Source organism: Canis lupus, chromosome 25 (genome assembly GCF_003254725.2).
Source record: "Canis lupus dingo isolate Sandy chromosome 25, ASM325472v2, whole genome shotgun sequence".
Taxonomy (NCBI): Eukaryota; Metazoa; Chordata; class Mammalia; order Carnivora; family Canidae; genus Canis; species Canis lupus.
The window spans coordinates 40,648,128-40,709,075 of NC_064267.1; the positions used below are offsets into that span (position 1 = coordinate 40,648,128).

General features: G+C 39.9%; 1 protein-coding gene across 3 annotated transcripts; it reads left to right on the forward strand.

The window, feature by feature from the left end:
• Nucleotides 1–11,721: 11,721 nt before the first annotated feature.
• On the forward strand, nucleotides 11,722–57,412 carry DAW1 (dynein assembly factor with WD repeats 1). Of its 3 annotated transcripts, XM_025463321.3 has the most exons (14): nucleotides 11,769–11,871; nucleotides 20,841–20,989; nucleotides 24,651–24,723; nucleotides 28,142–28,286; nucleotides 29,688–29,746; nucleotides 32,474–32,596; nucleotides 36,348–36,447; nucleotides 40,642–40,749; nucleotides 43,123–43,229; nucleotides 44,132–44,234; nucleotides 44,990–45,104; nucleotides 52,807–52,883; nucleotides 54,750–54,912; nucleotides 57,197–57,412. In XM_025463321.3, the coding sequence occupies exons 3-14, from the start codon at nucleotides 24,656–24,658 to the stop codon at nucleotides 57,229–57,231; spliced, it is 1,203 nt and encodes a 400-aa protein (XP_025319106.1). In that variant the 5' UTR covers nucleotides 11,769–11,871; nucleotides 20,841–20,989; nucleotides 24,651–24,655; the 3' UTR covers nucleotides 57,232–57,412. The 3 variants fall into 3 exon arrangements, with proteins under 3 accessions (XP_025319105.1, XP_048957251.1, XP_025319106.1); XM_025463320.3 differs by lacking the exon at nucleotides 20,841–20,989 and having other exon boundaries at nucleotides 11,722–11,871; XM_049101294.1 differs by lacking the exons at nucleotides 20,841–20,989; nucleotides 24,651–24,723 and having other exon boundaries at nucleotides 11,768–11,871.
• Nucleotides 57,413–60,948: the final 3,536 nt, after the last annotated feature.

Genomic DNA, 60,948 nt, shown 5'->3' on the forward strand with positions numbered 1-60,948 from the left:
CTTGACTTCCAAATTTCCAACTTTTTCTTTCCAATTCCTTCAACATTGTCCCAAGTTACAGCAATGGCTCACACACCGGGCCCTCTTTCCCACTCCATGCAAAGTGGACTTTGAGATGTGTTGTTTCAAGTTCCACCCCAAGCATGGTTTTTCATTCTCCACTGTCCTTGTGAGTAACTTCTAACTGGGACTGTAACTTTGCAGCCATCCACTTCTAACTTAGGAAGCCACGTTTAAATTATGTTTAAATTTGTGTCTTCCTCAGTTTACTGGTGGGCTTCTTAAATGGCTGGAAGTGTGGACAGAAGAAAAGGTGTCAGGGTAGCAGTATAGACACCCTAGTGTTACAAACTTTGTCAATGATTTATGCCTTTAGGATCTGTTCCAACTGGATCCCATAAATGTGCTCCTTCTTGTTGATATCAAAGTGCTCGTTACATCTGAATTTATAGCCTGATGAGCCAGACAACATCCAGTTTCAGGATGGGCACCTCCATTCATAAGGCCAAGTGGTTTTTTGGTAAAGGGTTTAGTCTCTACTAGGGCTCCACAGCATGCCAAACACCATTTTTCTAAAGAAGATTTCCTTAAAGAAGAGGACATGGTTACCTTTAAAGCCCAGTGGTTTTTCCTTCAAGGCTCTCCATAGACTCTATACCTCATCCTGAACATGCTTTAACCCTTAAGAACCAAGAAGTGGAGCTGTTTCTAGTGCAGCCAGGGGGCATCAAGGACCCTCCTTTGCTCAGTCCTACTCAGTTAGGAACCTTAGAAGTTACTCAGGAAATGAGTTGAGATTTTCAACTCAAAGTGTCCTATTGTTCCTACCAGGCTTTTTGCCTTTTAATTGGGTGGGAACAGGGTGCAACATATTCTTTTTCTTTTAAAGATTTATTTATTTATCCATGCGAGACACAGAAAGAAAGAGGCAGAGACATAGGCAGAGGGAGAAGCAGGCTCCTCACAGGGAGACTGATGTGGGACTCGATCCCAGATCCTGGGATCGCGCCCTGAGCCGAAGGCAGATGCCCAATGGCTGAGCCACTCAGGCGTCTGAACATCTTATTTTTCTCTTTGAAGCTTGTATCCCAACAAGCTCGAGAATACTGGTCTCCCACAAACATGTGTTAGGTGGCAGATCCTTTCATTTAGCAGAATTTATCTTTGAACCAGTTGCATCAAGGGGTCTGAGCAGGGTATCCTGCTACTTCTTGCTCACCCCCTATTATCAGCGTGGTGTCATTACCTGGTGAACCAGCAGATCTTGTCGGCTGGTGAGATGGCCAAAGTCTCCACATGCTACGGGCTCTCAATATTTCATCCTGCAATGGTTACTGACCCAGCGAGGTTGATGGCTACTCCCAGAAGCCTATCTTTGAGGGACTGTCACCTCCACTCACTTTTCTTACCAATTAATGATGAGGCAGGACTTTATTTTGAACAGTCATTAAAACAGGGAATTAAGAAGTTTTCCAAGTCACTGGGGGGCTAGAAGAACAAATTTTTAGTAGTGACTTCAGTTAGGTTGACCAAAACAGCGCTACAGAGCCGGTTAAGAAAGTCTGTGGTCAGCTTTGCCAAGGTCACAAAGCAGGTGAACAGGACACCAGCAGACAGAGGGTGGCCATTGGGGCCACAGTACTGTGAGCATTCTGGATGGCCTGCACTCTGCTTTTCAACATCCATGAAATAGACACCAGATGTGGAAAACTGCTAAGGCTGCTGCAGGAAAATCTATGCTGCTTCCACCACTGAGTGACCGAGATTGCCAGCTGCAGCCTGGGATCCGCTGGGGGACATTGATTCCGCTTCCAGATGGCACAGGTGCCACCTGTTGGGTGGAAGTCAGGCCCCATGTAGAAACCAGCTCGGGGATTATTTGCAGCCTCCAGCAGGCATGAGGCCACCTACCAGGGGGATGAAACAGAGCTGGGTCAGCCTTCCTGCCGGGCCTGCCAAAGTGGCCACATAAGGGTTTGGGAAATAGACTTATCAGCTGATTTGATGTGAGGAAGAAGAGGCCTAGGACGTATCTGAAGGGGAGCTGGTTTGGGAAAAGGATGCTGTTACATAGGTCCAGTTGGAGGCAGCAATGTGGGCCTGAAACATTAAGTGTTAGAGAGTGAAATAGATTGGAAAGGCAGGAGAAAACCAAAGAGGCTTCAAAAAGAAGGGAATGCCAGTGGGGTCACAGAAAGAGAAGGGAGGGAGAAAAGATTGGGACCCCCACTTATGGTAGAGCAGCGAGGCAGGCTCCGCTACACCTTCCTGTCATTACCCACAAATATTGCTAGCCCCAGCTGTGGGGCAGTTCAGGGGATTTAAGCTCTGGGGAGAAGAAGACAACAGCAATGGCAATAACACCGTGGGCCTCAAGTATGTAATTGTTGAAACTATTTTTGTATATATTCCCACAGCAAACAAGACACAATGAGGGCAGTTTGATTTTTTTTTCTCTTTTCCATTTTGAAATATCACCTGTTAGCCACAATGCACTGAGTGTAATTGGCCCATGTGAAGTCACAATCCTGGCTGACAGAGAGCCACACTTGTCATCTTAAAGTGTGTAAAACATTATAGTCCTGCAGGGACCGTGGCTCCTGAATCTGCATGGACTTATCTCGGGGAAGTAAGGGTATAAACAGTGCTTCCTTCTGGGGAAAGGGCTACATTCTTTAAAGGAAAGCCAGGGGACTCTTATGGTTTGTCTCCCTCCCTGATTTCATCCTATTTTATTTTTCCCTCTTTTCCCCTATGCTCCTCTGTTTTGGTTCTTAAGTTCCATATATATGAGTGAAACCATATGATAATTGTCTTTCTCTGATGGACTTATTTCGCTCAGCATAATACAGACCATAGGAGACTCTTAACTGTAGAAACAAACTGAGGGTCGCTGGAGGGGAGGTGGGTGGGGGGATAGAGTAACGGGTGATGGGCATTAAGGAGGGTGTGATGTGATGAGCGCTGGGTGTTATCTAAACCTCTGAAACTAATAATACACTGTTAACTAATTGAATTTAAAGAAAAGAAGTTAATGAAAAAGGAAAAAATAAAATCAATTGTTATTTTAATTTTAATTTATATTATTAGAAACATGACCAGCAAAAATAAAAATAATGTTGCAGAGGAAAAAAAAAAAAGGAAAGGCAGGAGAAAATGGAATTTTAGTTTTCTTTTTCTTTCTTTTTATTTTTAAAAGATTTTATTTATTTATTCATGAGAGACAGGGACAGAGAGAGAGAGAGAGAGAGAGAGGCAGAGACAAAGGCAGAGGGAGAAGCAGGCTCCATGCAGGGCTCCTGATGTGGGACTTGATCCTGGGACTCCAGGATCACGACCTGAGCTGAAGCCAGGTGCTAAACTATTGAGCCACCCAAGGATCCCTTAGTTTTCTTTTTAAATAAAAAATGTAGATTAAAGAGACAAGGAAAAAAATGGCTAAATAAAATAACTATTTAAAATGGCTATATGCAGGAGCACCTGGGTGGCTCAGTTAGTTAAGCCTGACTCAGTTTTGGCTCAGGTTGTGATCTCAGGGTTGTGAGATCGAGCCCCGATCAGTGGGGAGTCTGCTTAAGACTCTCTCCCTTTCTGCCCCTTCTCCCCTTCCCCACTAAAATAAATAAATCTTTAAAAAATAATAAAATGTCCATACACTCAGAGAAGGAGGCTCAGTCTACCTTATCCTTTCAGAGTCTCAGTTTCTCATCTGTAAAATGGGGACAATGATCATCACTTTCTAGAGGTTTTGTGAAGACTGACTCAGGTCATAATTTGTGTAATACACTTAACCCCGTGTCTGGCAAAAAATAAGCACTCAGTCAATGTTAATTATTATTGTTGTTACCATAGCTAGCATATTTGCATGTCATTAGCAGGGCCACGCAAACCACATGTTTTGATTTCTTACACTTATGTCACGTAGCATGATTGCTGTCTTATTATATATTCAATAACTGCCTTTTTTGTTTCTCTTATATATATTAAATGGTGGCTAAGAATATAGCAGTAACACATAAGTAAAAGCTAAAAGCAGTAGAAAACAATAAATCTAGCTCATCAATACTGAACATCCCTTCAAAGCAAAGGGAAACACACATTCAAATTCAAAACCTCAACAAATAAATGACAAAGTTACAAAAAGATGAACAAGAATCTGTCTCCTGTACTGTTTGGGTATATCCAGGGAACGGCCTTCAAGGACAGGTTTCTGGAAGCCAGGAGAAAGGGGTGTGTAATTCTTGACATGGGCTCTGGACTTTGGAAGGCAACAGGTGTCACTGCTCCTACCGAACGTGTATACGCTGCTGCCCTCTACTGCCAACGGGCTATTTAGCAGCTAAAATAACCACGGGGGATTGTAAAAATCCCTCAAAGTGATATTTATTTTGAATAGCTGGTTAGATATATTGTGCATGTATGCACTGCAGACTTAGAATTCAGTTGTAGAAGCAGATAATTGCAGTATCATAATTAAGGAGAAACGGTTTTAGATGCCTAGATATTTAAAGAGGTATACGGAGCGCTGCATATATTTACATCATTAATCTGCACAAGAATCCCACGAGGCAGATGCTATTTTTATTCCCACTATAAGTGAAGGAGACTAGAGATTCTAAAAGTGACCCTGCTATAAGCAACAGAACTGGCATTCAACTTCGAACTCCTCTCAGTTTTGCATCCTTTCTAGGCCATGGTGCCTCCCTAAAGAGGACACAGTTGTCAACGGCATCAGGAGTTTGACTCTAGTGATCTCTGGGTGACTCAGCGGTTCAGCACCTGCCTTTGGCCCAGGGAGTGATCCTGGGGTCACAGGATCAAGTCCCACATCGGGCTCCCTGCACCTGCTTCTCCCTCTGCCTGTGTCTCTGCCTCTCTCTCTCTCTCTCTCTCTCTGTATGTGTGTGTCTCTTATGAATAAATCAATAAAATCTTTAAAAAATAAAAAAAAGAAAAGCAATTTGCAGACAAATGCACTTCAGTAGAGTATGAGCCCCACGGGGATGTTTAGATGCCTTTTATTTATATTTATTTATTTAAAAAAATTTTTTTAAGAAGAGGAAGAGTGAAGAGAAACCCAGCCCATGACCAGTCTGGGTCCACCTGCTGGAGGAGTACCCCCATTAAGCATGTGGCCCCAGAGTCCTAAGGTGGTGAAGCGGCATCATTTGTAATTCTCCAACCCAGAACCTTCGCAAAGACCGGGCTCGGGCTAGTGGTGGCCTTGTACAAAGCACTGCTGGGTGTGACCTGCCCATCGGTGATTCACAAGCCTGGCAGGCAGAGGGTACCGGTGAGCTGACTCCAAACCTACCGGCTTCCCTGGCACCACTACCACCAGCCTATTTAGAAACCAGCATATTTAGAAAATAATCCTTTCATCTGAGTGGACGGGGGAAGGATGGAGACAGTTTGTTATAAGATGCGGGAGGGTGACAGAGAACTCTCTTGGCGTTTTGGGGTCCAGGAAGAAAGAAGAATGATACCATGTTTCTCCTAGATGATACTAGAATCCAAACAAGTCTCACAAAGGAGCTTTCAAACTGAGAAGAAAGGCAAGAAAAGCTTTGGAAATTGAGTGGAAAGGCAGCCCAAGGTGGATCAGAGAGAGCCCCCTAGTTTCTCATGGTCAAACTGGAGAATTTAGATATTTGAAAATTCTCAGGACCCATGACTAGGGCATGGGAGGTAACAAAGAAAGAGCCAGAGAGCCTTCCAGGGTCCGCTGGCCTAGAGGAGACAACGCAGATATGATACGCAGACCGTCCAGGGGGATGCAAAGCAAAATGTAGTCACATCTCAGCAACTGGCTGCTGCAAGGTGGCCGGGAGCACCCTGGCAAGTGACAGGAGGGGTTGCAAACACAAGTAGCAGGAGGAGGGCAGGACCCAGGGTAACCCTGACTGAGAATTCGGGGCCTTTCTCCACAAGCCGTGAGAAGTGGCAATTAGGAGTTCAGAATAACTCCATTTGAGGAGGGCAAAACAGATCACAGCTCTGAATGCAATGCGGGTTGTTCTTTTTGTTGTTGTTTTGCTTATTAATTTAAGGGGGAGTGAGAGTGAGCAAGCAGGAGGGAGAACATGAGTTGGGGGGGAGGCGAGAGAGACAGAGGAGGAAGCAGGCTCCCTGCTGAGTAGGGAGCCTGATGTGTGGCTGGATCGGGGACTCCAGAATCCTGACCTAAGCCTTAGGCAGAGGCCTAACCGACTGAGCCACCCAGGCACCCTGTGCAATGAGGTTTTAATGAAATGGCTTTCAGAGGAATCCCTGGATTCATGTGAATTTACCTAGAAGTAGCCTGGGGGCCACTCTCGTGAATGGGGGCTTGAGGCGAAAATCCCCTCAGTCCTGATGTGAAACCCACACCCACCACGTACAGGTGAACTGAGCACGTGGAGAAGGTGATCGGAGCCGGCTGTGGCTTTGGAGCCGATGAAGTGGGAGGACTATCATGTAGAAGGACTGACGGACTGAAAGCCCAGAGCGTGAATCAGCTGGCTGTGTTATGCTGGACTGGAATGGAATGAAAGAAGATAAGGTGCAGATGAGTAACTGCGGGTGAGGACGAGTGACTTGCTCAAAGGTCACTGATGGGAAGGCCAGGACTGGAGCTTCCAACTACCAGTCCACCGTCATCCACTTGCCAGCTCTGACTCTCTCATGAAAACACAAGGGACAGCAGAGCTCAAGGAACCGGAGCATCAAAAGGGAAATTAGACTTATTATCAAGTTTTGGCTTTCATCCCATTAACATCGTGTTCTCTCCCCAGTCATCCTGGCAGCTGGTCAAACCGCCTCAGCTACAACACTTCCCGTGCTGGGAAAGCCTCAGGACTTTTTGAGACAGCCCAGCCCATTACTGGACACATGGGACCAAAGTTCTCTGAATGGAGCTGAAATCTGTCTCTGGGGGCCTGGCTCTCTCAACCCTACTCCCTACCTGCACATAATCAGTTACTTCCTCTTTCAAATGGATCCTCCAAGTTCTTGGGCATCGAACAGTAATGGGGGGCCCACTGTGTGCCGGCATGGAAGGCGATGAGATGCCCATGCCTGCTCCCCTCATTCGTGTTCCCCACATTCTCAGGTCCCTACACCCCTTTATTCTCCTCTGGGCAATCTCTAGAGTTGTTAAGATATAGAACCCTCTTCCCCCTGCTAAATCCTCACAGGCCATTTTTTTGGATCTACGGCCCAAGTAGTTATCTCTTGAGGAATGTAAACTGGTTTTTAATATTTATACTAATTACACTAACATAACTAGAAAGGTGTACCTTTTGTCAAGTAGCATACAAAGGACTCCAAATTGCATGTATAGGATCGTGAGAGTCATTGCCGATCTAGATCATCAATATAAATGGGAGCAATATGCACACACCCTTCCCCAAACTCAAACAAACAACCTTAGGAAAATAAATGCTTATCATTATCATCGCCAACCTTGATACTAATAGAGTGTTTCTGAACAAGCCGGACTCAGATAACAGCCCCATTAGTTGGATGCTGGGATCATTCTTATCTTTCCAAGGAGGAAACTGAAGCTGTAGGGGTTAGAGTTCTTGCCAAGAGCACACAGGTGGCAGATGGCAGAGCTGGGTCTCAGGTCAGGCGTGCTGCTCTGAGGCGCAGGAGCTACTGTGGGTCAGCCCTGCTCATGTGGCCTCCATGTCCAAGTAGCAGTCCCTCCTGAGTGTGAATGCAATCCTACCTAGGACATGCCCTCCCTTCCATAAACACAAAAGTTTCAAACCCTCCTTGAACTCTGATCCTTTCTAGAAATGGCTTCCTCAAAAAAAAAATATATATATATATTTAATATATATATTTTATATTTTTATATTTTATTTTTACAGATATTTATTTTATTATATATATTATTTTCTATATATATATATATATTTTTTTATTTTTATTTTTTTCCAGAATCAGATGCCTTGTACCTGAAACATGCCTGGGAGTGGTAGGTCCTCTCCATATACTTACTGACTCAATTAGTGGCCCCCGGTGCCGCTGGTTTTCTGGTCCCAGATAAAATCAGGTATTCCATTCGTCTGTCAGTGATGTGGAGGCAGAAAGGGGAAGAAGTTTCAAGTTGCTGTGCTGGGGTCCCAAGTGCCTGGGATGCACGGCTGACCTCTACTGACAGTCTCTGCACATTCAGATCTCATTCTTTGTACTTTCTTTCCCAGGAGGGAGCGGCACCTCTCATTTCTATGTAACTGCTTTCACTGGTTGCCCCCGGAGACTAGGGATTACGGCCTCTCCCTGATGCCAAGCTTCTTTCCAGGAGGGACCAGGTCAAATGGGAGCCACCAAGTCCTGCTGGGGCTGGACCCCCATTGCCGCCCATCCACCCCGCCTCAGGGCTGAGTCAGATTCCCCAGGCTGACTCCTGCCTCCCTCCCTTGGTCCTTTCTTTCCCTCTCCCACTTGGAGAGATTCCCCCGCCCTCAGCCTTCCTTCGCGGTCTGGTATCCATCCATTGGTGTCCTCAGCACATTGGAGCCTCGGAAAGCCAGTTATGTAGAGAATTCCGGTTTCTTCCCACACTGTTTCTGGGCCCTACTCGCATCCTCAGATGTGGCTGAGCAAGCAGCTTACCGTCCCTGACAATCAGGGAAGACTTCAGAATACATAAAAGGCCTGATGATGGGGGGAGAGGGCCCATGTTCACCCAGCCCTGGCCCAGCCATTGTAACTAACATCCGATACCACCTGAGTGGTTTTCATACATTACTGTTCACCAGAATCCCCATAAAAAACTTGTTCGAACATGGATTGTCGGGCATCCACTCACTACCAGCATTTCTGATCCTGTAGGTGGTAGGGTGGGGCAAGAATTTACATTTCTAGCAAGTTCCCAGGTGATACTGATGCTGCTGGTCCAGAGTCACACTGAGAACTGAAACCCACTGTGGCTTCAATCCACGAGACAAAATTAGTTTGGGAGGAGCAAAGTTAATGCTACTAATGTTTTTTTTAAAGTTTCTCGTTACTCAAGGCAGGTGTCAGTGGGAAGAAACTCAAGTCAAATGTCACTTTTATATGTATAAACCCGTGTGGATGGCAATTGTTGCTCTAGTGAGTCAACGGCCAGATCAACACAGAATGGCAGGAGTTGATGAGAAGTATGATACAACTTTTAGGACGGTCTCTAGAGTAGCCCTTCGAGGAAGTCATACCAAGTCAGCCGGACACTAAGATAAGCACCCATCGCCTGGGCGATGTAAGGGGTTTTGTTTTTGTGGATTTCCACACATCACTCATGGCTAACGGCTCTGCACTGGGAGTGAGTGAGCATGAAACAGACACACAATTACTCAAGTTGAGAGATTCATGCAGCACCTTCCAGGAATGAGTAGATGGTGAGTCAATTAAGCGTAGCGGTAACCTCAACGTAAGCCAAAGCCCAAAGAGAAATCTTCCCACATTCATGAACTTTACTGGTTTCTCTTTGGATCACCACTTCACCGTGTTTGCATACAACCCTACTGCCTCCCAAAAACGGGGATGAGGGGACTTCCATTGGGTGCTTGTCACAGGATTCTGAGCTGTCAAGTCACAACACTAGGCATTCCATCAGCAGAGAGTATCTGGGTGTTAGGGAGAAAGTGAGAGGGAACTTTAGGACAGTCAGGGCACTTTGACATCCAGATAAATGACTCTCAAGCAAAGACAGAGGTGAGGGCTCCTCACCCCTAGTGGGCATGGGCTGCGGAAATACAGGATGTCAACACCAAGGGCCTGTGCCCCAGAGTAGGTAAAGAGGGCTCTAGAAATGACATGGAGGTGGTGAGGAAGTTCTCTAACTTAGGTGGAAGAATTTGGCTTACACTCTCTGAGCCAGTGGAAGGATGTCAAAAGCTGCAGAGCTGGAATTCTTTTTTTTTTTTAAGGAGCAAGAAGGCAACCTGTTAGAATATGCGGTTCAAGGGAGTAGGAGAAATCCTTTACCTGGAACAGAAAGACACAAGAGCCATGTAGGGAGTTCAGGAACTCCTGGAAAATGGGGGGAATAGTGAAAGAGACAGGTAAGAGTGGTGGAGGCTCTCGCTCTCACAACTAGAGGAAGGTAGATGTAGAATTTAGGGGTGAAACAGGGAGTGAGCTTGAACTTGGGGCTCTCTTAACAAAGTGGAGCCAAATGGTTCTGTGGTTGCTATCGATATCCTGGAATATTCTGAAGCCTGGCTGGTTCTGTGGAAAACAAAGGCCACTTTTTATTTTGTAATAATGTCAAGCTTATGGAGAAGTTGCAAGAGTAGGACAAAGAACTTCTGAAAATGAGCCCTTGAACCCTTGCCTAGCTGGATTCAACACTTTTCCTCAGTGGCTTTATTGTTTCTTATCCATCCACATATCCAAACACACACACACACACACACACACACACACACACACATCTATACATAAATATAAAATTTTCAAAACTATCTGAAAATCGATCGCAGATATCATAGCCTTTATCTCTAAATAAATCAGTGTATTTTTTCTAAGAACAAAGACATTGCCTTACATAACCACGGTCCAAATATCAAAATCAGGAAACTTAATATTGACATAATATCGATATCATCAAAACTGTAATGTCTCATCCAGTTGTCCCAATCATGTCCTTTATAGCTAATTTTCTTCCTGGCTCAGGACCCAGGATCACTAGGTACATTTAAATGTCTCTAGTGCCCTTTAATCTGAAGGAATTGCAGTCTTTTTCTTTCTTGACCTTGACAGCTACTTCTACAATTGATTCAATTTGGGTTGCCCTGATGTTTCCTGGTGATCAGAGACGGGTGATGCTTTGCAGGCAGGAATCCCAGAGAACTGCTGTGTCCTTGTCATTGCACTGTCAGGGGGTACCAACGTCAGCTTGTCCCTACACTGGGGATGTCCACTTCCATCCCATGGTTAAATGGCATCTTCCTGATTTCTCCATTGTGAAGCTCCTATTTTTCCAAAGGCCTCATTCAAAATGTCAAAAGCAATCTAATAACAGTTAACTTTTGTTGAGTACTTACTCTGAGCCAGAAAAATGAGAAAACTAAAGCAGAGTGATTGCATCCATTTCCAAAGCTCAGGGGCGCCTGGGTGGCTCAGTGGTTGAGCTTCAGCCTTTGGCTCAGGTGTGATCCCGGGGGCCTGGGATCGAGGCCCACGTGGGGCTGCCTGCATGGAGCCTGCTTCTCCCTCTGCCTGTCTCTCTCTCTCTCTCTCTCTCTCTCTGTGTCTCTCATGAATAAATAAATAAAATCTTAAAAAACAAAAAAAGGAAGTCCCAGAAAGCCTTAAACCCAGGATGGACAGTAGTGTGTGGGGTCCCAGTGATGCACCTGCCTTCCCATCTTGCCTCCACCACTGGCTAGCTGTGGGGGTTCTCACTTTCTTTGGGGGGGTCTTCACTTTCTCTGATTCTGGGGGTGGGGGTGGGTGGGCAGGAAGAAATGATGCACCACTGCAGCCTCAGTCTCCATAGCTTCAGGTGTACAGGGCGCCAAGCGCAGCGTCAGGCCCAGCGGCAGCACGTGCAGCCTCTTCCCTTGTGGTCCTAGTTCTTCTGTGGGGACAGGGCCACGAGGAGGGCCCGGGAATGGGGACCCCGAGGGGGGTTTTCTCCCGTTCCTCCTCCTTGGAATCCCTTGGGCCGAAGCGCGCGCGCCTCGCCCTTGTGAGGTCACCCGCCTGCGGTCCCCGGGGGGCCCCCCCGCCCCCGCCCCCGCCCGAGCAGCGCGCCCCGGGAGCCCGCGCATGCGCACCTGCGCCCCGCCGCTGTTGGGCCGTTTCCATGGCTACGAAGAGCGTCGCGAACCCGGGGATCGGGCGAGGAGCAGAAGATGAAGCTCAGGAGCCTCCTGCTCCGCTATTACCCGCCAGGTACCAGCCGGGGTCCCTCCGTCCTGGCCGCGGGAGGCTCCGGGGCGGGGGGGGGGTCCCCTGGTGAGGGATCCCTGTGCGCGGGGGCGCGGGAGGCGGGGCGCTGCTGGACACTGTTGCTCCAAGCATTCAAAGGGATTTTTTTTTTTTTAGGAAGTCTTTAAACGTTGAAGTTGCTGAGTTATAATGCTTTTCTGCTTTTCTGACTCGCTAGGAATGTGGCAGACGGAGAGGGAGGGGGGTGATGTCCCGACAGATTGGTTTCCAGAGGAGCAGACGCTGAAAGGACCACATTGCCGATTATTTTATTTTATTTTGTTTTGTTTTATTTATTTTATTTTATTTTATTTATATTATTTTATTTTATTTATTTGTTTTTTTATTTTATTTATTTTATTTTATTTTATTTATTTTATATTATTTTATTTTATTTATTTTATATTATTTTATTTATTTATTTATTTTATTTTATTTATTTATATTATTTTATTTTATTTATTTTATTTTATTTATTTATTTAATTAATTTTATTTATTTATTTATTTAATTAATTTATTTAATTTTATTATTTTTTATTTATTTATTTTATTTTATTTTATTTATTTAATTAATTTTATTTTATTTATTTATTTAATTAATTTATTTAATTTTATTATTTTTTATTTATTTATTTTATTTTATTTATTTATTTTATTTATTTTATTTTATTATTTTTTATTTATTTTATTTTATTATTTTTTTATTTATTTTATTTTATTTTATTTATTTTATTTTATTTTATTTATTTATTTTATTTTATTAATTAATTAATTTTATTTTATTATTTTTTATTTATTTATTTTATTTTATTTTATTTTATTTATTTAATTAATTTATTTTATTTTATTTATTTATTTAATTAATTTATTTTATTTTATTATTTTTTATTTATTTTATTTTATTTTATTTATTTATTTTATTTATTTTATTTTATTTTATTTTATTTTATTTTATTTTATTTTATTTTATTCTTATTTACAAAAATAATTTAAAAGGTGTTATTTATTTATTCATGAGAGATAGAGCGAGAGGCAGAGACAAGGGCAGAGGGAGAAGCAGGCTCCATGCAGGGAGCCCGACGTGGGACTCAATCCCAGGACCCCGGGGTCATGTCCTGGGCCGAAGGCAGGCGCTCAACCGCTGAGCCACTCAGGCATCCTTGCCTTTTATTTTATTTCTTTTTTTTTCTATTTTCTTTTTTTTTTAATATAAATTTATTTTTCATTGATGTTCAATTTGCCAACATACAGAATAACACCCAGTGCTCATCCCGTCAGGTGCACCCCTCAGTGCCCGCCAACCACGTCAGGATGTGTTGAATATGAAAAGGAAAATGCGGGCAGCCCAGGTGGCTCAGCGGTTTAGCGCCGCCTTCGGCCCAGGGCCTGACCCTGGAGACCCAGGATCGAGTCCCACGTTGGGCCCCTGTCGGGCTCCCTTCATGGAGCCTGCTTCTCCCTCTGCGTGTGTCTCTGCCTCTCTCTCTCTCTCTCTCTGTGTCTGTCTCTCATGAATAAATAAATACAGTAAATACAAATTCCTGAGTCCACCATCAGAGCCTCTGATTTAAAAAAAGGAAAATGCCCATGCAACAAGGCATATTCGCATTCCAGGCCACACGTATCAGTTGACCCCAGACGCATGTTTATTGAGGACCAGCCACCAGGCGCTGTGCCCTGCTTTAAGGTCACAGTCCTTGATTCCAATGAGTTAAGGAATTTCAAAATATGCCCACAGAACCCTGTAGGTTTAGAGTGGGATAAGCTGGCCTGGTTGTCTTGTTTCATAGGTGAGGGTATGGTCACCTTTGAAGAATGAGTGAAGCCCACTGGTCACCCAGTTTCATAGGTACAGAAATAGAGGCAGGGGCGCCTGGGTGGCTCAGTGGTTGGGCATCTGCCTTTGGTTCAGGTCATGAACCCTCCCCCCTCTCCTGTGATTGAGTTCCGCATAAGGGTCCCCACAGGGAGCCTGTTTCTCCCTCTGACTATGTCTCTGCTTCTCTCTCTGTGTCTCTCATTAATAAATAAATAAAATCTTAACAAAAATAAATAGGGGCAGAACTCTTGGTTCCAATTCCGAACTCACTTTAAAAATAAGGATATAAAATTTAAAAATCTGCAAAACTTGCACAAAGCAGTAGTTGACCAAGTATTCCTGCCGGATGAGAAGTTTGGGCCTCCCTGTAAAGGTACGCCTTGCAGCAACTATCTCCAATATGAAGTTAACATTTGTAGTAAAGACACTTGTTTTATCCTTCTTAGGATTACAACTAAAATAACATGAAAAGGCTCAAGATGTGAGAGGTAGCACGTAGGAAATTGTAAATGGCTTGTTCTCTTGAAGCATTCACAACTTTACTTTGGCTGTGCTTGGTGTAGGCTGGTGCTGGTTCCCCAAAATAGATCTGATTTGCGAATGACTTGCTTTCATTCATCCCTTTGCTGTGGAGTGTAGGTTAGGAAGATGAGCTCTGGGATCACAATAACTGGCTCTCATCGTATACAGTATACAGATTTTGTAACTTGAGCAATTTGTTTCAATCCATCAAGGCTTTTCGACCATCAAGTCACATGGTGATGATGATACTCCTTTTGCTGATCTACTGACCCTTTACAGCTACTCTCTCATTTATCTCTTTCCCTTCAGAGCAAACCTCCTTGGAAGAATAGTGTCCCCATTTCTCTTCTCTCTTCTGTCTTGGACTCACTCCTACGGTGTTATCACCTTCATGGCTCCACTGAAACTGCATTCTTTTAAGATCCTCAGTGGCCTCCAAGATCACTAAACCCACTGGCCACCTCTTTGTCCTTCCTGTCCTCAGCTGACAGTAGCATTTGATGCCTTTGGCCACTCTGTCTTTTGGCTTCCAGGACACATTGTTTTTTACTTGTACTTTTTTGTTGCTCCTTCTTCATCCATCTTGTTGACTTCCCTTCCTTCTGATCTTAATGTTGGATTGCTCCAGAGCTCTGTCCTTGGACTTCTCTATCTATACTTATCAGCCAGGTGATCTCATCCATTCTCAAGGTTTAAAAACCTGAATGAGTCATCCTGAGTACCTCATGGCCTACCTGGTTGTTCTTTTGGATGTGCAATGTACATCTCATATGGGGTATCTTGTGGTCTCCCTCATCCCAGTTAATGGCAGCGCCATTCCTCCACTTGTCCCTGCCAAAACCTTGGACTCATCTTTCTCTCCCATCTTGCATACTCCACATTTGGCCCAGTAACAAATCCTGCCAGTTCCCCATTAAAATATACACAGGATTCAGGGGCTCATGGGTGGCTCAGTGGGTGAAGCATCTGCTTTCGGCTCAGGTCCTGGGATTGAGCCCTCCATCAGGCTTCCTGCTCACAGAGAACCTGCTTTTCTGTCTCTTCCCTGCTTGTGCTGTCTCTCTCTCTCTTCCTCAAATAAATAAATAAAATCTTTAAAAACTTAAAATATATACGGGACTCAACAGTTTCACCTCACAGCAATGGCTACCATGCTTTCTATTGCTAAAGTCTCCACCCTTGCCCTACTTCTGTGTATTTTCAACACAGCATCAGGATGATAGCTAGAACATAAATCTGATCATGTCACTCTTATGCTTGAGCTCTCTGATGGCTTTTCATTTCACTTAAAATAAAAGCACCATCATCTCTAAGGCATTAATCTCCATGGCACTACAGGATCTTCTTTGATTTTGCCTCTGACTTCACCCCGCTTCCCCTCTGGCAGCACTAGTCGTTTTGGGGTTCCTTGGATGGGCTGGGCATGCCCCCACTCAGGGTTTCTGCACTTGCTGCTCTTTTTGGCTGCAATAATTTTCTCTGGACATCTACAGAGCCAGCATTCTCACATTTTTTGGCTCTGTCCTTAAAAGTAAGTGAAGTAAATAAAGTGAAGCCACGCTTTCTAGAATTTCCCAACTTCTCCTCAAGATATTTCATAACATCCTCCCCCGCTTTATTTTTTTCTTGGCCCTCTCTCAGTTCATCGTGCCATAATTTTACTTACTTATTTCAAATAGTCACCCCGGCTAGAATAAAAGCTTCATGAGGTCCTGGACTCAGTAAAATCTGTTTACTACCACATCTCTAGCACTTGGAATAGAGACTGGTCAATAAATAGGTGCTCACATATTTGTTGAATAAATGAATGAGTTTAATGAGATGATGTGTGTTGAGTAGAATGCCTGGAGCTCCTCCTGAAATGTGGTCAAACAGGTGGTCTATCGGTTTCATTCCAGCTCTGAAAGTCCAGGGTTCCAACGGCAATCTCACATTCAAGTAATGCTTTAGACTTACACTTGCAACTGTTGCCTTAATGATTATATTTTATAATGAAGTCATACCACTAGCATGTTAGACACTTAATTTCTGAATTCCAGTGGTTGGTGATCCATACATTATACGCAAGTTTCCAACATACTACTGAATAGCAGGTAGGTGTTAAAATAACTTTATCAAGTAGGAAAAAAATCGCTCACCACTGAATCATTCTTGTGTTATCTTTGTCCCTTCTGCAATTTTGTTTAATTTCTTAACCCCCAGATTTCAGTCCTCCTACTTTCTTTTGAGTAACATATAGGTCAGGAGCATTCCACACTGTTGGCATCCATGGAATTGTCCCTCTCACATAAAAGTAATATGGCTAATCAAACATGGGCATTCTCTTTTTATCTCATTCATTAATCCATAAGCTCTTCTCTTTGTGAAGAGTGGGTGTTGCATACGTGTTTTTCAACTGACTCAGGCATGGCAATCTTTGTCTTTTACTTCTTGTATGTAGGCTCCAAGGTTTTTGGGCCAAGAGAAGGAGTTAAATAAACATTAATTAAACTAATTAATATTCTGAGCACTTTAAAGGTCTCTGTTGGTTGAATGTGCTCTGAGTAAGGAACACTTGTGTCTTTTTAAGCTTAGCCTTATAGTGCTTTGCAGAATGTTGGGGGTAGCAGCTTCTTAAGTGTTTTTGGGAATCATATCTACTGCACAAAAATTCACAACCGGGGCAGATGGAAAACATTAAGAAACTGTGGGAAACAATCACCACGGAACAATATGTGCTCCTAGGAGCATCTTTTTCTGTTTTGTGCCTGTACTCTTCGTTGACATGACCCAGCTTTGGGCTCATATTGCAGCTCAGTGCTCATGGGAAGGATGAACATTTAACCTTGATGCTTTGTAACAGTCAAACAGTCCAATTATAGGTTTCAGATTTTGCTCTTTTTTTTTTAGATCCATTTGAATCATAACCCAACTAGTTTTTGGTAGTTAACTTTTACAATTTTTATTTTATAAGAAACAAAGTAGCTGTGAATAAAGAATGGAGAATTTTGTGAATTCACTAAAATTATTTAGGGCATTTCCTTAGGATAATAGATCATGCTATGTGGGCTCTCAAGTGCTAATTCTTTTCAATTTTTCTCTGAGGTACAGATTAGGATTACATTATTTACTTATTGTTTACATCATTTATTTACTCAGCTATTTATGGAATGCCTACTTTTGTCAAAAATAAATAGTATATCTTCAGTGCTCTTATATATAATGCAAAATATTTAAAATTACAGAATAGGAAAGAAGCAGTCCTTAATGATAGTGATGCCTTAAACTGATAGAAACTTTGCATGTTATTTGAGTTTTCAAATAACCTTATTGGGATCTTGATCTTCAGGAGTTGATATGCTAATAATGTTAATCTCTATCATTTTTCTTCCTTTTTCTCCATGTTCTAATTTTTCTCTTACTTTTTTCTATTATAAAAGTAGTATTCATTTTTAATAAAATTCTGAAAAATATATAAAAGGATAGCTAAGAACATCCTCAATCCACTGAAGGTGTGATGGCTTTTTGAAGGAGCCACCTGATATGTCTGAGAATGCCTATTTCCTCAACCTTGCTAATATTTGGTATTATCAGTCTTTGCAATCTTTGCTATTCTGATGACTAAAAGTTGTATTTCTTATTGTATTTTGTATTTCTTTGTAATGGAGTTGGGAATATTTTATTTTGGTCTGTTTATTGGTCATTGTCTCTCTCTGGTAGCAAATTAACCGTTCATGCCTTTTGCCCATTTTCTTGTTAAAAATCATTTTTAGATTCTTTATGTTAAGGTCTTTAAGCTTTGTATTTATCGTTGAAATGTTTTTGCTCATTGTCATTTATCTTTAACTTTGTGGGATCTTGTCTTGTGTAGAAGCTTCAAATTAATTTTAGACAAATGCAGCAATTTTTTTCTTCTTTAGGTGTTGAGTTTCACATCATGCTTAAAAAGCCAATTACTTACACTAAGATGTAAATATGTCCTGTTATTTTCACCATTTTATATTTTGTTTTTAATATTAAAATCTCTAATCAACCTAGAATATATCTTTGTATGTTGTATGGTAGAAATCCAATTTTATGAATTTTTCCAACTACATCATTATTTATTGTATAGTTTATTCTCTCCCTACTTGTTTAAAAAATTACTTTTAGTTTATTTTTAAACTCCCATATATAGTCAATTCTATTTTTTTTAAAAAGATTTTATTTATTTACTCATGAGAGACACAGAGAGAGAGAGAGAGAGAGGCAGAGACACAGGCAGGGGAAGAAGCAGGATCCATGCAGGGAACCCGATGAGGGACTCAATTCTGGGGCTCCAGAATCACGCCCTGGGCCAAAGGCAGGCACAAAACCACTGAGACACCCAGGGATCCCTAGTTAATTCTATTATGTTGATCTAATTTTGTATCAGAATCACATTTTATTGTTCTATAGTCTGTTATAATACATGGTAAATTTTCAAATTCCAAAAAATAAAGTTATTATAATTACTTTAATTCATAGATTAATTTGACCTGTTTATAATATTATGTTTTCTCATCTAGAAATGTGTCTCCATTTATCACAATTTTCTTTTCTGTTCAGTAGTATAGCTAGGTCTTGGACACTTCTTGTTAATTTTATGTGTAAGTGTTTGATGCAATTATAAATGTGATCTTTCCTTTACTTGAATCTTCTCTTGTCAATGTATCTAATTCTTTTTTTTTTTTTGATGAAAAACATGACATTGTTTTAATATCCACATTTCCTTGAATAGTACAGAAGTTGAAAACAGGTTGCTGCAAGCTTTTTAAAAATGTGCTAGTAATATTCATTATAGAAAATCTTAATAATACAAGTCTGAGGAAGAAAATTAAAGTCACCCTAAAAAAATAAAAATAAATAAAAAAAATAAAAAAAAAATAAAAATAAAAATAAAGTCATCCTAATCTCGATGCCCTGTTGTACCCTCTTAATTCCCTGTTGCTGTTTTTGATACATAGATTTACAGATGTCTGCTTTATTTTGTAAATGAAGTGGATCATACTCCATGTGAACTGCTTTGTCCTGAATATATTTCCATCAGAAGACTTGTGTTCTAATCCTGGTTCTGTCCTTGGCTTACTATGACCAGTCAATAAATCCCATTAGGTCTTGGTCTTCTGGCCCATGGTCTAGGGATCACACACCTGGCCTCACATACCTTTATATGACCAGCGCCCACCAGCTGTAGGGCAGAGGGAGAGAGGGACCTAGTCAGTCAACCTACCTTTGACTTTGCAGACTTCTATATCTATCTATCTATCTATCTATCTATCTATCTATCTATCTATCTATCTATTAATTACTATAATTACTTATCCCACTTCTTTACAATTAATTATTGTAATTATACCACTTCTCCTGTGGGTAGAGCACTTCCTACTTTTTTTTTAAGCAATGTATCTAATTCTTACCTACTTCAATCTTAGCTTTTTGAATTTCATTTATTTTTTCTAAGTCCTCTTAAATTCTTCCTAGAACATGTACATATAAGTAGGTTTAAAGATTTTTACAACGTTGTAACATCCATATTTTATCGAAAAAGTTAACGTGGAACCAAAAAGTCAACTTATACTCTAAGGAAATAACTATTTAGAGCAGTTGGCTCTCCACAGATCCTTTGTTTCTTTGTAAGTTTGCTTCTTAGACTAGAGTCTGGTCTAAAGTCTTAAATATGAAAGGATCACTTCTTGGGGCAAAGAAACAAAATAAAACTATACCAAACAAGCCTTTTAGTTATGGTTGTTTGCCTGCTGTGTCCTGGTGTTCTCATCATTAAAACCATGTGGAATGATTTTTCTGTTCTAAAGTGTTATACTTCATTACACAATGGCTGCTTGGGTTTATCTACTGTCCCGAGATTGAAGCTGTGTGGTGGGGTGTGTGGCGATATGTGACACTGGGAAACAAGCTCTGTAGGAGATACAGGATGGAAGGGTAAGACCCTAGACATGTTCGAGGTACAGGCAAGATAGCCACATATCTGGAGCTCCGAGGTCTAGATGGGAGAGTTATAACTGGCAATTATTGGCATATTAATGATAATTAAAGCCATGGGTACTAGTGAACTTAGAGAAAAAAAAAATAAAGTGAAGAAAGAATTCCTAGACCCGAACCCTAACGTAAATCAGTACTTAAAGGTGAGGACTAAGAGGAGGAATCAGTAAAGGAGAATGTAAAGTAACAAAGTAGAGAAAAAGACAGATTTCATAAAAGCCCATGGAGAATCATATTTGAAGAAGGAGGGAGTTGGCCATGGTGTCGATTATTTCTGAAAGTCTGTGTGTCATAAAGATAAGGACTGTCAGTTGCATTCAGTAGTCTGGGGACACTCATCCCTAACTAACTAACATTTAACTCATATATTCAACAAGCACTGTTTGAACAGTCCAAATTTCATGGTGGACACTAGGGATAAAGAGAAGACAGGGACCCAGAGTACGCAGCCTAGTGAGTCAGGTGTGGCTGGGACAGAAAATGGAAAGATCGTAAACACAACAGGTTGGGGCAGGCACTACCGTGGGAGAAATGAAAGCCAGAGAGGGGGAAGGCGTAAATCCATTTGACGGTGTGGTTTGTACTTGTAGCTGGCGAAATCACAGGCTTACTGTGCATAAACCATCACGACTCATTCCAAGGATGGTCCTCCTGGGAGCATAAAGAAGCATATGACTTTCTTCTCAAAGATGTTGCAATCTCACTGGAGAGAGAAGGCATAGATGTCAAGTAATAGAAGGTGACTGTGTAGGATACGTCACAAGGGAGTATTTGATTAATCTTTAGATAATAAGCACTATTTAATGAGTTTCTAGATGCCAGGTGCTTTATATACTTTATATACTTAAATATATATAATTTAAGGTCAACCAGCAAATTGAAGGTATTATCTACAAATGAGAAGACTGAGATATAAAGAGATTACTAGTATCATGAAATAAGTAGAGACTTGAGCTGGAACTCAAGCTTTTCAACTCTGCCACATTCTATCTCAATGGTCCAGTGCTTTGGAAAGTAAATACAGTGTTTTTGATGGAATTTCCTGTTTTCTCTTGATCTGAAATCTGTTATATCAAATTTGTGGTCATAGGGCAGTGAGTCTCAAATTGGAGGAGGACCCTTGGGGGTTCTTGCACCTTTTCAGTGGAGCCTCAAGGTCAAATCTGTTTTCATAATAATCACAAGATATCATCTGCTTTTTTCATGGTGTTGACATTTGCACTACTGGTACAAAAGCCCTCTGGAACCTTACTTCACATGAGGTAGTGGCAACAAATGTTCACAGCCATCATTGTATTCCTCACTGACGCAAACTCTTGATAGGAAGAAACCCCCTCAGTTTCACTTAGGAATGCCCTTGATGGAATATTATGCCTGAATGAGATAAGTCAATCAGAGAAAGACAATTATTATATGGTTTCACTCATATGTGGAATATAGGGAACAGTGCAGAGGATCATAGGGGAAGGGAGGGAAAACTGGGAAGTCATCAGAGAGGGAGAAACACTGTGAGAGACTCTTAACTCTAGGAAACAAACTGAAAGTGGCTGGAGGGGGAGGTTGGTAGGGGAATGGGGTAACTGGGTGATGGGCATTAAAGAGGGCATGTGATACAATGAGCACTGGATGTTGTATGCAACTGATAAATCATTGCACACTACATCTGAAACTAAGTATGTACTTTATATCGGCTAATTGCATTTAAATTAAAAGAAAAAAAGAAGGCCCTTGATGAAACAGTAAGACTTAGTAATGTAGTCACATACTGACCTCAGAGTATTTGCATTCCAAGTGATGAAATAGAAAATTCTCATTAAGCACTTCTGCTGCACAGTTATGTTTGAAAGTTATTTGGATGGAAACTCTTGTTTCAGTCATTCATGTGGACTGAGAGATGAACCAGCTGTTTTCCTCAAGGAATACCAGTTTTACTTGAAAGACTGAAAAAAAAACATGGGTCTCAGATTTGGATATTTGGAAGACATTTTGTTTGAAAACTAGCAAAGCGAGCCTGGAACTTTCAAGCCAGACTGTCAGCATTTCTTGCCAGTGATAAAATTTGAGCTTTCAAGCAAAAATTAGAATTTCAAAAAACTTATCTACTGCCGTGAGCTGGGCAGCTTACTGATCAGTGAAAGAGTTCTCTGATGATAGATATTAGAAGTGATATTAAAAACTATGATTTTTGGGGGGGATATTGTATGATGACAAATGTCACCATTTAGAAGATGGGCATAACTCAGTAAACTAATGTTTTTCAGATGTCTGGTGCATGATATGTAACCATATATGAATAAAATATCCTTTAAAAGTCTGAGATATACCAATGAATTTTAATGTAACAGAGTATGAAGAATTATTTGATGTGGTTTCGGATCCTATGTTGCAACCAATCTTAATGAATCACTGCTTGTTAAGTTTTGATGTAGTATTAAAGAAGGTTATCCATGATTATCTGGAAATGCAATTATTTTATTTCTTCATTTTCCAACTGCATATTTATATGTGGCCAGATTTTTTTCCATATACTTCATTGAAACACCGTGGGAACAGCTTGAATGCAGGAGCAGAGATGAGAATCTAGCTGTCTTTAATTAAGCCAGTTATGAAAGAAATTTGCAAAAGTGTAAAATGATGATAGTTATTTCTATAAAATATGTTATTTACATTAGCATGCTATGACTTTATTATGGCTATTTTATGACAGTTTAATAAATAATTTTAAAAATTCTCAGTTTTAATACAAAAATATTACAAAAACAAAAACTCTTTTGTGTCCTCAATAATTGAAAGAGTATAAAGCAGTCCTAAGATCGAAGCTTTTGAGATCCACTGGCCCATATTTATAGAAGTAGTACGATAAAGTGGATGAGAGGTTCTGTTCAGTTTTTCCCCCATGTAAATTATCTCTGTTGTTCAGAATGAATATATTCTATTGATTTGTCTTCAAGTTCACTGATTCTTTCCTTTGTCATATCCATTCTCCTACTGAGCCTATTCAACAAGTTTTTCATTTTGCCCATTAAACTTTCCAGTTCTATAATTTCCATTCCAGTTTGCTTAAAAAACTTTTATTTTTCTGAGATTTTTCAATTTTTTCATTTGTTTCAAGTGAATTTGTAAATGGTTACTGAAGTATTTTTGACATCTCCTTTAAAATCCTTGTCAAATAATTCCAGCATCTGATTCACCTACATATTTGTTTTTGTTGGTTGTCTTTCTCTGGTTCTTGGTGTGATGGGTGATTTTTTTTTCCTGTTTATTGTGTCCTGGACATTTTGGTTCCTATGTTAGGAGGCTCTTGATCCTATCTGAATCTACTGTCACCATGTTTAGGTGTAACATAGAGGTTCTGGTCTACTTCATGGGTTTTAGTTCCAATGGCAGCTTAGTTTTTTGAGCCCTTACAATATTCTGGTCTGCTTCATTTTTCTGGTGTTGCTAAGGCTCTTGCCCAGTTCCAGTTGCTGCCACCTGCAGGATGGAAGGTACTTCCCAGTATGCCTGCTCTCACTGAATGACCTTGGGGGGTGTGGAGGGACAGAGACAAGACTCTAGGCCTGGTGGGTGACACCACTGGTTAAAAGGCTGGAAGACACTGCTTCAGTGCGTGAATGTGGTGTGAGATACAGGATATCCCAGGACTTCACTACTGCCCCTTTTGCAGGTGGAGGAAGCTGCCCACCAATGGCTAGGTTGCAGGATGGAGTCTGAGTGATCCTAAGACTTTCTTGTAGCTGCCATAGACAGATTAGGTGGTCCCCTGGGGCCCCACCTGAAGGTGTCGAGGAAGTCTGGGGCTTTGTTACTGGGATGTTGCAGACACATCAGACTACTGCTAGGGCCTAGCTTTGCAGGGAGACTGGGAAAGCTCAGGGATTTCCCCTGGGGGATCAGACTGCCTAAGGAGCTCCAGTTGTGGAGCAGGGCTTAAGGCTCCAAATTAGTTCTTTGACTTCCCTTTGCCTGGTCCTTTGGCCACAGAGAGCTAGCTTTACTGTTGCTTGGGTTTTGTTGTCTATGCTTTTTGGTAGTTCCAGGCTCCAAGTTGTTCGGTTTTCTACTTTAAGGGTATATGGGAGGTAAAAAGAAACCCTAGGAACTCACCACACTGTCATTGCTCAAGTCCTGAGACCCTAGTCAGTTTACCCTCTACCAACCTTTGATTATTTTAGCATTGAATAATTTCAAGGATATTTAGCTGTATTTAGAAGGAGGACTAGGGAAAAGTGGAGTTCACACATTCTTATTTTAGTATCAGACATCACTGCATATGTTTTATGCTGAGTAATTCTAAAACTTAAAAAACAGAAATGAAAAAAATTATGGCAAATAGATTAACTTGTGACATTCATTGTCATCATAAGTGTTTTTATAACACATTTGCTTATTTTTTATAGGAATTATGTTGGAATATGAAAAGAGTGGAGAATTGAAGACCAAATCCATAGATTTGCTCAACCTCAGTCCCAGGTAAACTAGCTATGTAATGCAACCTGGGTTTTATATCCAGGTGTTTTTTTTTTTTTTATTGGAAAATGCTGACACAGAGTGATATGTAGATGAGCTGCATGAACACAGGCAATACATGGCTAAAACAACATTCTGTGCTGTGTTCTTTCCTATTTGCTTCAGTGAGTTCTGCTCCAGAGTCTTACTGGGTGAGGAGGAGATGGGAAAAGGATGGTTAGTCTGCCCCTTTTTCATCTTAAATAGACCTGTTGTTGTTTTTAATCTTTTAATTTAGGATAGTTTTAGAAAGTTGTGAAAACACGAGTTCGCACATGCCTCATGCCCTGCATCCCTTATTATTAGCATCGTAGATTCACGTGGTACATTGGTCATAATTAGTGAACTAGTATTGATATATATTATTTCTAACTAAAGACCATATCTTATTCAATTGTCCTTGTTTTTTACCTCCTGGTCTTTTTCTCTCCCAAGATACCATGTTACATTTCATTCAAGTCTTCCCAGGCTCCTCGTGGTGGTGACAGTCTCTCAGATGTCCCTTTTTTTTGATGACCTTAACATTTTTGAGGAATACTGATTATTAGAATTTTAAGAATACTACTGAATCTGTTACTTTCCTGGTAGAAAAACACTTCACAGGGCTGACTGCATTCTGTCCTCCTCATTGTCATGGGGCAGGTTAGGGAGGATCCTGTCTGTCTCTGAAGCTTGTGGGGCACCCTGAGGAAATCCTCGTGTGAAATCATGCTGCCCAGAATTCAGTCCTTTAGGAAATCCTATGCAAGACTCAAAGAAAAAAAGTCCTGTGCAAAACTTCACTTCAAGGGACAGAATCAGATTAGTGATTATTCTGCAGAAGCCCATGGGTTCAGATCAGGTAAAGATATTCTGAGTGGGAGAAAATTTTGAAAAAGAACAAAAATACCATGATATGTGTTTCAGAGTTGTTGGCCAGTGAAACAAGTTATTTTCCATTGTGACCATTCTACTTTGTCATGATTAGTAGGGAGAGGAACAGAATGACAGCAAAGGGACCCCTCTTATAACCACAATTAAACAGTAGACTGGCTGCTCTCTAGCAGCCTCCTGGCTCCTCATGGTTGTGGCTACTTGAGAGGTCCCGAAACTTGTCTGAGGGTAAGGACAGGCTGTGGTTCAGAGGGTGATGGGTTTGATGTGGAGTTCACTTCTTGTTCCAGATGACTGCTCAGAGAAGGTACTCAACCGTTCATTTTTTAATTAAAGAATAAATGGTGGCAGAGATAATGGCATCAAATTTCATCCGCAACAAATCATTGTTTTACCTAGTTTTCAGGGAAGACAAGGTCTAAGATCAAGTCAAGATTGTCAGCTATTTTTGTGACTGGCACATATTACTGATTATGCCAGCATGTAGAAAGTTCCTTTGTTAGATGTTCCTTTATTTAGTTGGTAATGATGTGATTTGCACCTTCTATGTGCAAAGCTCCAGGTTAGATTTGATGAGAGGCTGTAATCCCTGCTTTAATGGATGTGTTGTCCAGTTTGAGAAACACACCTGTACAAAACAGAACATCATATGAGTGGCACAGATAAATGTTTATATGAGAGAATAACTTCCAGCTAGAGATTCAGGAAAACACAGATCTCATATTTAAAACAGTATAGATCCTTAGGATGCTGTAGTCATGCTCTGGAGTATATAAATGTCTCAAAGTAAAAAAAAAAAAAAAAAGCATGGATCTTATTTTTGGTTCTGCTCCAGAATCTTGGAAGAATTCTGTGCATAGAAACATTTACATGACACGGGACATAGTAGAGTTACAGTACTGAAAAGAGCAATTAGAATACCACAGGGGTGAGATGGGTCAGATTAAACATCTGGTTAATTTGGATCTTGCTGGGAAATCTGTTTTGACCTATAAAAATTTTTGGAAACTCTTCCAAGAGGTATTATTATCTTCTTTATTCTCAGGAAGGTGTGAGTCTTTGGCCAACTGGCTGTCTCGGCATTTATCAAAGTCATTATAAACTGTCTATGACTCATTTCTTTTCTAAATATTCACCTCCTATTCTAATTGATCGTATTTCTTGAGAGCAGGTGCTGTGTCTTTGACCCTCCCAGGCCCTAGCTGTAGAAGGGACTCAGTAAATGTTAGTGGGGTGAATTGTCTTCTACCTCAGTCCCTTACACAGTCTGGAGCTCAGGAACTGTTTATTTACGAAGAGCAGAGGTGTGCTTATCAGAGTTTACATTTCTGGGAAGCAGCTGCTGAGACAGAGATAGGAGAGGTAGGTGGGTGTCAGGTTATTGAGAAGTGGCATCTGTGACAGGAAGTGAAGCAGAGTTCCGCATGAGGAGCCACTGACCACGATGATGCAGATGTGAGCCGAGTCTCTACCAGCCCACAGGGGAGCTCCCGGGTAAAGCTTGAGGGCCAGAGTCCCTCTCGGGACAAAAATGACTAGTGCACTGTGCACTTGTTCAGCCCTGGGCTGAGGGTCATCAGAGGAGGGCATGATGCCCCCAGGCTCCAATGCTGAGGTGGATTCTGAAGAAGCTGCAGCTGGAGGCTGTCAGTTAGCGAAGCACCCCCCTCCCAGAGGGGCCAGGAGTCCATTCTTGAAGGGAGGGGACAGACAGTGCATTTTTGATCCATGGTTGTCACATGTCTTGTGAAATGACCTTATTTTAGCTGTTTTGTGGTTTATAGACATTATTCTCTGTCTTGAACAATTAATATTCTGCACTAGCAAAATTGATCAGCATTGCTATAGATTATTTGAATACTGGGGGGGAAATTTGACTGTACTTTTCAGAGCAGCTTTTTTCTTTTTTGAAAACAATGTCATAGCCCATACAAAATAGTAATCAACATCATCATTCTTTGAATGGCCATTTTTGGTTAGGTCCTTTCTCTTTCCCTAAAAAAATATTTAAAACTTAACCTTTCCAAACCTCAGTTTCTTCTTCATTGAAATCATTGTGATAAAAGCCTTAAATTAGCTCTTGCTACAGGATTAAACAAGAGAATGTATGTAAGGTACAAAATATAGTCATCGCAGGAACATTCCGTACATGTTCATTAAAGAGACAAAAAAAAAAAAAACAAAACAGGAAAAAAAAATAAAGAGTTTATGTCCAGAACCAGAACCATATGCACTTGACCTTCTCAGGTGAGCAAATCAGAATCCTTGCACACCTTCCACAGAAGACTTGGCTCATGACGAGGCATTCTGAAGAACCCAAGCCACTTTCGTGCAGGCTCGACTTCTTTATTCATGTGTATCTTTTCCTTAGAAATCTCTTAATAATGCTAATGATGTTTTGACAAATTTTACAAAAATGTTTCATAACTCAATGCAGTTCTTCATGGAATGCATGTGTATGCAAATTTTGGTATAGAAAAAAGTAAGTTTTTTCTTTTGTGAATTTCAGCACTGAAGTCAATGCCCTAGTAGAAGAAATACAGAAAGCAGAGCCTCTAATCACAGCTTCAAGATCAGAGCAAGTAAAGCTTTTAATTCAGAGATTACAGGATAAACTCAGACAGCACAGCAACCACACATTCTATCTTTTTAAGGTAATGCTTGTTTTTTTTAAAAAAATAAACAGAAGAACTTCAATGAGTTAGCTGGTATCCTATAAATCTGAGACAAAATGCGGTTTATATTTTCTCTTTCTCTCTGTGCCTCACATATATTTGCCGAGACTAAGTCTCAATTAGTGTTTGTTTATTGACTGACTGAAATTCAAACATTTATTTCTTGAGAAGTTAAATAAGGATTTGTAGTAAGTTTGGCTGTTCTTTACAATGTTAAATTTAAAGGATGACCATTAAGGTAGTTTTAAGTTACTGAATAATTAAATATTTTTTCAGTTGGAGTAAATTAAGAGGTTGTATTTCATGGTATGTCAATATTTAATATTTTCAGCTCCATGAGAACTAAATATATTTCAGTAAATTATTTGATATGACTTATATGATAATTTTAATGTGGTATAAATATAGCTATGTTTCTCTACAGCTTATGTTGATTAAATTAAAAGTATAACAAATATAGTCACTTATTCAGGAACAGCTTTTAGTTTTTCTTAATTATTTAACAATATTTAATAGTTTATTCTGATATTGATTCATATTACACTGTTTTTCTTCTTATGACTTAAATAAAATAATAAGAAAATGTAATTATTATTTATATACTTGACATATTCTCTTTGATACAAAATATTCAATCTTTTGTAGTCATCCCTTCAATATATTATTGAAAGATAAAGAAATTATTCTTGTGATACCTTTCTTCCAGCAGGTGGCACTATTTAACTGCAAATATGAGTTCTATAACTCACATGACCTTGTAATTTATCCTCCAAAGGGAACATTTTTGATAGTGAAAAGGGATACTATTAGTAATTATACTCCTGCAGTAGATATAACTGGGACTGTCCCAGCCTAGCCAATCACTCTATCGATAAACAGACTACCCAATTTATTTATGTTCATTTGATAAATGTTAAGCATCCATTTCATGCTTGACAATGCAAGAATTGAAAGATACATAAAATGAGACATATCCTGACTCTAGAGGAGCTTTAGGATTCCAAAAATAATAACAGATTTTAAAATCTATATTTGAAACATGTTTGGTGTATTATCATGTGCAATATTTAAAAGAAAGTGTTATAAATTAGTGCTATTTGATATCTTATTTAGTAGCAATAATTTATTTTACAAGTAAATTCATAGAAAACAGATCCAATTATGTTTTTGTAATTATTTGTAACTACCAAATGTATTATTGGTCTTAATAGTAGAAGGCACAATGTATTTTTTTCTCATTTGTCCAGATAGTGAATTTTTGTTCATTTATTATGTGTAACGAAGACAAACTTGAATGTCTTGATTAGTCTGAAGTTAAGATTAATGAGTTAAACTTAATTTTTTTGAGTCTATAACACATGATGTTTTCTTTCATTGAAGGTTCTCAGAGCACACATACTGCCATTGACTAATGTTGCACTTAATAAATCGGGCTCTTGGTAAGGTTCTCTTAAATTTATTTATTCTAAATTTTAAATTTTTAAAAATTTATTTATTTATTTGAGAGAGTTAGAGAGAGTGTGCATGTAAGCGGAGGTGGGGGAGGAAGGGCAGAAGGAGAGGGAAAAGCTGAGGGATAAGCAGACTTCCTTCAGTGCAGGGAGCTGGATGCAGGGATCAATCTCAGGACCCTGAGATCATAAGCTGAGCAGAAGGCAGACTCTTTTTTTTTTTTTTTTTTTAAGATTTTATTTATTTATTCATGAAAGACACAGAGAGAGAGGCAGAGACACAGACAGAGGGAGAAGCAGGCTCCAGGCAGGGAGCCTAATGTGGGATTCTATCCTGAGACCGCGGATCACACCCTGAACCAGGGGCAGGTGCTCAACCGCTGAGCCACCCAGGGGTCCCAAAAGGCAGACTCTTAACTGGGTCATCCAGACGCCCTTAAAATTTTAAGATTTTAAAATGAAAAAAAATTATTAAAAATGTATTAGAATTTTAAAGCAGTTTTAGGTTTATAGCAAAATTGAGTGGAAGGTACAGATATTTGCCATGTATACCTGGCCCCTACACACCCTCAGATTTCCTCCTTGTCATCTTCCCCCAATGACTTGTGCATTTCTTACAGTTGATAGACCTACATTGACAAACACATCATTTTCATTCAAAGTTCGTAGTTTACATTAGGGGTTGCTTTTGCTTTTGTACATTCTATGGGTTGACAAACATGTAATGACAGGTATCCACCATTAAGGCATCACACAGAGCAGTTTCTCTGCCCTGAGAATCCCCTATGTTCCACCTATGTATTTCTGTATTTCCATTTCTATTCCTTATGTCTAATTTTTAACAACTAAGGAATAAAAACGTCCTTTTAAAAAAATAAACTTTATATATTTAAGGTGCATAACATGATTTGACATACATATACATAATAAAGTAATTGTTATAGTCAAGTTATTTAACGTATTAACTCTTCACAGTTACCACTATTTTGTGTAAAGAAAGCACTTGAAATGTATTCTTTCAGCATATTTCCAGTATTCAATATTATTAACTATAGTCATCATACCTGTGTATAACATCTCTAGACTTACTCATCCCACATATCTGCAATGTTACACCCTTTGACCAGCATCTCTCCATTTCTCCCACTCCCCAGCCCCTGGTGACTACTGTTCTATTCTCTGCTCCTATGAATTTGACTTTTTTTTTTAAGGTTCTACATATAAGTGAGATCAGACATATTTGTCTTTCCATGTCTGGTTTATTTTACTTAGAATAATGTCCTCCAAGTTCATCCATGTTGTTGCAAATGGCAAAATTTCCTTCCTTCTTATGGAATAATATTCCATTCATTCCTTGATGGACATTTATGTTGTTTCCATATCTTGGCTACTGTGAACAATGCTGCAAAGAACATGAGAGTGCAAATATATCTATGAGGTTCCGATTTCATTTTTTTTTGGATACGTACCCAGAAGTAAGACTGCTGGATCATATGGTAGTTCTATTTTTAATTTTTTTGGAACCACTATCCTGTCTTCCATCATGATTGTACCAATTTACATCCACAAAGAAGCTAGAAGGAAATACCTAGAGAAGAATCAAAGATACACTGCCTTGTCAACCCTTTCACTTACTTGAGTTTCGATATCAGGATTTGTGTTCAACTTTTATCATTACCACTTGACATAGAGACTGGCTTTCTAATTTCATGCATTTTTTTTTCTGTGTTGGAGAAGTATCTTTCCTAATGGAATATTTAGGGAATAACTAAGATACTGTTATTTTACTTTATAATATGAGAGGCCAACATACTAATTATTCCTGTAGTCAAATATTCATGTAAGAGGATTGCAAATCTTAGGTAAATACTCATTGAACTTTTACTAGTTTGCTAGTCACGTTCCAGGTCCTGGGGATGATGGCAGTAAACCAGATGGATGGAAGAATTAGCATGTATAGAAAAGAAAAAATAAATGAATTCTTTAGAAACTATCAAAGGTAAATGTGGCTGTTCAGGGGTGTGCTTTTGGGCCAAATTGAGGTCCCAGAGACGGCCAATGCTGCTGGCCTTGTGGGCCATAAGAAGAAGTTTGGATTTTCCTCTAGATTGCTAGGAAGCCAGCTAGGAAAGGAAAGGTTAAAAAAAATAACTCCAGTTTCAATGTGGAAAATAGACTTAGAAAGATCATGTGTGAGCTAGCACCCATTAGAAGATGGTTTCATTTGTTGAGGCAAGAGATAGAGGCAATGAAGCCTGGTGGCAAGTGGCCACATTAGAAGTATATTTTGAGATTGGGCTAACAGAATTTACCAATAGATTGTGTGTGGGATGTGAGGGAAAGTGAGGAATCAAAGATGGTGCTAAGATTTTATGGTCTGACCAATGGGAAGAATGATGCTGTCTATTGAGATATGTCAGAGTTTCAGAAAATATTATTGATGACCACTATTTAATTATTAATTATTTATATTATTAGAAAGATTATTGGATATTCTTTATTTTATTTAGTGACTCCTTTTTGAGGTAGGGATAAATTAGAAAGTTTCTAATCAAAAGATTTAGATACTGTTCCTAATTTACTGTTCTACATACACAAGTTCCATTATAAAAAGCAATAAAAATGGGCTTACAATCTTGCAGGTTAAAACAAAGGAGGTCTTTATTAACACACTGCTATTGTCACTTTATGATTGATTTATATTCCTTGTGTTAGCTTTATCACAGGAAGCTATGATCGGACGTGTAAACTCTGGGACACTGCATCTGGAGAGGAGCTTCACACCCTGGAGGGCCACAGGAATGTAGTTTATGCCATAGCATTCAACAATCCTTATGGGTAAAAAGACTCTCACTCATTCATTTATTCCTTATAAATCCATTAATTTGTTTATTCTTCTCTCCCTCCATTTATTGGAGGAGGAAAGGAAGAGAGAACTAAAATTTGTCAAGTGCCTGATGTGTGCTCTGAAAGCCTTTTAATTATCTTCTTCAATGCTTACAGGAGTTTCGGGATAGGTATTACTGTTCTCATATAAAGTATATAAAGTTCAAGTTCCCTTCCTGGGATCACCTGGTAATAAAGAGGAGAGCAAGAGTCCAAGTTCAGGCAGAATTGAGTCCCTTCTCTTGGGAATTAATTCCCTGACAGGCAGGTCCTACTGATATTTACAGCACTGGCTTCTGGAGAATGTGACACACCCACATAACATGGTTTGCCTTGTTTAGAAGTTAATTTACAGTCTTTAGCAGAAAAAAATGTGTACAGTAACACAACAGTACAAAATATAATGGCCTTTTAAACCAATGTCTAGTTAACTGATTCAGCAGTTTGAGTTAGTCCTCTAGCTATCCTTCTGCTCCCTGAATGCTTGTAGCAACTGGGCCACCCACTGGGCCACCCACTGGGCCACCCACTCACCGGTATGCTCAGCTTCTCTTGCCACAGGTTAGGTGGTAGGCCCACCAAGATTTAATTGTGTTTTTACATAAAACTGCTTATGTTGGCTGTGCTTTCAATTGTAATTATGGAATTTAATTAAGTATTGCTTAAACTAATGAAATAATGAATGTGAAAATAAAGCTGTTGAGGTTTCTTTGTGTGTGAATACATAGATAAGGTAAATCTTTGAAAAAAATCACTACTAAATGAAGTTGTAGATGAGAGCAATGTAAAAATTAGAAAACACACTGAAACATTTAGAAAAATTTTGTGCTCAGATTCTGCAAGCATGTTTAAGTTCTCATGCCATTTTTAAGAAAAAATTGGGTGGTTGTAGATGTTGGATATAATTTCTCTAAGACAGATAATGAGCTCTGGCTGGCCAAAGAAAAGGCCATGGCCTTGCATATTTGCGTAAAAAAATCTGAACGTTGCGTCTTTTCTCGTGATGGCTCACTTTGACTTTTTTCCATTCACCAAGCTGTTTCTATAAATACGTGTCTTTTACCATAGTATTATGATGACTAGAACACAACAGTAAATGGTTTAAAAGTTAAGAGGAGAAAGATTTGTGTGATTTCTCCTGATAGAGGCTTTGTGGAAGATATGGGGCTCAAGCAGAAGCGTGGAAGGTGAAAGACGGAGGGAAGCGGGGAGGGCATCGTGGGTGAGGGCACCCTGCAGCTCCAGAGGTTAGGTGGGACTTTGGCTCCCCTGGCTCTCTAGTGCACATTTTCTGGTGAGAAACAAAAGTGGGCGAGATCAGAGCTTTCTGTGTAGTTTGAACTCTGTTCTGGAAGACCGAGTTCTGATGAAAGCTTTGTGAATGAAGGAGGGACTCAATGAAAGTGCTATTTTGGGAGAGCTGTTCTGGCAGAGACAGGGGGCCGGAGGGTGTGAGAAGGGATGAAACAGGAGGCAAGGAGATTAGTTTGGAGACAGATAAAGTGATAGATTCAGGAGATGATGAAAGTAGTGTAGGATAGTGGCAGGGGCAATAAAGGGAGTTTTATAAAAATCTGATGCACTTAGAGTCGAAATTTTATCCCATGAATATTAAAAACTTGGTATGTAGGTTGCTAATGTCATTACATCTCTTTAAAATGTTACACACTTTTAAAACACATCAATTGTGATGGCACAAAGTTAATTGGTACATTTAAAATGATTAAATATTCCAATTACATTACCGAAAACTTAACTGCGATGTATGCAGTTATACACTGTAGAGAATGTGATTTTTATAATACCTTATTGCACCAACCTGTGGGAGAGGAAGATTTTATTGAAATTATATATGATAGAATATTTTACTTCTGGTATAATTCCTACTCTAATTGCAATGTTATTTAAAGGACTTTAAAAGTATATTCTCTATAATATAATACCATGTCCTATAATAGGCTACTTAAAAGATAAGATATTTCTGCATGTCTGAGAACAAAGTTTTTTGGGGATAGAGAGGTAAAGAATGCTTCCTCTTTTGGTTCTGCTGTTGGACTCTATCAAGACCCCCTAATGAAAAACTCACTTGTCCAATTACAGAGTCTGCTGATTTATGTACGGATTAAAGCAGCATTTTCCATGGCATTTGGGGGCATTGGGGTTTCAGTAGAGTGAGTTCAAGATAGCCACCAAAGAATGAGAGGGAACATGTGCATGTGTGTGTGTGGGGGGGGGGGGAGAGGAGAAGGGAGAGAGAGAGAGAGAGAGAAAGAGAGGAGAGGGGAAGAAAGAGAACAAAAGAGAGGAGAAGGGGAGGGGGTGGGGAGAGAGATGAATTTCAACCAGTTTAGTGTTTATATGTTTTATACATTAGGTCGGGAGTAAGCTTTGATTCAACAAAGTAATTCTAAAAAATATGTCATTGGTATTATCTTTTATCATGTAATGGCATATGGAACTAGAGAGCAGTGTGTGATCAAACAGGAATTGATTGAGAAACAACAGCAACCTGAGACGATATGTCTGAGGAGCAGGAGGGATGGAAAATGGAGGGAAAGAGTTGATAAAGAGCACACGGGGCTCTCAGCACATCCGAGCAGAAGTTTAGTGTTCTAAACTAACCATATCCCAGTGGACGTCAACAGCTGATGAGGAATGCCTAGACTGGATGGAGGAGAGCCAGTGCAGACCTTGGGTTGATAAGCAGCTTTGAGTGTTAGGAAGCTCTAGGTGGGTGGGTATTCTCCAGAACAAACTGTCCCTGGAGCATGACAGAAAGGACCTCACTCCCATTAGCTCAAAGACCACAGAAACACTACGTGGTTGGCCTGAGAACAAAGGAGAGATACAGGGCATCAGTGTTAGTTTGGACAAAATATAAATTCTGCAACTGTGCCAAGCACATATAAATTGCCTTAGGATATGCATTTTGGGTCATAAATCCCTTCACGGTTTTGAACAATGAGCTCTAACTGTAATTGATGACCCAGTTGGGTGAACATTTTGATGACTTGGTGTAAGAGACAGGGGTCAACGGTAAAGGAAAAGATTTAGTTCTACGATCACAGGTTAAACAGGTCAACCCGCTCTTAGCTGTCGGGTGTTGACAGTAACCCTGCCCCACAGTATACCCGGGAAACCTTTTGTTTGAAAGGGACAGGTCTTTACCCTATTTCCTCTCTAAATCCTCCTTCTTGTTCAAAGACCTTACAATCAGAGTAATATTGGCATTATTTTCCCAGGGAGACACTAAGTTCTCAAAACCTTATCTAGCCATACGGTTAATTGGATTTATATCTTTTCATTCTTCTTCTTTTAAATTCAAAATTAGCCTTGTCAGTAGACCTACTAATAGAATTTTTCTATGTTCCTGCAACTCATACATTATTTGTTTCCATTTGGTAATAATTTTCTAAACTAAATTTTGTGCCATATTCATTGTGGCAATTTAAAAACTTACTGTAATCCCAAACATAAATTTATGCCTTCAATATAAAATATTTAAAATTAAACATGCAAACTGATACTATTGAAAAATTAGGCCTTAATTTTGTTGTCCACTGAAACAAATGTAAAGTTATTTATTGTTTTACAAAGTAAATTTCTGAGTAGACAGACCCATGTATTAATATCTTGTCTTAATTCAGTGTATCATATCCTGTGCTTGAATTTGTCTTCAAAACCCATTTTTTTAAAATCTTAGTGACAAAATTGCCACTGGATCCTTCGATAAGACTTGTAAGCTGTGGAGTGTAGAAACGGGAAAGTGTTACCATACCTTTAGGGGTCACACAGCAGAAATAGTGAGTATATTTTATTTTATTACACTTTTATGTTGCTCTTTCTCTCTTCTTTCTTTCTTTCTTTCTTTCTTTCTTTCTTTCTTTCTTTCTTTCTTTCTTTTTCATAGACTTTATTTTTTAGAGTAGTTTTAGATTCACAGCAAAACTGAGTGGAAGCTATAGTGGTTTCCCATATGCTCCCGCAGTCCTGCACCCCCACCCTAAGCATGTCCCATTATCAACACCTCCCATCAAAACTGTACATTTGTTACTATTGATGGACCTGCATCAACACATCACTGCTATTTCTTTTTATTAGTCCATTATACAAATAGTGGTTCTACCTTTATGATTAATTTTACAATTATATCCAGTATTTTTAGTTTATATATATTTTATGTGGTGGCATTACTGTAATTTACAAACTATTTGAGTTTTTATATCTTGCAGTTGTCGTCAAAGACCTATACCCTGCATTGACTAAGTGGACGTGCAATATGATAAACATTTGAGTACAATGGCCAACCTGACCTTTTCTTTTTCAGTGACTTGCTTTTAAAGGACTGAGTTGATGAGGGTTGGTAAAATTCTTAAAATAGCTTTTAAAGTAACTTTTTTTTAATAACATGTGACATATGTAGGCTTTTAAAGTAACTTTTTTTTAATAACATGTGACATATGTAGGCTGATTGTTTTCTGGATATCATTAGAACCCGAATTTGCATAAATAGTTTGATAGTCTAAGTGTCTTTCGCTGTTGGGAAGACCTTGCCCTTGGCCAATTCTGTGTTACATCTTATAACAATTAGTGAGATAATTGGCACCCTATGGGACAAATGATAGCTTTTAAAAATAAACAAGCTGCTTATTTTAGGAATAAGATTTATTTATATTTATCCTTCGGATTCTTGGTATAGGCATACAATAAGGGCTCATGCTATGTTTAATATTTTTGCTAAACACTGGGGGAAAATGCAATACAAAATTATAACTGACCATTAAGGTACTCAATGTGCACAAAGGACAACTTTGTGCTAATATGTAAGCCCTTCACATATATTAGCTTCATTGCACCTCATAGCAACCTTAAGAGCTAGATATTTCCCCATTTTACAGTTGAAGGTGCCAAGACATAGAGTAAGCAATTTGGCAAAGTCATAAGAAAGACATAATCCTCATTCTCCCACTCCCTTGGAATTGTGAAAAAGTTCTCTTTATATATAGTTCCTAGGAAGATTGATAATTTTCATAGTCAACAACATCAACCCAATAAATATTTACTAAATATTAACTATGTATTGAGTCCTGGCCTGTGTGCTTGGCCTACCAAATAGAATCACACATGGTTCTTACCTGCAGGGATTTTATAGCTCAGTAGAGGGGGAGAGAGTCATCAAAAATAAATTCAGAGATGCGTTGAAGGTGTGCTAGAAGTAGGTGGGGAGTTCAGTGTGGTCAGAGAGGGAAGCACCTGGTCGAAGGGTGTTAAGAAAAGTCTGTGCAGATAGGTAGCACGTTCTCCAGGCAGCAGGAGTTTCACTGGCCAATGCCCAGGGGAGGTGTGCAACAGTAGGGCATGCTTTTTAACTCAGATGACTCCATGTGGCCACAGAAACACTTCCCAAACCTCCCCTGTTATGACATGCACAAAATATGACAATATGGCTGTGCAACACACTGTGGGAGGGGGAGCTGCCTGTGGCCCATGGTCAGAGGTGCTGGGCAAGGATCCCTGGTGCTACCCCCACTGCCTGGGGTAAAGGCATCATGTCTTGGTGCAACTGCAACCCATTCAAAGCCATATCACATGGTAAGCATGATCAAAGTGGAGGATGCTGGCAAGGCGTAGTATTGATTCATATGCTATGCTAAAGAATTTGGACTTCATCCTGTGGCTAATGCTGCACTGTTGAAACTTTTAAGGTGGAAGATAGCATGGTCATGTTTACTCTTTAGGAAGATCATTCTTGTGGCCATGTGAAGTATGATTAGAAGTGGGGGCCAGCTGGCTGTCTTGTTGCATTTCCAACAAAGATGACAGGGGCCTGTCATGAGGCCAGTGAAGAGAATATGAGAGAGATTGGAGTGGAAGGGTAGGACTGGATTGCCAGGAAGATTTTTTAAATATTTTATTTATTTATTTATTCATGAGAGACACAAAGAGAGAGGCAGAAACATAGGCAGAGGGAGAAGCAGGTTTCATGCAGGAGCCCGATGTGGGACTCGATTCTGGGTCTCCAGGATCAGGCCCTGGGCTGAAGGCAGCACTAAACCGCTGAGTCACCCAGGCTGCCCTACCAAGCAAATTTGAGGCTTGAAGGAGAAAAGGGGCCCTAGGGTGATTCCCTGGCTTTGGAATGGCAGTACCATTCGCCAGTTCTATATAAAAGGAAAGGCAGGCTCGTGGTCATATGACTTGCGTGTCTTAAATTGATCAAAGCTGCCTGAATGATGTCCAAACAGAGGCCCTTTGGGGCTGAACTGAGTGCAGGGTCAGGGAAGAAAACATGGGTGTGTGAGTCACTGGCATGGGGGTGGCAATGGAAACCACTGGGGAATTGCAATTTCTGAAAGGAAAATGACCAGTATGGGGAAAAGTGTGATGGCGTCTTGAGCAGATGGAGAAGAGAAGAATCTTCTAAAAGATACAAAAAAGACATAGGAAGTTAAAGAAGAAAAGCAGAACACTGTTAAAGTTGTGTCTGGAAGGAAGAAAATACAGGGAACAAAGGAGTCAGCACTGCAGGCGTCAGAGAGGTTAAGTGAGGTGACTGACAGAGCCATTGGATCATTTAACTAGAGTGGTTCCAAAGAGTTGACGTAGTGGGAAATGGGCAAGCAGTGATGATGGTGCAGTATTTTCCCAAGGAATTTGGCTGTGAAAAGGAAAAAAAGGTAGTTGAAAAAGGGGTACAGGGAGGCAAGCGAGGGTTTTTTTTAATGTGGGAAAAGCTCAAGCATCTTTGGAGGCCACTAGGAGGCATCCAGTCCAGAAGGATGGAAAAATTAGTGGGCACATCTCCCCTAGGAGTGTGGGCAAGAGGGGGTCTCAGAAGGGCAAAGGGATCCCTCTGCACCTGACACTGAATGAAAAGCAAGTGAAGGCAGGGTGAGGAAGGTCCCCCATGATAGTTTTCTCAGGGAAGTAGTAGGAGGCCAGGGTATCTGTGGGGGAAGAATGAGGACAGACTTTGGGCAAGAATAGGGAAAGGGAGAGTGTACTGAGCCAGAGGCACTTTCAGGTAGGGAGGGGATGGTGCTAAGGACACAGCTGAGGATGGGAAGCTCCAAGGAGCAACACCTGTAATCTGCTATGCAGTTTCCTTCAGCTGAGTGGTGAGGGAGGGCCAATGAGTGGGTGAAATGCCAGCTTGATACAGTTGTTAGGAGTCTTACAGACGGTGCCCGGAAAAGAGAGGGGAGCCCGGGAGTGAAGATACTGAGGATGCTGGCAGGACTGATGTTTCCAGGCTGTCAGTTGAATGGGGGATGGGGGGGGACAGGAAAAGGCAGGCATCTCCATGAGGTGGAGGATATCCTGGGGATGGCTTGGTAAGGAAGAAAGGGGACGCACTGAGTAATTGGATCTAGAGATTGTTGTATCAGTGGTGAATTTTTGAGAAAAAGTGATGTTAAAGTCCAAGATGTGGCCACAGGAGTGATTATGAAAGGGAGTCCGGGTTCATAAGTCTGGGCTACTGGAATGATGGCTCACATGAAGGCCACCTAGGACTTGGAATTGAGATCATGAGCCAATAGCCCAAGTCCTTGGTGAGTGAAGGGGCAGGATGGAAAGGACTGTGAAGTTAACAACAAGGAAGATGGGAGCCAGAGAACATGAATCGCAAAGGAGATGAGTTTGCTTTTACTCTTGTTCTTCTGTGGTCTGGAAGTGGCAAGGCATGCCGGTGCCCCTGCCAGCCTGAGCTGGGTGACATGGGAGAGCACATCTTCTCAAGAGGAGAGTGCTTCAGGATTCAACCTGCGGGAAGCCGGCCACCCATAGAGCCCCTTGGTATCTCACTGCGGATTTTAAAGAGACTTAGGCTCAACCTAAGGTGATGGCATCTTTTCTATACAAAATTAACAATTAATTTTGTATAGAAATTAATTAAAAAGCTTTTCTATACAAAATTAATTAAAAAGCTTTTCTATACAAAATTAACTATTTAAAACTCTATCTTTCTAAAATCTCTTTAATTTCCCGTAATTCAGGTGTGTTTGTCATTCAACCCTCAAAGCACACTAGTGGCTACTGGAAGCATGGACACAACAGCCAAACTGTGGGACATTCAGAGTGGAGAGGAAGTGTTCACTTTAAGAGTACGTACTGTTCATAATGTCACCAGCTTCAAGAGTTTGGCATTTTCCCTAACCATTGCTTAGCGTAAGCCTATCCTTTGAGTTTGTCTTTATACATCTTCTTATTACAAAATGGGCTCTAAGTGAGAAGATATTTATGAGCTATTGGTTTTCCAGACTGTAGTGAAAAGAGTTCACTCTTCAAACCAGTTGGTTTGCTGGTTACTCCAAAAGACTTTGATGGGGGAGCTGGGGAGGCCGCATGGGCTTTTTATTTTGACTAGCCTCAGTCTGTAAGCTATACCAACTATATAGCGTAATACCTAGCACCATCTATGTGGCTTAAAGGCAAGTAGGAAGAGGGAGAACTGGAGAAACTTGCTAGAAGATTCCATAAAAGGATGAACATCCTTCTCCTCCATTACCACCCCCCCCCCCCCATCTTAGAAGCTTCCCGTATTACATGACAAGGGGTAAGTAAGTGGCAGGAGAAGAAAGGCCAAAGGGCACTGGCCAAGAGAGCAAGAGCTGGTGGTGTATCTCCACAGGGACCCCTGTCTGTCACCATCACCACACGCCCAGCACCTTCCTCCCACCTGCTCCCTCTGCTTCTCCCCACCCCAGCCCAAACAGTCCTACAGAAGGTGATTCTCTGAGACAGTCGGTGGGAACAGCTGGATAGGAAATCCAATTCTTACCCTTTCAAATTATAAATGGATTTAAAATTAGGACCCCTTTCCTGGGAGAGCTTTTTCCAAGAAAGGTAAAAAATGCACTTGAAAAAGAGAGGAAACCACTTTTTTTTTTAAACTAACATCATGGGGTCTTCTTAATTCAGAGTGCCAACCTTAATGAAAGTAGACTCTTTCGATCTTCGTTGTCATCAGTTCTGTGGGTCACGGTGGGTCACTGCCTCTTCACTACCTCCTCTTGCAGACCGATGCCTAACAGTCTCCAAAAGATGCATCTACCTCTGCACACCTACATCTGCCACCGGACAAGTACATTCATTTTGTGTGTTCGGAATTTTAATGTTCAGCTGCATTTAATTTTTGCTGTTTGAAATCAACCAGAAATTTGTGTTGTAAATGAACTTTTTCACTCTTGAAAAAAAAAGTAATCATGTTAATTCACTAAAATAATTAGGGAAACAGAGCAGAGTCTCCTGCAGAGAAGGGCTTCTTCCCATTGTCTCAGAATGTTTGATACATTGGCCCTAGACTGTGACCAACTGAAAACCAGGCCAAAGGTCAGATATTTATTAGCCTATTTTATGTTAAATCATCATAAAAGGGGCTCCTGGGTGGCTCAGTCAGTAAGTGTCTGCCTTCAACTCAGGTCATGAACCCAGGGTCCTGGGATTGAGCCCAGCATCCAGGGTCCCTGCTCAGCTGGGGAGAACAAGGTGGGAGAACACCTTGTTCTCTCTCTTAAATAAATAAATAAAATATTTAAAAATTCATTATAAGAATATCCTTTTTTAGGGGATCCCTGGGTGGCTCAGCGGTTTAGCACCTGCCTTTGGCCCAGGACGCTATCCTGGAGTCCCGGGATCGAGTCCTGAATCGGGCTCCCGGCATGGAGCCGGCTTCTCCCTCCTCCTGTGTCTCTGCCTCTCTCTGTCTCTCTCTGTCTATCATAAATAAATAAATAAATCTTTAAAAAAAAAGAATATCCTCTTTTAAAGTTTTGAACTTTATTTTACAAACCTGCCTATCACTTTTTTTTTCACTTATTGTTAAGCCAAAGCATATACAGCCTTTTGTTTTGTTTGTAGCAGATTTATTTATTTTAGAAAGAGAGGGAGAGAGAGAGATCAAGTCAAGGGAAGGGCAGAGAGAGAGGGAGACAAGCAGACTCCTGGCTTAGTGGGGAGCACTACATGGGGCTAGATTTTAGGACCCTGAAATCTTGACCTGAGCCAAAACCAAAAGTCAGACACAGCCTTAATGCACTGCACCCAGGTGCTCCAGCTTTTTTTTTTTTTTTTTTTTTTGGATACAGCCTTTTAAAAAGTGTTTCCAAGACAATGTAAAAAAAGTTCTCTGATTTCACAAATGATGCCCTCATCCTGCTCATTACAACAAACAAACAAAATCCAGTTTTACTTAATTTTACTAAGTTAAATGGGCTTGATTTATGTGTGTAAGTCAACTTTTAGTAAATTTACAGAACTATGTAACCTTCACCAAACTCTAGTTTTTAATATTTCCCCAGAAAGGTACCTGTGCCCATTTGCAGTCTCTCCTATTCCCACCCCCAGCCAACTGCTAATCTCTTTTCTCTCTCTAGAGTCTTGCCTTTTCTAGCATTTTCTTTTAAACTGTGACATTGTGCATTTGTAGGGATTGCTTTTCTGCAGGTGACGCATGGCGATATCTGCTCTCTTTCTAGGGACATTCAGCTGAAATCATCTCTTTGTCCTTTAACACCTCAGGAGACAGAATCGTCACAGGATCTTTTGATCATACAGTTGCAGTGTGGGAAGCTGATACCGGAAGGTATTTTCTGTCTTTAAGAATTTGTTAGTCTGGATTGAGGGTTAAGAAGACAGTTTTTGCTGTTCATTAGTTTAATCTCCTTTCTATTAACTGTGCTTTGGAGTCTATGGGAATAGGACATACTGAAAATAAGTTAATTCATTATTTAATGATATTTCTGATCCACAAGAAAAATGTGAGCTTTCTTGGAATTCTGAACAAATAATACAACACAGCAACATAAAAGGAGAATGTTAACAATAGCCTGGGTATATGGCTATTATTTGTTCCATGTACTGTGTAATTAAATTTCAATGGCTTGTCATTATGGTAGGCATGGATATCATGAGTAAATAAAATCATAGCTAATTTTCCAAATTTAATTTAGTCCAACAACTTCAATTTCCTTCCTAATTATTTTGGGTTCTAGTTGCTAAGAAGTTAACTCAGTTAGGCTATTTGTGTTGTAAAGCTCCACCTTGGGCTTGCCTGTATCTTGTTGGGAGGGCTGATTACCAGGCGTAGCAGTCAAGTTGGACACCATAAGATATGTGGGAGAAGAGGGCCCTTTTGGACATTTGATGGATAGTTTCTGAACTACCAAGGGGCCCACTGATCTGGTGTAAGGATACTTCCAGAATTTCAGACCAACTGTATTATTTTTTACCCATGGCTTTCTCAAGTCTTAAGTAATGTTATTTGTGCGTGCTTAAAATTTAAGTATATTTTTTTCTAAAATTAAATTTGTAGCCTAGTTGATTGTTTTTGAGCTATACTAGAGCCATCATTGTTTTGTCACCAAGGATATTATTTTATACAAACCAAAATTTGGAATCTTACACCAATGGGCTTGACATCATTATTTGTGCACATATTCTGAAGTAAGGCTTCTTTCACCAGGGTAAATCCTTTCTATTTTGTAGGAAGGTGTATACCTTAATCGGGCATTGTGCTGAGATTAGCAGTGCTTTATTCAATTGGGATTGCTCTCTGATATTAACTGGCTCTATGGACAAAACCTGCATGGTGAGCTCAAGAAATATCTTTGCTTTACAGTTCTCCTGTGTGCACTTTTTACTGTGTCAGGTATTCATTACAACATTAACACATTTCAAAGGTGCTGCAAAATTAGGACATTAATTTATAAATAATAAATGGTATTTTTGAATGTTAAGTTTCTGATCTCCAAAGTTTAATGGAATTATGATATAGTAAAACAATGTTAATTGAACCAAATGTATTACAAGATCTTATTTTCAAAGGCATGTTATTTTTCTTTAATGTCTCACTGTTCATTTGTTAAACTTTGATTAGAATGAATCTCAAGGAGGCTCAACACAATGTCTGCCTGCCTTTAAGTTTCTGTTGCTAAGAGCTTATGCTCCGGAATTATTACTTGATTACATATCCAATGTATTATGATCTTAATATACTTTTCATTTTCTAGAATTATAGCTTTAGATCAAACTCCTTATCATTCGAAGACCTGCTTTTGAGAAGAGGACACTTCAACTCCAATCAGTGAAACAAGCACTTTGAGTTTTTTCCCAGTGTAGTGGCAGATTTGCACTACCCATTCTAAATGTCTGTCTTTGGTCTTCTCTTTGTCCAAGGTGTGCCTTGTCATGAATCCAGGTAAAATGAACAGAACATGTGAAAATTATGCACACGGTCTTGGCACAGTTATTCAGCTAGCCATCAGCATGTCATAAAGACTACTCCTTTCAATTATTGTTCTCGAGATGGGAAGCCACAGTCACCCTCTTTTTTTTGTATTGTAGCTGTGGGATGCCTCAAATGGAAAATGTGTGGCAACGCTAACAGGCCATGATGATGAAATACTAGACAGCTGTTTCGATTACACTGGAAAACTTATTGCAACTGCTTCAGCTGATGGTAGGTCATCTGCTCATACATTTAATTTCTTCTGGAGAGATTTAGGCTTTTCTGATAAACACATATAATTCTACAGTATAGGCCATCTACCTGATGACTAGCTGTGAGAGCAACTATGTCTGCCTCATCTCTGTGATGTTGGTCACTACACTATGTTGATATGGTATTCTTGGTAACCACAGGTTACAGTGTCTGCATCACCTTGACAACCACATCTGATGTTACACTGGGTCTTCACATCCCCTTGATACTGTATATAATATATTCTTGGTCATCTCACTAATCATGCATTATGTTACATTATGTCAGCCTCATCAACTTGACCACCATCCATGGAGCTATAATAAATCTTCATTATCTCCTTTATAACATGTGCCACTCCAGTATGTGTAGCACATCTTCATGTGCTATACATCATCTTCTGGCTCACCACTTATGATTTTACACTGTGTCTGCACCATCTTATTGATAACCATGGGCTGGTGGTACACCACATGTGCCTCAATTCATTGAAGACCACAAATGATGCTATAATACATTTATGTCATTTCCTTGTTGACCATATATGCTACTATATTATGTCCATCTCATCCCTCTAGGGCACATGTTACATGCTATATCGACTCAACTCTGTGTCACCAAGCAAGATACTACATTATGTATCATTATCCTCCTGATGACCATGCATGATAATACAGCCATACTCAAATTTTCTTAAAAAAACATCTATGGTATTACACTCTATCTACATCCTTTCCTTGACTGCTGCATATGATGTATACTATGCAACATCATCTCCTTGATAACCTTGTGTGATGTGATACTAGAACTCATATTGATGACAAATATATGTGATGCCACAATGCATCTGTGACATTTCACTGAAAGCCCCATATAATGCTATGTGATGTCTGTATCACTCATTGATAACCTTCTATATTGTTACACTACATAAACACCGTGTCCGGATGATAATTTATGACAGTAAATAACAGGTCATCCTCATGATGACTATGTATTCCTGACAAGCATGTAAGATGCTACACAACTTCTGCATCATTCACTGGCAACCCTGTCATTATGTCTATACCATATCCATGATAACTACATGTGATACAATGTCTGCATCATCTCCTTGACAACCAAATGTGAAGCTACATCTCCACCATCTCCTTGGCAAGCATAGGTAATGCTATAAGTCTATGTCATCTTATGACATCACACAACCATGTATGATGCTGTCCTATGAGCCATCACCTTGATAATAAGTATGATGCTGGAATATGTGTCATCTTCATGAAGACTGCAGATAATGCTACACCACACCTGTGTCATCCAACTGATGACCAAGTATGGACCTGAACTAAATCTACATCATCCCTCTAATAGCCACATATGATGCTTCTTTGTGTCTGTTCCATATAACTGATAATTATGTTTTAAGTTACACCATGACTTTGTTATTATTTAAAAAACACACTGAATGCTGCACTCTATCTGCATCATCTAGTCAAGCTTGCGTGGTGCTATACAAAGTCTACACAATCTCCTTGGTAACAATATGTGATGCTATTCTATGAGACGTCACCTTGGTAGCGATGTATAATGCTAAACTATCATCTCCCTGGAGATCAAATATGATGCTCTACTATGTCTATATTATCCACCTGATGACCATAAATGGAGCTACGCTAAGTCTACATTATCCCTCTAATGACCATATATGATACCATATTGTGTCTATATCATCTACTTGACTGCTATGTTTTAATTTACCTTGACAAATATGTCTTCAAGGTCTATTATGTTAGTATCCCTTTGTTTGTTAAACTACATGACTCTATGTTTTATCTAGATCATGTCTTTGAAGTCTGTTTGTCACACTATCCTTTTTTTCTAGAGTGCTGTGTGTGTGATACTATAGTAGTGTTTATCATCTCTATGGTAGGCTCCTATGTTATGGCGTCTATGTCCATAATTAATGACTTTATGTGAGATTAAAGTGTGTCACTTCACTAACCTCCATTTATGATGCTACATTCTGCTTGCATAATCTCTCTGGGAACCGAACATGATGCTACACTGTGTATCATATCCTGATAACCACATCAGCTCCCTGACAATAAGTTACAATGCTATGCTACTTCTGTGTTATCACCTTAAAACATGTATCATGTTATACTATGTCTGTATCATGTTTTTTACAACATATAGAGCTGTATTATATCTACATCTTCTTCTTAAAAATCATGTATGATGCTATGCTATCAGAGTTTCCTCAATGACCATGCATTGGTCATGGTCCATGACCATGTATTATGTAGCATCGAGGATGCTACATAATACATGCATCATTATCCTAGAATACATGATATGTTATGTGAATTCTCCCAGACAAGCATATATGATGCTCTACTATTACTCTCTAATCCCTTTAACAACCTTGTCAGATACTATAGAGCATGACTAAAGTATTTCTGCATCATGCCCATTATAATCATGTATGACACTACACCATGTCTGTACCATTTGGAAAACAGTATAATGAATGACACGTTATTTCTTTTTTTTTTTTTATTGGTGTTCAATTTACTAACATACAGAATAACCCCCAGTGCCCGTCACCCATTCACTCCCACCCCCCGCCCTCCTCCCCTTCTACCACCCCTAGTTCGTTTCCCAGAGTTAGCAGTCTTTACGTTCTGTCTCCCTTTCTGATATTTCCCACACATTTCTTCTCCCTTCTCTTATATTCCCTTTGACTATTATTTATATTCCCCAAATGAATGAGAACATATAATGTTTGTCCTTCTCCGACTGACTTACTTCACTCAGCATAATACCCTCCAGTTCCATCCACGTTGAAGCAAATGGTGGGTATTATGACACGTTATTTCTGTGTTATTTTCCTAACTATCTTTTCTGCTGGAATATATCTGTCTCATATTCCTGATAAGCACCGATGACATTACAATATGTCTGTGTCAAGAGTCCATCATATTCACATATGACAAAAATTATGTCTATGTTATCACTCTGATGACCACATGACACTACACTATATGTCATCTCCCTGATAATAAATGACACCATGCCATATTTGCATCATTTCCCTGACAACCAAAGTGATGCTACACTATTTCTGGGTCATCTCCTTGACAACATGTATGAAGCTATACTATGTCTCATCATGCCTCTGACAATGGATGAAGCTATATACGATGTTTGCATATTTTTCTTATAATCATGTATGACGCTGTGTTATGGATAGTCTTCTGACAACCATTTATGATGCTGTGAATTATCCATGCCATCTCATCAACCATGTATGATGCTACACACTGTCTGTAACAAGCACATGTGATACTATACTGTGACTGCATTATCTCTTGGATAACTGTATTAGCTAGAAATATCATAACAGAGTACAACAGACTAAGTGGCTTAAACTACAGAAATTTATTTTCTCACAATTTTGGAAGCTGCAAGTTCGAGATCAAGGTGTTGGCAGCATTAGTTTCTTCTGAGGCTTACAGTTTTCTCCCCGTGTCTTCACATGGTCTTCCCTCTGCATATGTCTGTGTCCTCATCCATTTTTCTTGTAAGTGCACCAAATATATTGGGTGGGGGCCCACTCTAACGACCTCGTGTTAACCTCATTTCTTCTTTAAAGGCCCAATCTCTGATTAAGTCAACTTCTAAGGTACTCACGGCTAGGAATTCAACACATGCATTTTGTGGGGGACACAGTTTGGTCCCTAGCACCATGTATGACTACAGCATGTTTGCTTCTTTTGTCTGAAGACTTTTCTCCTTGCAAATCCTATGATGTGACCTGTGTGCACCATGTCTTTGATAATCATATGTGATTCTATGCTATGGATCAGCTTTATGACAACCACATATCATGCTACACTATGTATCATCTCTTAACCTACTGTATATGATGCTACCTAGCAACTTCCCTATGTCCTGGTAGCCATGGATGATGCTGTACTATGGTAAACTCCTTGATGAGAGTGAATGATGCTTCATGATGTCTGCACCATATCCCTGACAAAAACATGTCATGCTACACTCTGCATCATGCCTTAAGTATGTGTCATGGTATGCCATTACTACTGGATGTTGGAAAAAAATACATAATGCTGTGCTATTATTCATGCCTTTGACAACCTCATAGGGATATATGCTGTATATGCTATACTCTGTTTATGTCATCTCCTTGATAACTATGTGGAGTGCTACACTATTTTGCATCTATGTGTGAGGATGCAGTGTGTTTCATATCCATGATGGGCATATGTGATGCTACAACACATCCATGCCATCTGTTGATGACCCCATCTGTTGCTACACTGTGTATGTGCCATCTTCCTGTAGTCTACAGATGACTACACAATGTCTCCATTCTCTTGTTTGATGGCATGAATAATGCTACATGATGTATTTTCGTCTCCTGGACAACCACGCATGATCTACTATGTCAGCATCATCTCCATGACGACCACCTATGACAATATATCTGTGTCACCTCTCCATGAATCATGCTATACTATGATTATGTCATCACCATGTCAGCAGCATAAGCCTACCCTGCGTTTGATTCATCTATTTGATAATCACAAATATTTCATTATATCTAATTCCCTTAATGACTGACCCTGTGTGACTCTACCTCATGTCCATCTAAACTTTTTAACAGCCACTTAAGAAATTCTAGCAAAAATGGAATGCTTTCTACAAATATAACTTGTTCTTTGCCTGCATTTGCTCTGTGTGACTAACATACTGTTAAGTAGTCACATATCCTTTGTGTTCTAATCAGTTATAGAATTTTGCCAGTGATTCATTTTAATTACACGGTCTTTACACCACCTTTGTCTCCCTCTTCAAAATTACATTTGCATCCTGTTCTTTTACTCACTAGGACTTTTCAAAGGTGATCCTTTGATCATACATAAAGTTCTTTCTGTATCCTGGGATACAGAAAGCCCTAAATTCAGAGAACTCTATTTTTGAGAGTAACTCCTTACTTTTTCATCTTCTCACAGAGCTCATCTTTTTAAAATCATCCCTCCTTTTTCATTTTAAATATCATTATCACTGATACAAAAAAAAATCCAACAAGAAAGAAGAGAGAGCCTACTTTGTGACAGGAATTGTTTTTAGCAATATGGGATGCATCAATGAAGACAAGAGAGAGTACATCTTGTGGAGATGTGCTGTGGAGACGGAGAAAGTAAAGAATACCATATATGTGTTTTACATAGAGTCTTATCATGTAGAGAATTTTAGATTATAAATAATACTAGGAGTTTTTCATCACCATGGGTTGGGGGAGAAACCAGCAGGGTCTGAGGTTCGGGATGCTGAGGAATGGATTAGAATTTACTGCAAGTTCAATAATTCTTTAATTTTCTCTATCATTGGTTATGTCCCCTAGCAGTATTCCATTCTTTCCTTGTCAATAAGACATTACTTCAAGAAAAAAAATCTTTTTTTTTCTTTTGGTGTGTTTGGTAAGCCTCTTCTCATTCTGTGCCTTCTAAGAAGTCTTGAAGATTACAGAAATCTTGTTTACTGAACTCTGGTTCTTGCTTCTCATTTCCTTCTTAAAATTGGATCTATTCAACAGGGTTAGCTGAAGCTGTGAAGCTACATCTGTTTCTTCACATTTATCACCTTTTTCTCCCTCCTTGGAATTACTCTCAAGGCTGAATTATTTTTTGGTGTCTTGTTCATATTTCTGTCTTAAAAATATAGTTTCAGGCAATATTATTTCTGTGTTTTTTGAAGTGTAAAAATGCTTTTGAGAAGTTTAGAGAACTACTCTATGCAAGATATTCACTTTTGTTATATTAACACACTTATAAAAAAGATTTATTTGAGAGAGAGAGAGAGAGAGAGAGAGAGAAAGGGAATGAGTGAGTAGGAGGAGGGGCAGAGGGAGATAATCCCAAGCAGACTCTCTGCTGAGCATGGAGCCCAATATGAGGCTCGATTTCATGACCCTGAAATCATGACCTGAGCTGAAACTAAGGGTCAAGTGCTCAACCGACTGAGCCACTCAGGTGCCCCAATATTAACACATTAAAAAAAAGATTTTATTTATTTATTTGAGAGACAGAAAGCATAAGCAGTGGAGGTGGGTGGTGGGGGATGAGAATCAGAGTCCTTGCTAAGCAGGAAGCCTGACTTGGGGCTTGATCCCAGGACCCCGGGATCATGACCTTAGCCTAAGGCAGATGCTTAACCCACTGAGCCACTCAGGGGCCCTATTAACATATTCTTAAAACACATTAGTCACTTTAAAGCTTTTAAAATGTCCGACTAGCAAGTTTTACATTTTTAGTCGTATTAATTGTAAAATAGCAATTTTCATCTACTTCTTCCTGAAGTTGACATTGTCAGAAGGCCAATTAAAAAAACTTACTATGATGCTTTGCTTTTCTCTGAATGAAAATTAAGTACCTAAAATTCCCTATCATTGCTAATTTTGCCTCTCTGTAATATTGTAATGGCAATAAGACAGCAGCCTTCACTCAGCCGGAAAAAAATTTAACTTTTTTTGACAACAATTTTACTACTGCTATTTCTCTCCTTCTACATTTCTTTAACTCCTCCATCCCTTAATTCTAAGAAAGTATATATATCATCTATCCACCCATCCACCCATCACCCATCCAGCCATGTCCGTCCGTCCATCCATCCATCCATCCATCCATCCATCCATATGTCCATTCATCCAGCCAGCCAACCAGCCAGTCAGCCAGCTATATGTCCATCCATATGTCCATTGATCGATCCATCCATCCAACCACCCATCCATCATTATGTCCATCCATCCATCTACCCACCCACCCATCCATATGTCCATCTGTCCATCCATCCATCCATCCATCCATCCATCCATCCATCCATCCATCCATATGTCCATTCATCCAGCCAGCCAGCCAGTCAGCAAGCTATGTGTCCATCCATATGTCCATTAATTGATCCATCCATCCAACCACCCATCCATCCATATGTCCATCCATCCATCTACCCACCCACCCGTCCATATGTCCATCTGTCTATCCATTCATCCATCCATATGTCCATCCATCCACCCATCCATCCATATGTCCACCCATCCATCCAGTCATCCAGCCAGCCAGCATCCATTTACTGAGTGTCTACTGAAAGTTTGATACTTCTGGGCCCCAGGGATACAAAAGGGAACAAACCATCCTACGTCTCTCTGTAAGAAGGCTTCCCAGGTGCCTGTTCTTTGCCCAGGGATAAGCAGCTGTTGCTTGTTTTCAGGAGGGCCTCCCGAATCTTCTGTAACCTTAGACTCCTATTTGGTGTATGATGCTGGTCTGGCAGCTTATTGCATCACCAGCCTCTCGAGACTTGTTTTGATACCCCCCCTTCCCCTTAAAATCTCCTTCTTTCTGGATTCCTCTCCACCACCATCGCCCAACCTTTTCTATCTTGGAAGCCATCATTTCTTCTAATAAGCTCAGGGCTGGAGAAGCACCCTGTTCCCCCTCTTCCCCCACAGAGGCGCCCACTTACATTTATAGTTTTAGGTGGCGAGTCTCACCGTAGCACAGAGCCAGTATGTCAGAGCGATAGAGGTTACATGATTCAGGGCACACGGCTCAAAGTTCTATATTTCAGATGAATTTATATGTATCTCCACTCTTTCAAAAAGGAACAGCAAGAGTTTTCAGTGCAGCCACAAGAAAGTGTCTTACGAAATTAGAAGGCCATGAAGGTGAAATTTCAAAGGTGAGTTGCTTTCTCATCGGGAGAAATTCGTTTAGTTTTAAAAACCTAGCATGCTTAGTGTAAATAGGTCTGTTGACACTAGGGTCTGTCCAATTATCTCAGCCTTTCTAGAAATCAGTTACCTAAAAACTATATTTTCAGGTGTGAGGTCAGACTTATTATAATAAATGATTCCTAAAACCTTTTAAAAAGTATAAAACAGCATTTTTCTCAGCCATCAGCAAAAGACTGAGTTAGCTGAAAATACCTATTAAAGCTATTTAAGAAACATATGAAGTGCTTTTCCTGGTCCTAGCAGACACACAAGTATACATTCTGCAAAAAACATGCTGTGCAGCAAGTATCAAATGTTTTGTAAGTTAGATGCAATTTAGAAAGTATTTCTTGGAAATATTTAATTCTTAACAGAGTTTAAAATGACCTACTTTGAAACTTCAAAGCTGTAACTTTTAGGATTTTGTATAAGCTCCTCCCACAAGCTGATTCACTGAGCACAGCCTTCTCATCAGTGATCTGAAGTTTAGCTGTGTCCTCTGAAAACTCTGGAGAGGCCAAGACTTGGTGACTCTCAGCTCCTACCCAGCTCAGCCCAGTCCCCTGGTCTCACATCTGAGATCAGATTTGCTCCTTTATTTTAAAGTGTCAGTTTGATTTCTTCTGGTCTCAGAAGGCTGCCCCTGGACCCTGGAACTGCCCTCTGCTGTGCTCTCCTTCCCCCCTTCCTCTGCACCTGCTACTGGTGGTCAGGAGCTTCTGGCCTTTAAGATTGGTCTCTGAGACTGCACAGAGCACATCTTCCCCATAGGCTAGGAGGCCTTAGGGACCGGCATGAAGGGGGAAGACAGGGAAATGTGGATGTGGGAGACAGGCTGGGAAGAGAACACAGGCCATGCTTCTGAGTGAACCGGTCTAGTAGCCATTGACATGCATGATGTGTCCCACTCAACAAATACACATACTTTCGTGTCTGTGTGAATATAAAGAGTTCCCAAACTATGTTATTGCATTTTAAGCTTCTGTGATATGTTACTTATTGAATACCATTCAGCAATGGCATTTCTTTGGGGTACAAAGTTAAAGTATTCATTCATTCATTCATTCACTCATTCAACAAATGCTTTTTGAGAGCTTGTACTGTGCTAGGCATTGTACTGGGGACACAGGGACCAAAAAAGCCATACCCTTAAGTCTTGCCCTTATCAAACCTGCAGTCATAGAGGATGTAACCCAAATCATTGTCTAATGATGATTTAGAGAGGTTATAAGCATGGCGCCCAAAGGAATAGTGAACTAACCATTTCCTTTGACAGTCGCTCAGATACCATTTGACAACACTTGGCACATAGGAAGCACTCAGAACATATTTATACAATGTGATCTAGAGTGGCAGTAGAATGAAAGTCCCCCCTGACTTGTTCACTTATTCTGTGGCACAGATTGACAGAGGATCCATATGCTTTTGATTACAGGAAGTTGGCTTATAGGGGGGGCTTGGGTTTGAAGGAGCCTGACTTGTGTTCCCACCCACACCAGGGCTCTGCCTCTCTGCAGGGAGAGACTTGCATCCTCAGTCTTTGGAAAGAAGCTAGGTGGGGAGTACTCGAATTAGAAGGGAGCTGTGGTCTCTATCCTTAGAACTGTGGGGTGAGGGGGACAGCGGCCAATTAGAATTTTCTGGCTAGACTTTAATTTTCCTGTATTGGTTCCTGTACTTCTTTCCCCCCTCAGGGAGGAACTGTTCTATGTAAGAATAAATGCCAAGCTGGGAAGATGACAAGTGCTTAGTAATGTCCCCTTTTTTGCAGATTAAAAATATATCAGGAATCAAATTACACAAACCTGTCATTTTTCCTTTCCCTCTTGTAGATTTCTTTCAACCCCCAAGGGAATCGTCTTCTGACTGGCAGTGCTGACGAAACAGCTAGAATCTGGGATGCTCAGACTGGTCAGTGCCTCCAGGTTCTTGAGGGGCACACGGATGAGATCTTTTCATGTGCTTTCAACTATAAAGGCGACATAATCATTACAGGTATGGGAGAGAGAAACACATAGACTTGGTTTTCTTTTTAAATGGGTTATTAGACAAAAAAAAAATTGGCTATTAGACCAAAAAAAAAAAAAAACAAAAAAACAAAAAAATTGGCTCTTAGGGTTTCTAAGCTGAGTATCAGAAGGATTTTACTGCCCTCCCTTCCCTCTCTCCTGGGGTCCCTGGCTCATGCCCGTGCTTGTTACACCCACTGTTTAATTTTAGTTGCATGTGGAGCTGCACGTGTAAGCTTTGACTGTAAGGCCTGGTGAATTTTGAATTTTAGTTGCTCTTGACAAAGTAAGAATTCAGTAGCCTGCCTTACTGGTTTACCGCATTTCCCCAGGCATTGTCTGAGGAATGGTTAATATTCAGTTGTTTTCAGTGTTAGTAACTCAAAGAGGTTAGGCCCCAAGTTCTGTACACTTGGACTTACAGCTCTGAGAGATTTATTCTTTGAGCTATGTTGTTTTCTCCTTGGATGCCCCCTGCTAACACATTAATATTTGGGGAGAAGAGAACATCCATTGAGCATTTTTCAACCATGAACAATCTACTGTGAATTAATTTATTAGAAATGTTTTGTAAGGACTGGAATGAGAAAAGGTTAACTCTGATTGTGGAAAGTGATGAGAATATGGTGTGATATTAGTACGGTGCCTCCAGAGGGGGACCTGGCAGGGAGTGGGTGTTATAGTGACGTGGGCTAGGGGCATCCTAAGGGGGCACACAGGACCAAATCTGCCTAACTCCCAGTGATTATTGTGGTGTTGAGCAATTTCCAAATTGCTTAACTGGTCTAACAAGTTAAATGTCACATGTGCCAGGTTGGCTTTCTATATTGGCTGATTGAGGAGCTTCCTAGTCATCTAAACTTCAGGGTGCTGAGAATAATCTCTTTTTGCCCTAAGAACCTCATCTTTCTATTTAATTGTGGATAATTTCTCAAATTATGGATTATTTTCTGGAGTTTATGATTTGGTAGTGTCTCTAAAATGTAAGTACTCTCAAGGTAATACCACAATAACCCATATATTTTATTGTGAGCACAATGTCAAATCCTTTCCCATGACGAGGAAAAAAAAGAGGTGAGAGGTGGTGATAGGAGCACAAGAAGCTCATGCAGGAGGCTATGGCCAAGTAGGGAAAAGGAAGCTAGGGTTGCTTTGTCAGAACACCAGCCTTTTCTAGTCTTCATGGCTCATATTAGACCAGTTGCATGGTACCTCTTCCCTGAGCCACAGGAGATCCTAGAGACTTTAGGGAAGGAACATTGTCTGTGCCTTGTTTTGGTGCTGGCTGAGCTCTTTATGACACTACTGATTTCGTGTCTCCCAAAGCCCCGAAGTGCTAAATACTGGCCACTGGATGGTGGAGCTTACTACAAGGGGGTGACACTTCTTCTGTCTTGCCATCAGCAGAGCAATCATGTTGTCCAAACGGATCTACCCCCCTTTTCTTGAAGGACCCAGGAGTCCATCAAGACTAAAATCATTGCATGATTTTTAGTGGACTGCCTGAAGTTGGGGCTGGAATCACAAAATGGAAGGAACTCGGCCAGCATGGTCATTACACTTTTTAGAGGATAAGATGACTTTTGGTGGAATGGATAGTTTTCACAGGCTCTCCCTATCCATGTAATCAACATACTTATTATATTGATGTTATGTGTCTGACTCCTGAAGGTCAGAGAACCAGCAGTGCCCAGCACTGCTCCATACCGGAGTGGTCATTTCCAAAAGCAGAATGAATGTGAATGGCGCCCTTGGGCAACACTCTATCAGAGCTGCTTTGGAAGAGTGTCTATCATAGCAGTGGGGATGATGGGAGAATGCACATTTAACATTTTACCAACAATGAGAAAAATCTGTTGACATTTTGAAATGTTCTGAAGCAGAATATGCTGTCTCCTCAGAAGTTAATCACCCAGATCTGGAAATGTTCGAATTCACGGTCTTTCCACTTGACCGCGTTGTTTGAGGGGAGGACAGAGGGAATAGGCTGGAGCGGCTGCATTCTCAGGGCTCAAATTCTGAGATGCCATGAGTCTCACTCCTGTGAGTAAAACATTCACTTGCACAACTGATGACTCACAGGAATCATTAAAAAAAAAAAAATTCTCACCCCCAAAATGCCAGAGTGGCTCAGTCTCCACAGCTGAGCACATTGAGTATATTGATCATCGATTGTCAATGATCCAGAAAAAATGTTAACTTGTAAGTAAAAAGGGAGAGTTAATGATTGAAATAAAGAAAAACTGACTTTGTGAAATTTGTTTTATTAGGGAGCAAGGATAATACATGTAGGATATGGCGCTGACCAAAGAAAAAGGCAGTTGATGAGCAGATTTGCCAGCAACGGAGGTCAAGACCTGGAGTTTTACAGAGAGCCAGAGAGCGAACCATTTTGATATTTCATGTTTTCTCTTTTTCCACAAATCAACTATTTCTACACTGTCCTTAGCTTCACAGATATGACCATTAAAACTGATAAAGTTTTATCATTTCTTGATATTATTTGTTGGAAATGACAGGAAAGAGCATAATGTTTGGCAAGTGTCACTGGTCCTTTCAATTTTGTTTTTATTTTTAGTAGCATCGTGATAGGGATAAAGGAAACCAGAGTGACTTAACAGTGTTAAGTCTAAGAACATACAGTATTTGAATTTCTCTGTCTGACTTATTTTAGCATAATCTTCTAGATTCCACTTTGAAGGCTATGATAATTTCTGTTGACTAAAGTTTTTGGAAGTAGTTTTTAGTGAATTGTACCTCTAATTTATGATGTATGTTTCTCTTTTCTTGAGAGTTTTTACAATCTAGTCTCTTAGCAACTTTCAAATATATAATACAGTATCATGAACCATAGTCACCATGTTGTACATGACATCCTCAAGGCTTGTTTATTTTTTAATTGGAAGTTTGTACCTTTTGACAGACTTCACCCATGTGGCCCATCCCCCAACACTCTGCCTCTGGCAACCACTGATCTGGGAGTTCAGAGAGGTTTTTTTTTTGTTTGTTTGTTTTTTTCTGTTTTTACTTTTTAGGTTCCACATATGAGTGAGAACATACAGTATTTGTTATTTCTCTGTCTGACTTAGCATAATGTCCTCAAGGCCCATCCAAGTTGTTGCAGATGATAAGATTTCCTTCTTTTATATAGCTGAGCAATATTCCATTCTATTTATACACCTCATTGTTCTGATCCATTCATCCGTCGATGGACACTTAGGTTGTTTCCATATCTTGACTATTGGAAATAATGTTGCAATGAATATGCGGGCACATACATCTTTTCCAGTTAGTGTTTTCATTTTCTTTGGGAAATACCCAGAAGTGGAACTGCTGAATCATATGGTAGTTCTATTTTCAATTTTTTGAGGAAACTCCATACTACATAGTGGCTGCACAAGTTTGGAATTTGACCAAAAGTTGTATTACTTCTTTAGTGATTTTGCTTTGTGCAGCCAAGAATGAGAAAGGCAAAATTGGAAGCCTAATCTTCCTTCCCTCATATTTGAAAGTATATCTATACCTCCTTCCCCCAGAAAAAAAGTTGACAGCCTACACTGAGTAAAATGAGGGTAGCATATAGGGAAAGCAAAATGGATCTCACTTATTAGCAAATATATTCTGGATTCATAGTGGGTGTAAAATATATGGGCAGATTTTTCTCCAGAAGAGAAAACAAAATAGACCCTCAGACTAATGGACTAAAAAAATCTGGATGGAAAACAATTGAGGTACCAGGGAAAATCATCAAACACCAACTCAATTGCTACTGAAATACTAAAAACTATTTTAAAAAGGCTTTACTATGTTAAAGTGCTGTAATGCATATTAAAATTATTGTTAAAAGATAAAGCACAAAATAAAACCAGTGATACCTGAACCTAGAGCAGGAGAATGGATGGGAATCTTCTGGAGTCATTTTTGTAATAATAACAACAGTGGTCACTCCACTTGGATCATCCGTACAAGCAACCCCCCCACCACCTGTTTCTGAGCAGCAGCAGTCCTGATCTGAAAAGGAGGAAGGTAAGTCACACTGAAGTGAAATAATCTATCAACAACATCACATGTTAGTGATTCTGGCTCCATTACCCTCCATACTTAATAAACAATGATGGGGGAAGAGCATCAGATGAATCAGGAGGAAGGTTGGGACTGAGAATTACCCCTCAGATCATCTGTGGATACCTAACACCCAAGACGAAAAATAAAAGGAAAACAAAAGAAAACTTTCAGTGCAGATTTTGGAAGGGGAATATTCAGAGATGGTGAAGCCAAGGAGAGCTTGGATTAGAGAAACCTGGGACAAAATTGAGCTACTTCTTATGAAACCAAGAAGAAGAAGCTGACATGGTCTCTTCTCTCTGATTGTTTGATGGCTTAAGGGAGGGAGGCAAGACTATTTTGTTGTATCGTTCAAAAGAGAGAGCCAGTGTTTGGTCATGGAGATCATTCCCTACTTCACTGACTTATTTAGCTGTAGGAAGCCCCTCAGTCAGAAAAGGTTCCTCTAATTTTTTTTCCTATTTTCCTCTAATTTTTATGTGTTGAGGAAATCTTTCTTTATAGAATACATATTAAAGTTTCCAGTAGCATTTTTTTGAGAGACAGATAGACAAAGAGGCAGAGAAAGAGCACATGTGCAAGAGCTGGGGGGAAGGGCAGGGGGAGAGGGAGAAGGAATCTTAACCAGCCTCCACTCCCAGCGTGGAGCCCGAGGTGGGACTCGATCTCACTACCCTGAGATCATGACCTGAGTGGAAATCAAGAGTCAGACACTTAACCATCCAGTAGCACTTTTTTTTTATTATTGAAGTATAGTTGACACACAATGTTATATTAGTTTCAGATGAACAACATAGTGATTCAACAATTCTATACATTACTCAGTGCTCATCATGAGAAGTGTCATCACCATCTGTCTGTCACCATACATTATTACAATATTATTTACTATACTCTTTATGCTCTACTTTTCATCTTATGACTTATTTTATAACTAGAAGTTTATACTTCTTCCAGTAATGTTTTTAAGCTACATTTTAAAAATAATGTTACATTTTTAAATGTTTGGATACTTAAGATCATAAAATAAGTGATAATACCCTCACTTTATTTTCATCTGGAGTATTGTAGGGTGTAAGTAAAGTGCTTGTGGGGTCTGGAGTCAGAGAGCCTGAATATATATTCTGATTCCAGCTCTTAATTGTTGGGCAAGTGATCCCAGCATGCTGCCTTCGTTTCTTCAGCTAGAGGTGGTGATATTAATAATTCTTGTTTTGAGGATTGGGACTATCTGGCACATTACAAGCATGAAAAATATTTTCCATTATTATTATAATCATTAACTTAATGGTCATCTTAAAAAACTGTATTTGATATATGAACATATTTCTCAGGAAGGAATATAGCATTATTTACTCAGAAGTGATAGTTGAAATATAACTCACTTTAATGTATTATAGGTATCCTGGGGAGAAATCTAACTCAAATTTTTTTTTCTAACTCAAATTTTTATCAATTAATATGTAAGAGCCCTAGGAGCATTGTCCTTTTAAAAAAGATTTTTGTCTCTAACAGAGTTGCTGAGATGTGAAACTATCATCAATATAAATGATTATGGTCTAATCCATCTTCATAGATTCAGATTTAGGATAGGGTTTTAGGAAAGTGAATCATCCTCATAAAAATGAAATATCTTTTTTAACAACTCGTATGTAAAACTGCAGGGGCTCATGATTTAGCATAATGCCTAATTTAGAGACAAAATAAATGCTTTTTGAATGAAACAGTGCTTTTTAGACATGCAACTTTTACATTGCCATTTAAAAACACATCAATAATCTATTAAATCACAAGCAGATTACATTCTGTCTTTCCACTGCTGCTGTTATTCATCAAACAGCTTACCTTGTTGTTTCTCCAAAGGGGAAAATTTGTAGCAAAAAGAAAAAGGAATTACGATATTTAAAGACAAATCCCTTCTCAAACGCAATTGTAAACTGACTCAAAATATCTATAA

What these genes read in the sequence shown, in the direction of transcription:
- DAW1 (XM_025463320.3), top strand. Translation starts at nt 11,832, where the DNA reads ATGAAGCTCAGGAGCCTCCTGCTCCGCTATTACCCGCCAG. An exon ending in GCATTCAACAATCCTTATGG is followed by an intron (nt 32,597 to 36,347) that starts GTAAAAAGACTC and finishes TTAAAATCTTAG; the next exon opens with TGACAAAATTGCCACTGGAT. An exon ending in AGGAAGTGTTCACTTTAAGA is followed by an intron (nt 40,750 to 43,122) that starts GTACGTACTGTT and finishes CTCTCTTTCTAG; the next exon opens with GGACATTCAGCTGAAATCAT.